This window comes from Syngnathus acus, chromosome 10 (assembly GCF_901709675.1).
Source record: "Syngnathus acus chromosome 10, fSynAcu1.2, whole genome shotgun sequence".
Lineage (NCBI taxonomy): Eukaryota > Metazoa > Chordata > Actinopteri > Syngnathiformes > Syngnathidae > Syngnathus > Syngnathus acus.
This window is the reverse complement of record NC_051095.1, coordinates 4,357,732-4,429,820: the sequence shown is the minus strand read 5'-3', so window position 1 is coordinate 4,429,820 and position 72,089 is coordinate 4,357,732. Positions and strand designations below refer to the sequence as shown.

Here is a 72,089-nt window from a genome sequence, read left to right as displayed (position 1 = left end):
TGCAGTCTATTGCGATGTCCGGCCCGTTTGGATAATACCCACTGTGGCGAGATTGTTTCAGAGCGGGGACCCCCCGCCGTCGAGTCCAGGCCACCGTGATCAGAGAGGAAAGTCGGCCTCGCCCAAAAAAATGTCAGCGATGGCTTCCCCCGGAGACGGTCGAGAACAAGGCGAATCCGTCCGATCGAATGTCACGCAAATACACAGGCTGTGATTGCTGTTGGTATAGCCCGGTTATTGACCCAGGGCGCTGTGTGATGTGCAAGTCGGCCGACGCCGTGTCGCACGAGCGTCGTGCGCTTGTATCCGAGAAGCGATTGGAAGGCCATCGAGCATTGCGCTGACCCTATCTCGGAGGCTCGGATGGCTGCGTGGCGAGATCAGAGAGGGAGCTGAGCCCACTGACTCCTACTGTGATGGAGGAAGGATGTGTGTGTGTGTGTGTGTTTAGAGACAAGATGACATAGCCCAGAGCCCCTCTGCAGTCGAGTCCAAATGATAAGAGAGGGAAAAGCTGCAGCGATGGGCAGCTCCACAGATGGTCACCAAGTGTCCAATATACACAAATTTTCAAAAGTCTTATGCAAAAAAGTCCCAGTTACTTAAAACTGACTTTACAGCAAGGTGATTCTACCTGTCATTTGAATAATTTAAAAGATAAGACTTTTTTATTTTTTTTTTAATGTGTATATATTTTTTTTCATTCTTTTGTTCCCAAATCCCGTTAATGGACCAAAACCAATAACGTGCTAATCTGACTCTCATTATTTGAACTCCTCGTGACTGCAGCCCCAAGCCAATTATTTGCCGAGTAAAGATGTAAATCTTTTCTTTCGGGCGGGTGGATGACAGGGGACAGCGTTTAATTATCCCCAAAAATATGTTATGGTTAAAAAAGACTACGGAAAGTGTGAGGAAAATGTAAATAGTGACAGTTCATTAGTGGTGTGTTGCGTCACACTCTGATGAAAACCTCAAATCTACTGTGACCGCGATAATTATTGGCACCCCTGGTAAAGATGTGTTAAAAACCATAAAATATATTTTTTTTAATTCCAGAAGTAGGCTATAATTCACCAGACACAGAATCAAGCTCCTCCCATCAAGCTCAGTCCCCAGACCTCAACCCCATTGAAAATCTGTGGCGGGAAAACGCAAGAGGATATAAATTAATTTAATTCAATATTGTTTAGTGTGCTTTCTGAATATTTTTGTATTTCACAGCCGCAGTAACAATTTAGCCTAACCTGGACATCTCTTTTGTTAGCGTTAGCCTTGTTGCTAATGTCGCTCCTTGAGGATATCTCTCTGTTAGCGTTAGCTTTGTTGCTAATGTCACTCTTTAACGTTGTGTGCTACTTAAGACATTTATTTACCATCACAATTGACTTTAAAAGTATATAACGCCTGTAGGTGGAGCCTGGGAGCAAGTGAGGGCTATGTGGGGGGTCAAACAGCTGCTTAAAGCCCCCCCGCCCCCAGCAGCGCTATCTAAATCCTTACGCAGGTTAATCCAACTCTGACCTCCTCCAGTTCTCACTGACCGATCGTATCGCCTTCTCATCCTCGCCTCCCCCCCCTTGCCACCTTAGAGCTCGCAATCTGCTTCTCCGTCTATCCTCTTTTTAGTCTTTATCGCTCGCCGATGCACGTTTGAGCCTACCTTGATGTCTGTCCTCACCCCCCGCACCCCAAAGTGGCCTTAAGGAGATTTTCAAGCCAATTGGGCTTCAGCCGGATTGACGGATAAAGTCCTTGTTTACCGCCACATGGAGCACTTTAGGCTTTTTCCGATGTTTATTTGGGGAATGAAGGAGGTGGGGACATTTGGCGGAAAGGGAGGGGAAATCGGTCTCACAAAAAGGTGACCCCAAGTGTCCGCGTCCCCAAAGGAAGCCATCGCCGAACGTGGCCGCACCCCTCGGGCAAGGTGGCAGCGATGAATGATTGGGGACGCTTTAGCTCTGTACGCGCAAAAGTCGTTTTACTGTTAAGCAGCCCAATTAAGTCTATTTTCATCATTTATAACCCTCGCTGGGTGACAAAGAGAAATGACAGTTTGGTATTGGAGCGCGTGTGCGGCTATTTTGGCATTTAAAACCGAATGCAAATGAGAGGGTTGCCTTGACGCCTTCATTTTTCTTGTTTTAATAATGCCACCAAATTGTGTCGTAAGATTTCTTGCGTTCCTCCATGCAATTCATTTTCACATCTTGCGTCTTTATACTATTCTGGCTGTCAAGAAGGACGCGGATTCAGCAGCTGAAAGTGGTCATAAATGTTTGCTGGGGGATTTGGAAAGACTTTAAAAATGTTTTGAGGCTTTCATGCTATTGATGGGGGGTCATTTAAACCTAACGCAGGAAATAATCAGTTTGAGAATGGCACTTTATGTACCTCACCACTGCGGGTTTTTTCTCAGGGAAATTCATATGAATGACTCACTTTGCACTTTAGCTTCAAAACAACTTTTTCTTCCCAGAACGGTTCTAAAATGGTTGTTGGAAAGGATTTTTTTTTTAATGATTGGTAGGTTTAAATCTAATTGAATGATGTGGGGTTCCTCAAGGGTCAATCCCTGAACCACTGTTTTTCAGCCTGCCTTAGATCAAATTTTCCACAATCCCATACTTGACTATCATGGCGACATAGATGATTCAAAAAAGATCCTGTGCCACTGTCTAAAACAAAATGAGTAACCAGAGCAACCAAAATTTCCTTCAAACTACACCAAAATAGGTAATTATTTTTAGTAATAATGGACAGATGATTGGTCTTGTGATTCCTCAAAAGATCATCAAACAGCTGCAGCTCATTCCGAAGGATGCAGCTCGAGTTCTTACCGCAACAAAGATCAGAACAATAATTCTCCAGTCTTTAAAACTTCACACTGGCTCCCAGTCGGCTCTAGAATAGATTTTAAAATTATTCTACTTACCGGTCTATAAATCATTGACTGAAAACGAAATACTCATGGAATATAAACCCAACAGGATTTTGAGGTCTGCCTACTTGGGTCAATTCGGAAAGCCCAGAATTCAAAGCAAACATGCTGCGTCAGCATTTTGCTGTTATGCTACACGCAAACTGAACTTTTCTATCTGCCGTCTCTATTTTGCCACCACCTCCTTACGACTAGATGAAGAAGGGTCTTCCGTTGGGGGGAGGGCGAGGGGATTCTCATGCCACTGGCCTACGGCGGCATGCGTGCACGGCTCGCTAATTGCGCGGCGACTTGAATGTCTGATGCATTATGCATCGTCCGCATACATCCAGTAGATCGCCCGCCGCACGCCGCCTTAAAAGCCATGCGAGCCTATATAGACAAATCATGGCCGTGCCGTGTAAAGCTTTTCTCGCCTGCTGCACGGAAAAGGGCCCGACGCCTCGGGGTACTCCCTCTTTCCTTTCTTTCCGCTGCAATCCCACTCTCCATTGATCTCCGTGCAGGTGGGCTGTTTTTAAAGACAACTCTTTGCTAGCTTTAAATCATTTATAACCGCCTTCTCTTTTTGCGTGGGTTAGACACGATACACCGTGGGTACTTTCTTTGCATGGTGAAGCACCAGGAAGATGATCCAATCTCGGAATAGGAATCCCTCCACTGCCTGACAGGCAATGTCCAGGTTCAAAGTTCGTTCCATGAGTGCAAAGGTGGAGATGGACCATCCATTAAAAGCCTTGTCAAAATCCTTCTCGGTTCCCAATAGAGGTTCCCAAAGTAGGGCATGGTTCTCACTTAGGTGTGACCAGCTGCCTTTTGACAACAGACCCCCCTTGGTACCCCCAAGCCTTGTGAATCAGGTCAATCCATTTCCTGGATAGCGTAGGTGGGAGGGTTTCCCCATAAGTGCCAATTAGCGTCTCAAGGTATAGCGATAGCAATTCATAACGAGAAACGTCTTCTGTAGAAGTCTGGATGTGTCAACTCCACTCCCGAGGCTTCAATTTCTTTTTCGGGGGTCTGTTCGTTACCGTGGGTCGCCTTAATATTCATTGTGTTTTAAAGTTGCTCTTCTAAACGTTTCCCTTTTTTTCGCCTCCCCCGTCTCCCCGACTATTCCTGTCAGAGTGTTTTGGAACACGGAGTCTTGCCGAGCATTCAATCTTTCATGGCGCCGTCACTTTTCAGCGCCGCTTTGACACTCCACTCAGTCAGAGCGAGCGAGGGATCGCCACGCTTCCTTTTTCTCCTCGCCATCAAAAGCGGGACGCAAATAGGTGAACCGGTTCGGAATTTTGTCGGCTTGGGACTAGGCGGGCTTTAAACCGGAGCGGCTCTATGATGAAGTAGATACTAAAAACACACACACACACTATATTACCAGTAAATGTCAGCCTCTTTGATATTCCGATGGTTCCCCCTGATTTTCTCTAAGTAGATGACGCACCATCCTTGCAAATGAGAAGTTTTTGAAGCACACGCGCTGCAAAAGTCGAGGCGGTGGGGGGAGTGGGGGGGGTCACTTTAGGCCACTTAGTGGGCAGGCGTGTGCGTGAGGTTTAAATGAGAGCCGAACGCTATCGCACTAGATGCTGGAGAATTCCGAAACGGGAGAGTTGTCGGGAGCAAACGAGGAAAACAGCTTTAAAAATTAACTTGCAACTCGGCTTTCGATTAAATACGATAAAAGAGGGCTTATTACATAAATAGTGATGCCGGGATGTAAATGAGCACTGTGGAAACTGCAGTTAATTTCCAGCCCACCAAGGATGCACTAAGTCTCACCTACTTGATATGATCAAATATTTAAGATATTCTAATTACAGTTCGTGGATGTAAATTATTAGATTTTTTTTGTTTTATTCATTTATTGTATTTTGACTGTCTACAAATGCGTTTTCTATCCAGAAAAACGACTTTTCAATCGTGTCTCAGCATTTAATTGGAAACAAGCTGTGTGTAGTAGTAGTAACCACAATAATAATAATAATAATAATAATAATAAATAGCTAAATAAATAAATAGCTAAATAAATAAATGAATAAAAAAATAAAATTAAAATAAACAAATAAAAAATAAACAAACAAATAAGTAAGTAAGTAAATAAATAAATAAATTCCACCCGCATGCCAGGCACTTTATAACATAACATATATGACGTGAACAAAAATACAAATAAATGTTTGGAACTTAAACCCGCATTCCAGGCATTTAATAACATAACATATATGACGGGAACAAAAATACAAATTAGTTTTTGGAACTTAAAGTACCAAAAAGTTTAACTATAGCATTTGATTAACAGTCCAAAGCATGGCATGATGTCTCCTGGCCTTGTCTGTCATGCAGCGCTGCAAGGACTTGCTTTGATTGTTTGGCCCAAAGCATGTCCATGCATATAAATAATGCAAAGAACAACACGGCCGACGTTGTCTTTTGTTTTGGGGGGGGGGAGAAAGGCATCTTTTTAATTCTGACTTTATGACCTGGCATATTTTTACAATTCTACGCATGCATAATTGATCCACCGTGTGAACAGTCATTGGTCAAAGGCTAACCTGCTACTTTTTTTGCATTGTTATTTTGGGGCTATGTTTTTGTTATGTTACGCTACAAATCATAATTTGTTGAAAACCACATAGTAACAAGAAATTTGGTCGGAAGGTCTATCATGAGTAGAGACGTACAAAAAAGTTTCTCAAAGCATTTGTGATCATCTATGCTAGTAACGTAGACGGCCTGACTGACATTTACGTTTTCGTCGGATGAATGATGCAAGCAAGGACGGACGAGTAGATGCACGAACGGATCCATCGATCCCTGGTCTTCAACTTTGCAGTCCGCAAAGCCCAGTCCGTTCACCGCTCACCTGTACCATAACTGTTCTATGCCAAGCTGATCTGCTGCTAAATAGACTTCACATTTCCTTCTCTCTGTCTGTCCACATTGCCTGTCTACCCTTTGCTGCCATTCAGCCCCCCTCACCCCTCCCCTATTTTATCTCGTTCCATGCTGCTGGATTCCCCCCTTCTGTCTCTCTTCATTCCTCCCGTTCTCCAGGCGAGCAGCGAGCGGCAGTGCCAGTGATTAGGAGGTGTTAGAAAGAATGGACGTGCTGTTCCCATAAAGCGCTCGCCGCTGTCAACACCAGCTTTGGTGGAATGGAATCAGATTAAAAAAAAAACACACACAGAGTGCATGTGTGTGTGTGCACGCGCAAGCAGGATGGGGTGGACGGGGGGTCAATTAAGAGTGGAGCACGCCGGCACTATTGAGACACATGACTCTCTTGCCTACAACTGTAAAGTCTGTTTGCCCTTCAGATGAACTTTGGCTCACTTGAGCGCCGCAGAGATGAGATGGAGGAAAAAGAGGGGATTGAAAAAGACGGCAGAAATACTGAGTGCTGAAATGAACACCTTGACCCTCAACTAGCCCTCCTTCCTCTCTTCATGCTCTCACGTAAATATTTGGCAATCCACGCCGGCCGGGCGATGACACCGTTTGGCACGAGAGCGGGATACCGGCGGATGCGCCGAGAGCAGGCGGAGAGAGTCAAGCAGGCAAAATCTATCTATCTATCTATCTATCTATCTATCTATCTATCTATCTATCTATCTATCTATCTATCTATCTATCTATCTATCTATCTATCTATCTATCTATCTATCTATCTATCTATCTATCTATCTATCTACCTACCTACCTATTATCTATCTATCTATCTATCTATCTATCTATCTATCTATCTATCTATCTATCTATCTATCTATCTATCTATCTATCTATCTATCTATCTATCTATCTATCTATCTATCTATCTATCTATCTATCTATCTATCTATCTATCTATCTATCTATCCATCCATCCATCCATCCATCCATCCATCCATCCATCCATCCATCCATCCATCCATCCATCCATCCATCCATCCATCCATCCATCCATCCATCCATCCATCCATCCATCCATCCATCCATCCATCCATCCATCCATCCATCCATCCATCCATCCATCCATCCATCCATCCATCCATCCATCCATCCATCCATCCATCCATCCATCCATCCATCCATCCATCCATCCATCCATCCATCCATCCATCCATCCATCCATCCATCCATCCATCCATCCATCCATCCATCCATCCATCCATCCATCCATCCATCCATCCATCCATCCATCCATCCATCCATCCATCCATCCATCCATCCATCCATCCATCCATCCATCCATCCATCCATCCATCCATCCATCCATCCATCCATCCATCCATCCATCCATCCATCCATCCATCCATGTATCCTATCTACCTATCTCGCGCTCTCGCTTTCTCTCCCCCTGTCTATCTGTCTGTCTGATAGCTAGCTAGCTAGCTAGATAGCTAGCTCTATCTCTCTCTTTTTCTTGCTCTCTCTTATTTGCTCTTTTTCTCATTCTCATTCTCTCTCTCTCTCTATTTATCTCTCTATCTATCTAGCACCCAGCTAGCTAGTGTCTCGCTAGTGTCTCGCTAGCTAACGAGCTAGCTGTAAGTCAAGTGACTGCGCGTGGGCAAAGCATGGCAACAAGTTTGATGAAAACAAAAGACAAATTTCTAATTCACGAGGTTAGACCGCGAGGATATTGTAGTCACTGCGTTTATTCTGGAAATCATTGCTGTTCTATTTAACGTCAGCCGATTGGCCGTGTCGCCCAAAGTCGGCGTTGTCAGTGGGAACACGACTTCAACTCCATTTCCAGCACCGCCAGTTTAATTGTGTGCCTTTTTGCTTTGCGCTCACGCAGCACAGTGATTTGCCGTCACTAATCTGGCATCACAAGTCGGCGGTCCTGCGATGCGGCTTATGTTCTCCTCGCTGGCGTCGCGGGATGCTCGCTTTTTCCTCTCCCTTTTGCGCCTCGCCAAAATAAACCGAGGCCATAAACGCTCGCATTGTTCCTCCGACTAATTACAAGGCAGTCGGCGCTCAACCTTCATTTAATAGCGACAGGAATAACAGTGAGATAGAGAATCACAGTGCTCATTTGGAAAACACGGTGATACAAAAGGGAGTTAATTAGGACATAAGAGCGAGGAATTGGTGGGGGGGGGGATTAAAACAAAAGGCACACATCAAACCCGCCCGCTCGCTTGACTGTGCGGCTTGAAAAGGTCAACCGATGAAGGCTCGGGATGCCATTTTAACATTTCTGACAAACTGGTCATTCTTTGTAGAAATCCACGCTAACAGGTTTTTTTCCATCTGCGTTATTGAAAGCTAGCATCGATTGAGCATCTCGTAGCCTCGCATTTGACGCAAAGACGATTCTTGAAATTGCATGTGGGCAGAGCACGGTAGTGAAATTTGATGATTCTCCATAAAACTCATCTCCGCAAGGGCAGAACCAGTTTTGCTTAGCAACATGAGAATCCCGAAAGGATATCTCGCCGTTAAAACCTGCTCGTGTTTTTACTAATTGATCCGTCTGCTGACCTGTGCGTGTTTTCCGATGGAACGACGTGCAAAAAGAAGAAGCCTGCGTAAACATGCAAAGCTAAAGTGCTGCATTTGCCGTGCTCTCCGGATCAATTATTCAAGCGGACAAATAGCTACAGGCTGCCTGCTGTTTTGGCCAATTACAAACGGGCACACTGCAGGGCTAAACAGGGCGCCTTTACTTTCCGCCCGGGGCGCTTCTCCCGAAACGCATCCTTCCCTTCTCGGCCCGTGTCGATCTTTACTCCCTTCCCTCCCGTTTCTTCCATAGGTGATATTTTGGCCCCGTCATGACATTTTGGCGAGCGTACCTCCCAGGCCTGTATTTACAGCAGCTGCCTCGTCGTGCGGGCAGCGCGTCTGACATTCTCATGCACAACAACGGCAAAGTCGGCGGCTCGGATTTCAACAACGCCCCCGGAGAGCAAAACACGCCCGTCGGCTTTAACGGCGTTGGCCGGTCACGTTTGACGCTGTTGTAAAACAATCCCATAAAACCTTTCACCGCATAACAGCGTATGTAAATATTCATGTATCACTGCGGTACACTGATTAATACAAACGTTCATTCTCATAAAACATGTTTTAATTACGGAGCATCACCTATTGTTTACTCGATACCATGCGGCACTTTGTATTTTTAGCACATTGTAGTTTGATATCTTTGGTTAAAATGGTTTAAAATTTAACAAAAAAAAATTGTATTAGCTTTTTTGTGCTTTTGGGCTTGGTGTTACAAAATAGCTAACGCTGGACGGGTTAGCTTGAACGCTTCTCCTTCTTGTTAGCTTGCTGACGAGATCACGTCACAGACTACAGCTAGAACATTTGTGTTTGGCTCCGTTCATTGTAACTCAATGAATTCTTTCACCATTTTGACATTTGGGGCTTTAACTCATTCACTGCCATCGACGAGAATAGACGTCAATCCGTAAAAGCTCGACGTACTGATAAGTGTTGTGTTTCTTGTTTCTAAACAGTCTTAAGCCCCTGTAGCATTTCAAAAATGTTTTGCGCAGCTTGTCAACTTGTTTTTGCGTTTGAACTAACAACCGTTGGGGGGGTCAATACACACATTTGAGAAAGTGGACTTGCGCTAACAGATAGCTTGTAAACAAAACGCCAACATCATCTAACCTGCAAATTATAATTTGATTATGAATCTGCCCGAGTGAACAAATTACCAGACATTTATGCACAGCTCTATCTACTATGTGCTACCTTCCTCCCATCTCTAACACCAGTTGCAGCGCATGCTAGATTAGCATAAAGGCCCCACCGCGCACCGTGTCATTTTCATCACCTCAGACCCTGCGAAGAGGTGGGAGATTGGGGGTGTCGGTAGCTCCGTGGGGTGTGGAGGTGCAAACGCCTTTTCGTGAATAATCACAATGGAGTGATGTTGTCTAAACGGCGGAGCTTGTGATCACTATTGATTCCGCCTGTCCTCCTCTTGCACGCCAATGCGCCGAGATTTACACAAGATGAAATTTCTGATGTGACGAGCGAGCGACGGGAGGAGGGGGGGGGGGAACGCTTGCCTTCCCCCTCACGTCCGGGACCGTACGCTGGTGTAATTGGCTGTTGTTCCTCCACCTCCACGTGTGTGTGTGTCTGTGTGCATGCGAGCGCTCGTCACTTCACTATGATGTTTGCATGGGGCCCGCTTCTAGTGACGTCCAGGGGATGCCAAACAGCCCCGTTAGCCAATAAATCAGCAAGACTGAGGCCACCGTGGACTCCGGACCCCCCCTGCGAACACATCACGACTCTGTATGAATGAACAGCCAACACATCTCCTGTCCTACATTTTTGTGTTTTTGTTCGGGAGAAAATGTCTTATTATTGGGTATAAACTGTGACAATTACGGTGCATTCATTAGCATTGGAGCGCTACATCCTGCGGCGCCCCAAATTGCTACAAAGTCCTCCACAGGAGATTTAATTACATGCATTCTCTTTTTTGCAATATTTTTGTATTCTTATTTTTGTGGTTGATGCTAATTACCGCTGCATGTTAGCCCACTGTGGGTGAATGCGCTGTAAATGAGAAATGACTAATTGCTACCCCTTCCCTCGCTGGCCACTCAATGTCTTTCAATGGGCCCTTATTGACTCCACTAGTCTCAGTCTACTGGTCGGGTAGACGATCCTTCCTGTCGTGCGGTAATGAGTAACCTTTAGTGGTCAAGGGGTCAAGAACCTGTTGTTTGTGTTGGATAAACTTAACACAAAGGTTAATGACTGATCAAACCAATGCCAGTCCTGGCAGAACCAGACGTCTCCGTGTTTCACTGCGCTCCAAAAACACACCCGCAGCATTTGTCCCGACTGCCAAATGAAGCGTGACGGGGAATTCTGACTGTTAAAGCAACAATACGCAACAACTGTAACTGAGAGGGATTGTTTGACGTCTATAGTCACGTTGGGTTAGCATGTCTCGTATGTTGCATGGAAAAAAACAAGCCTTGAAAAATGAATTGAAATGAGGACTGGATGACAAAATTATTTTCATTTCATTTCAATTTTATTTCGAGCTTAAAAACAGGAAAAGATAGTAAAACATAAAAGGAAAAAAATCTGCCAAAGGTACATGAAAATTTGACTTGGTCTAAAAAAAAAAAAAAACTATTGTCTTAAAACTATTATCCGTTCATATTAATTACCTGTAGCTTTACCATTTTTAATTTTAAGATGACTCAAGACCAGTTATAAAATCTTGATCCTAAATTAAAAAAACAAAATAAATAATTGAAGCTGCCTGATAAGAAGAAATACTTTGAGCAAGCATATTATCCTGCCATTTAAAACATAAATCTGAGTTTTACTCATGGTAAATTTCCACTCCGTTTGATGTTAATAACTTTTTGCACGTAAAAAAATGTGGACAATGGGATTCAACTATTTGGATTCTTGGTGCCCGAGTGGGAGGGTGCATGGTGCGTTCCCTCAATGCGTCAGAGTTGAATATGCATTCGTTGGGACTACAAAGAGAACAATTCTATCGCTGTCATGTCTAATAATAGCTCAATTAGCATAGCCTTCAGGGCTCTATCTATGGGGAGCGCGTGTCGGCATGTGCGGCGTGATATCGTCTCATTGAAATAACGGGACGCGGCGGGCCCATCCGTAAAGCTCACGTGTGGCGCGTTCCTTTCCCACCATCCTCGCGTGTGGAGTTTTTCCGAACAATGGCGACGCTGTTAGCCAAAGCGGGGGATGCTTGTGCGTCATTTGCGCTCATTCTCTGCAAAGTGCGCCACCGTGATCTGATGAAAGTTAGCTCAATCCCAAGCTTATCAAGCTCGGGCCACCGAAAGGCCTTTGTCACATTTGGAGATGCCCCGTCCTGATGGAGTACTTTTCTCGGCCGCCGCCTTCTTCAAACAAATCAATACGCCCGTCGTTTAGCCGTTCATAGGAAAGATTACAGAGAAATGGCTATTAAGGGCTTAGCCTCTATCACTTCTCCCATCTCAAAGCCACTTATAGACTGGCGGCGGCATTGGGTTGGGATCGCCGACCCGGTGTCAACCTGCAGAGGTTGTCAGAGCGCCACTTTGATGGGGACACATTCTTAGGACGGTCAAGAATGGACAAGGGCGAGAAACGAAAAGGAGCCATTTGACAAATTGTCTTCTGGCACTTAATGGACGTTTTTGCTGAGTCACTGGACGCGTAAGTGACTGTGACTTTAAAAAACATGAGGGGGGGGCTGGAATGGGGAGCAGCTTACCCGGCTGTCCGAAAAACGGCTACCATGTTCGTGTGTTCTTTCCTGTTGTGGGAAATTCAAAATTCCAGCAAAGCCAACAAACTTTTGGGGCTAAAGTCCAACATGAGACAGTTCAGTTATTGTCGCCGGGTTGCAGTAGAGAGGAAAAATGAGACCCTACAGCCAATCAGTCCTTTGCTTGTCCAATTATCAATTGCATGGAATCCATTATGAATGAATTTAGTACTAAAAAGGAAATTTCCATATATCGTATTTTCCGCACTATAAGGCACACCTAAAAACCTCCAATTTTCTCAAACAGTGCGCCTTATAATCAGGTGCGCCTTATATATGGACCAATATTGAGCCACTACAGCAGGCGTGTCCAAAGTCCGGCCCGCGGGCCAAATGTATATATCTTATATATGGACAAAGTTTTAAAATGGGCCATTCATTGAGGGTGCACCTTATAATCCGATGCGCTTTATATATGGACACATTTTTAAAATGGGCCATTCATTGAAGGTGCGCCTTATAATCCGGTGCGCCTTATAGTGCGGAAAATACGGTAATCCAGTTTTACTTTTACAAACTTCGAGGGATTATATTTGTTTGGAAGAGGTTCACATTTGCACAAGCAATCGGGCGCTATTTGAATGACACGCAATGCAATACAGTTCAAATTATTTGGTTCACTGCAATGGCGTCTCCCAATTGCAATTTCCAAACAGTCCTCCTCACTATTAATCAGCAGCATCTCCATCTTGCTCTTAAAATAGTCACAGTCTTAACTTCTTCCGCTGTGTGCGGCTCTCAATTTCAAATGAAATAACACTGTGGGGCCTTTTTCTGGGGGAAAATCACATGCTAATCAGCTCATTGTCTTTCCCATCTTGTCACTGGCATTTTGGGAACTAAGGTATACACATGGAGGCTTTCTGCAGACGTGTGTGTGTGAGAGAGATTTAAAGGCAAGAGAGAATAAGTGTGACATGAATACATCAGTAGCAGCCAGCCAGGCTCCATCCACGTGCCAGCCATGATTATTTCTACAATAACATTCCATAGCATTTTCATCCAGCAATATAGTGCAAGACTATGGAAAATTGTGCCCTGGAGCTGTACACCTCGCCAGTGTTACGCCAACGCCGTTTAAGGCTTGGTGTGGCAGACTTTTATTGGCACTTTCACAGGGAAAGTGAAAGAATATTGTCCTTTTTTTCATTTTTTTTGATAGCGGCCCGAGTGCCTTTGATATTGCCGGATTTAAAGCTACATCCGGGATGATGCTGAGCTTTTCCAGCAGGCCTGACAAGCTTTCTTTAAAAGTGGACATTTCGATGAGTCAGGGTGGTGGGGGGGGAAGGGTCTGAATTTTGTTTTGTGAACACAAATCCAGTCGTGATTTGATTTCTATTTAACGTGTTTTGCCCGAATAGGCGCTCGAGTTAGTCGTCGAAACGATTCGAAGCTCACCGATAGTCGAGTCCCTCCTTCCTCAGCGAGTCTCATTGTTTCACCAATAACACATTTGCTCTCGTAAGGACAGCTGCTTGGCGCAGAAGGTGTGAAATATGGGATACCTTTTATAGCACATTACCCTCCTTTTTCCTGGAAGAAGAAGAAGCTCCCAAAAGCAGGAGGGCCAAAACAGAAGGCAGACAGGCAGGCAATTTAAAAAAAGGCTCTTGGAATCTTCTCATCGATAGCCTCTCATTGAGCAGTTTTCTTAATTGATTGAGGGAGAGGAGAGCTAATATTTGTCATTTTGACACATCCATTATGGCAACGTAGCCCTGTCCACTGGAGCTTCAGGAGTGTCAATAAATGAGAATGGATTTCGGGTGACGGTGACAAGCATCTGAGGACCTCTCGCCTACTGTAGTAATAGGATCATTTCGAAATAGGAATAATCACCGGCCGTGCTCCCCTTTTCAGATAAAGCCAGACGCTCGTACCGTTGGCGCTATTCCAAATGCCTTCCATTCCGTTACGGCAAAGATGACATTCCGGTATTTATTGGTTGACTAACTTGCCAGGGTGTCACGTTCTATTTTAGATGCAGAACAGTCAGGGGGGGGGGCTTTTAAAATCGACTATTGTGAGTCTTATGACCGACCACCTGCCGTTAAAACGACGAGACCGTCGAGCACCGTGACTCGTCCGTCTATCTTCCGGATGGAGTTTAAAAAGTTTAAACCCCATTTTTTTTTTCCTTAGGGCCAAATTGAAGAGCATCAATACGGGCGGGATGGAAAAAGTGGGCAAAGTTTGCAGACTTTCCCAAATCTGACAGCGGCCCTTTCTAAACGCCTCTCGGTGGAATCGTCCGTCGATACGGTCAGTCCTCATTCGATTAGAGCTCGCCTCATCCTCGGCTTGTACTCGGATTAAGCGGACAGCGTACACGCAGCCGAACTTTTCGCCGTATTCCAGCCGCCGCTTGTCAGTATGCGCCGGGCGGCGCGGATCAGTGTTTATTGAATCATTTCCCAAATAGGGGAAACGATAATTACAAGAAGTGGCGGCTCGGCACATTATGCAAGTGCTGCGCCATGACTTTGGAGCCAAACGGGCCTCCTTATTAAAGACAAACTGGCCCAGCGAAGCTCCTAATCTATTTCTAGGATTTCCGAAGATTCAGCAATCCAGGGATTAGACCTTTTCTCACAGATTTAGACGGCTTCACCCCCTCCTCCCCCACTAGGACCTCATCCGCCTTTTCTAGCCCCCCCCCCCCCCCCCCCCGACTCACTCGCTTGGGCTCATAGTGTTGGTGTCTGCACTTTGTCAACTTGGAACCTCCTCTGTTCGTAGTTTCCCAACGGAGTCTCTCAACCTGCTGCTAATTTAGTATGCGGGAGCATTTCAGGAACACATACAGAAAAAGTTCAATATATATATATATATATATATATATATATATATATATATATATATATATATATATATATATATATATATATATGTACCGTAATTTTCGGACTATAAGTCGCGGTTTTTTTTCATAGTTTGGGTGGGGGGGCGACTTATACTCAGGAGCGATTTATATACATATATATGTTTTTTTTTCACTTTTTTGGGCATTTTATGGCTGGTGCGACTTATACTCCGGTGCGACTTATAGTCCGAAAATTACGGTATGTTTGTATATATATATATATATATATAATATATAAACATGGAAAAGTTTAGAACATTTTTCAAATAATACTTTTTATAAAAGGAGCACTGTCGGTTTCCAGGATAACGACCTGTAAACTATTGAAAATGGGTCATTAAGCGATGTCTTTTCGAAAACGACACCAACCACACTGGAAATGATTGTCGGGGGTATTTGAGATGCTCATATCTCACTGACTCATGGCCTAGCAAGACTATTACAGTGATTTTTTTATTTTATTCTGGGTTTTCAAAATTAAGTCTGTGTATGCTGAAGTCTATAACTTGACAATTGTCAATTAAATAGCCATTGACGGAGCATCTAGCGGCAAATTGGCGCACATAAATGCTAGCTGTGAAGCGGCAATATCATTTGACAGGGAAAAAAAAGACACGTTAACATCTCCCGTCTGATTTGAAGTCTTAAACGGCTTAGCTGCAGTATTTATTTGCATGTGATAGCCGCTTACGAATCGGCCATTTGCAAAGGTCCTCAAAGAATTCCGACAAGATCGTGACATCTGTGTTGAAAGCCTTTAACAGTGAGACAATTATTTAACAGCGAAATAACAGTTAAAGACGCATTACCATCTCACTGAAATATAGTTTATGAGGCAGACAGCTGTATGTGGAGTGGAAAGGTCAAACTTGGGAGGGGGTTAGAGAATGCCAAACATGGTGGCCACAAAGGCTGCAGGACAAAGTTTACAACGGATGTGTTAGCGAGAATATAAATACAAACAAAGACCGAAGTATTACTTACACGCTAACAGTCAGGCAAATGCTAACCTCTGACCAAGCTAGCCGGGAGACCACCGAGCTAGCAAGCTAGCAAGATATCGGTTGTCATTTTGAGTTGTTTGATTCCAGCTCCACTTTGAATACGCCATGGGGATTGTTCCGTACAGAAACATTAAAATGCATGTACCATTCCAACCCTAGCTTAAGTAAACATAAAAAAATGTACACTATATGAGGAAATATGGAAATAAGAGCAAAAGGGGAAATTGAGCTGCAGCGGTAAGCCTTTGGGGTGATTACCTTATCTCAGTTGAAACCATTTTAATTTAACCGCCCAAGCAAACAAAAAGACAATTCGATAAAAGACTGCAAGTTCGGTAGGGTCGGACTTTCGATGCAAACTCAATGTGACCAGATGAAACCGTTCGATCCGTCTTCTGGTGGGAAGCGGTCTCGGACGAGACCACGACGAGACTCGGAATAACTGCTCGATAGCCTTCCGGGCCTCGCCGGCAGCTGCGGGAGAAGTTTGGCTTGGGCTTGATCCCTTCAGCTTTAACTGTGAGCTGGAAAATAGGCATCCTATCAGCGATTTAAACTCAGGTTCATGCGGGGGATTATCTGATTAAAAGGCGAAGAGGACAGCATCAATTAACAAAATGCAGCCCCCAACAAAACATTTTTGCCAATATTTTCAGAGCTGTCTCTAACTTAAGCTCCTTTTCCTTGTAGAAATCAAACCATAGAACCACATGACCGGTTCATGTTCGAAATCTGACATATTTCTCGTGGATTAAACTGGCAAGAAAACATCGTGTCACCCGACGTGACAAAGCTATTATCCTATCGTCTCAAAAATCCGCCTGATGGTTTGTCACCCCAGGATGACCCCTCCATGGCAAAGCGTCCGAGACACCTTTGTGGATTGTGCTCTGTCATCTCGTGAGCCTCTAATATGGAGATCCGATCCCCCCCGCGTCCGACGAGCAAAGGTCCATTGTATCCTGCGCCATTGTGCATCTGCCACATCAATGCCCAGATAAGCTAGCAACTTGTCACTTCAAGTCGCCTGAGCTCCCCGCTACACAAATAACAGCCTTCAATAAAACACTGCATGCAAACAAGTGGCTGCCCATAAACACAGGCAGAGGGTCCTTATATCTTTGACTATTAAGCCTAATTAATGAACCAGGTATGGAGGGGCGATAACTGCTCGGTAGCTATTATCAGGCCAGCGTGACACTCGCTACGGAGCCGCCGGCAACACAAAAGCCTTCTCTGTAGTCAATGGCCGGTGGCGGAAAGGACGAGGGATCAATTGCAAGAAGAGGGGCAATAAAGGAATTAAAAGGGAACGGGTGACGGGAGCAGGCGGTTGTTAGAAACGGCTCGAGAGTTGCTTGGCAAAATGCAGCAAATACAAACGTTTGTATGCTGAGGTAGACGCTTTGGGGTTTACCGATGCTAATAGTGCCAGTACGTGTTTGTTGATTTGTTTTTGTTTTTTTGTATTCTGAGCTTTGTAGAAATATTCACTGATTTCACAGGAATACGGTAAACAAAATGTTCGTATCGATGATAAGGGATTGGTAGTTTGACTCGCACGCTAATCGAGTGCCGCTCAGGCTTTGGCTAGCAGATATCATTGCTGCCGGTATGCTTTTGACATAGCGTTAAATTTATGTGAAATCGGATCATCAGTTCAGCTCAAAGAAAAAAATTTCCTTCTCTCAGTCTCGTCAGATGAAGATGAAGCAACTGTTTTAAAAAGAACATCGTTCAGATGGGTCAAACTGTTGAGTATGATCTTTCCAGGATTGAGATTTTTTTTAATAAACCAGATATTTTGCTGTTCCATGTTGAATTGTGATGACATCATCATTTTTGGTTGAGAAACACCATAACAGGAGGAAATTCTTTTTTCTGATTACGGCTTGTCATAAAGTATCAAGATCGGCATAAAAACTAATCCTCGCTTTACTGCTTTTTTGCACCTCTGTGCCGACAAAGAGAATGGATCGCAAAGATTCCCGTTCCTCATCTTTACTGGCAGTTTATTGGGCCCGACACGGCGGAGAACACAAAACCAGATCAAGGTCCATTGCCCCAAATCACACCTGAACCGTACCGCCCGGACATCACCGTTTGTGTTTACAAGCTCACCCCCAGTCCAAATCTGCCTTAACTGTCCCGGCGTGTGATCTGCGACTGCAGGCAAAGCTACTTTCCCGCGGCTTCATATCTATTAAGCGTGATTCGTGTGAGCTGACGTGCGAGGCGAGCGGTGAAGCGAAAGCGCCGCGAACCGCGCTTGACGCCGCTATCTCATGTGGAAGGCGGGAGGAAATAAGATTCTATCCTTGCCAAGAGTCCTTGCCAAGGCCTTGCCCATTTCACCGTTTTGACCGGTTTCAGAGCTGGCTGACTCAGTCCTGCCCCCCCCCCCCCCCTTTCCGCCGCCATTTGTAAATGTCAATTCCCACAACGACGCTGCCCTTCAGCATGACAGAATTTTCTCACGAAAAAGACACAAGCAAATTCATCACTATCAATGGAAACGTGGCCATGTTATGACAATGCCGTTTTCTATGACTTAATCTTGGCGGAAATGATGTCGGGGCCTGGGAAAAGGTAATTTGCAGGCCCGAATGGCGGCTTTTGTAGTCGACTTGAAACGAGGCTACTTGATATGGAACGAGAAATCCGGTTTCCCAGCTATCTTAACTTCCCCGCGCAAAGGACCGTTGTCGTAATACTTTATTTTGAGAATGTCATTTTCTCGCCGTGCCAGTAATTAACCCCGCTCACAATACGGTATTGGAAACACCACAGACGCAATTCCGGCACCGGGGTTTGTTTAAAAGACTCCGCCGTGTGATAGGATGTGTGTGACAAGGGAACGGAGAAGGGAAAACTTTATCTTCGCACGGAGTCTTTTCTTGTGCATTCTCCGCCGGGTTTTATTCAAAACTGCTGTTCCTTCACTTCTGCTGAATTGGGTTTTGTTCCTGACTAATTCTAGCTCGTCTCAGTCGGCGGACTCGTGGGAACCGCCGCGATCGCTTACAATCGCTTCAGTCAAACACCTGGGAGATAATTGACTGGGCTTCGGTCAGACTTGTTTTTCTCTTCCTTTCTCGCTTGTCGTCTCTCTCTCTCCGTCCTTCACAATGCAGACAAAGAGCGAAGGTACAAAAAAAAAAAAAAGATCAAAATCGCCAAATCCATTCCTAGACAAGGCAGTGTATAGATGGCCCCAGAGCCAAATTGCCTCGGCCGAGTGTGGGCCAACTCAGTGTGGAAAATGGCTGTGAAACACCGGTTTGAGCTTGGCACTCCCCAAAGACATGCAGCCCATAACAGAGAAAAACAAGTGCTTGCTCTTTTGTTTTTTTCTTCTTCATATATACCTCGACAAAATCCTTCCAGACCTCATTTCCGACAATAATCCGGATGTCTAATTGTAGTAAGAATTGTTTTCTGCACCTGGCCAAGTTGGAAGAAGACCAATAGTAAAGCTGAAAACATAGTTTATGCTAGCAGCTAACTAAATTTAAGCTAAATGCAAACGACTTTGTGATCTGAGGTCACCGTGGCAACATGCAAGATGCTCTTCTCCTCTTTCCAAAGCTGTGTCTCCCTCACACAATGATTATTTTCAGCCCCGGTTGCTACGGGATGGCGACGACGCCAGCTATTCTGTCCACGCCGGCATCAAAGTCCGACAAGGGGTCTCCGTGTGCTTGTGATGTGGCCACGTTGTAACCTACTCGGGTTACAGTTGAAAGCATGCTTCGGTGGCTGCAACCGCTTCTCCTTGACCCCCGTCCCCCTGACCGACGATAAGAATATCACGCTGCAGGCCTAATGATGTCATGAAAGATGCCGTTATCCAATGTCTTCGCATTTAACGTAAGGAAGCTATGCTAAACACGCTGTTGTTGTTATTGTAACTACACTTTCATTTAACCCGACGCAGTTGATATTATCCTAATGCGAATTTTTAGGATCTCTTCCCCAGGTAGAAATCCTAATACATTAAAAGTCAACAGTGAAAACAAAAGAGAGAAGTTCAACTCTAATAATAGCAACTGAGAGCAACAGTCACTTTTTGTGTTAGCTTCTTTTCAAGTACAGTGATCCCTCGCTACTTCGCGTTTCGTTTTTCGCGGCTTCACTACATTGCGGATTTTTTTTCCCGAAATTAAAAAACATTTAAAAGTCAAAATAAAACTTCTATATTGACATGTGTCTAACCTTTAAGACAATGTAGTTTTACTTCATATGTTCGTTTACATTCCTTTAGAAGTCCGTTTTCGCGTGTTAGCACGATCGCGAATTAGCATCTTTCCGCTAACTCGTTAGCCTGCCCAGTACTTCTTGTTGGTGACCGTACTTATCACAGGTGGTTTTTGGAACCAATTATCCGCGATAAACGAGGGATTACTGTATACATTTGTTAACAGTGCCACAAAGTGCGTCAGAAAACTTCCAGGACTGATCCAAACGATATGTTTTCCCCATTACCGTGAGTCAGACAAACAACCAGAATGCCCACAAAGAGATTCTCTGTCGGGGACACCCGGTGGTTGTCTCATGGCTGCTCACATTGCCTGGAGCATCTGACAGTTCCTTGCCATGCTAAGGCAACCTTCCTATACACTTAATTTAGCCTGATTTTTCAAAAAAAATTCCTGGCTATTCCTTATTTCCAGACGATTGTTGTCCAACATCATTTTAATTTTTCCTAGAGAGATGGGAATATTCAGTGACCATGACCCATATCTATCCTATGCGGTTCAGTGACGGAAATACTCGAGCACGTTTACGGACACGCCCAGTGGTGCGAACATTGTAGAGAAAACGCCGCTCTGGTAGTTTGAGTATTTTTCCACGCACAAGAGCGCACCTGTTGTCACCACACACACACAATCTCACGCACTCTCACACTCAGCTCTTATCAAAGCCAAGCAAGTTTTAGAGTGCAACCCTGATTTGCATTTCCATATAATAGAACACACTCGATAACCCCAAACAATCTTTTCCAAATTTATGCCAGGATCCAATTCGCTTTAATCTCTCCTGCTTTTTGTTACATGTGTATTTACATGAATGTGCATGCGGAGATTATATTATTGCTCGCTGTTTTCATTTGAAATTGAAGCTCGAAGTCTGCACAAGAAAAAAAACAACCTTTCGCCCTTTTCTTTCTCCATCGAAAGTCACGGCCAACGGTGCCCATCGGTTCTGCTGTCTTTGCGTTTACGCTCCACAAAGCAATAGCGACTGTACTATTCTTTAATGGAAGATTAGCTTCAAATGCAAGCTTAAAAGATTATGCGCTTTCATATACGTCGTTGGCAGTCCAATTCTCCTCCCTCATGACGGAATCTCCACCTTTTTTTTGTGGTTTCAGGTTTAAATCATTTCTACACCTTATTGCACTAAAAAATCATGAATTTGTTATCTGATCTTAATTGTTCAAATTTTGAAGACGATTTATGGACGATTCTATGACAAATGAAACTGTTTGGGTTTGATGTGGAACATTTTTTAATATAATACATTTAGGCAAATTGGTTTGTTTAAACCAAAATGGCCAATGACTAAATTGATATTTTTAACCCTCCAGAGGGCGCTACTGGGCGCTTCCTTCTTTTGTTTCCACTTCCTGTCAGTGTCTGCTCAGTAAGTAATCTCACCCAAAAAAAGATGATCTTGCTTCGCCAAGCAATACGTTCAACATGTCCGCTAACAGCCTGTATGTGTAATTCATCTCAGCTCAGTTGTCTGTTGGGAATATTAATTTCTCCCGCCGTCGCGCCACCCGACACGGCGGCATTATGAATTATTCTGACTATTTGTAATGATGTCCTGTGTAGGTATCGCCATTACAGGCGAGGAACTTAATTTGCCCATTGTTAATTAATTGCTCCGTTCTTGGCGGGAGTAATAAAAATGCTATTAGGTAAAATACCTCTATCATTAAGCTAACTTTGTTAATATGGCCATCAGTGGGGCTCCATAAACAAAAGCTCCACACGGGGGTAATTAAAAATGCACATCATTAATTATGCAGAATAGAAGATGATTCAACGTATCAGAGCCTTGTTGACAAATCCCTTCCTAAAAGTTTCCTCACTGGAATTGTATGTTCTTTTTTCTCCCCCCTTATCAACTTCCTGCTATTTAAACATACATGTGTAAATCATAGCTGAGTATTTTACAACCAGTAGTTCAATAAATGTTCTCCTTACGCCGCGCCAAACACATGAAAGGCCGAGGTGACGCAAGGATCTATAAAAAAAATGTTTGACTAGGACGCCATAAAGCAATTGTCAGTTTAAATACGTGTCATGACTTCTTAAATCAACACATATTCAACCAGTGATAAAAAGAGGTCATAATATGAACCTCCTTTGGAATTCCATGGAAGATTCCAGGTACTTTTCCGACCTTGTGCCATGGATGAGAATTGAATCGTAAAGATTTTCTCCCTAATCGATATTGTCTTTGATTGCTAACTAAAATTGATGTGATGGGAAAACATAAGAATTCAAAACGCCACAGCGCACCTTTTAATAATCTCGACAGCGTTCGGATTAATAGCAGCGCGGGGAATACGGAAATCGGCGAGGGATTCTTGGAGGTAAATGCGAAATAATGAGGCGGAACATCATCGGAAAGCTCGTCTCAGACGACGAGAGGGAATACAGTACAAGGTGCAAGGGCAGAGAAGCTCCCTTTGGTTGTATTCATCTTGACATCTCCCACAAGAGCGGCAAAAGCGAGGCTCTGACTTCTCCCGAAGCTTTACAAGCAGCGATAAGGTTCAGACCTATTGTTGCAGCCGAGGATGACCCGCAACATGAAAGGGCATCTCGGCCATCTCCCATTGTGAGGAGAGAGCTGCAAAAAAAAGCCAAGCAGAAGGAAAATGTTGTTTCTCAATTAAGCAACGACTTTGTGTGTGTCCAAATGAAATAGAACAGAAGCACCTGTAAGTGGGTTAGCATGTAAATACACCAACGAGTTTGTAAATGAGTGTTTAAGTACGTTAGCATGGAAATAAATAAGTGAGGCAGTTTGACTAAAGACGTTAAAGAAGCTAACGTGTCAGCGAAAGGAAAGTTATCTCTGAGGACGTGGCGTTCAGGTTTCGGCTGCCCGAATCTTGCCTGTCATATTTTCTCATGTAGATGACATGCTAATTACTCCTTAATTACACGCATCATCCGGACCAAAGTGCCCAATGCTAGTGGTGATAATCAATTTATCGTGGTGGTGGTGGTGACGGTATTCCCGGCGGACACGGGATGGTGAAAAACCCGCAGCTGGGAGTCGTAGTAATTGTGGAAAAAAAAAAATATTTTCCATATGACGGTTTTGTCGTATGGGAAAAGCAGCGTTTGTTTTTTGAAAAACAAGCTGGTTGCTCTTTCTCAGCACAATCCGCAATATGCTTACACCAGCCCGCACGTTTATGGAAGGCTGCCAAGCTGTGTGGAGATCGTGAAAATCTGGATTTTTTTTTTACGCACACGTCGAGAATAATCGTGCCGCGTCTGGTTACAAGTCGTCACGTATCGCTAAAGAAGGAGCGGTCAGAATTTCTTTTCCCAAAGCGCGGGGCACTGAGTTCATGCTGATGCTGCATTTCTTTATTCAATCAACATCCCAAAATTTGCCAACAATGGTCCATATATAGCTATCGATTATTTTTTTATTCGCGTAATCTAGAAATTCTTTACATAAATTAATCGATTAATTGGATAAATCATGTTTTTGCCGATTTTTTTTTTTTTTAGAAAATTAAGACATTACTGAAGATTTTGTACTCCTGTATGTAATTTTGACTGCATTGTAAAAGCTCTTTAAATGAGCATTAAAAGTGCAAACATAAAATACCTGAATAAATTTGAATGACTCGATGAATCGTTTCAGCCTGTCGGTCGTCAATTTGTAGCCTTGAGAGTGACCGCAATCTGAACTCTCTCCTATGAGAGCAACCTCCATCAGAAAGTGTGAGATATGGATCGGGTCGTTTTGGACCTCTGCAATCCTTCAGACATCTCTACCTCAAAGTTCGTCAAATACAAACTGACCAGACGGTCAATCTTTTTTTTTTAATTGGCCCAAATGAAGACAAAAGGAAAGCCAACCGGGAGTCCTTGTTCGCCACATGTTCCTTGCTTTTAAGATCTTGGTGATCATACCTGCTTGGCGCCAACCATTTGATTACCCCTGAGAGAGTGATCGGTGCGGTATATGACATCTTTCGCCTCCCATCTTTTCTCCCTCTAATTGAAGCTCCCGTCTTTTGCGGCTTACTCTCTTTGGCTTTTGTTCCCACCTGTCACATTCTTCCCTCTATCCATCCGCTCGCCTTTTGTCTCTTCGCGTCTATTGACAGTCACTGCTCCTTTTCTAGAAGGTGTAAAAATGCAGCATCTGAGGGGCTGGGGGAAAAAAAAAAAAAAAAAGGTGAGAAAACAATCAGTTGTATTGTGCCTTAAAGATGTTTCCAGCCTGGTGAATATACCGTACAGGCGTCTCATCAAAACGAGGCCAGACACATGGGTGTGACTTTTCGGGAACATTTCTACCTGCCATTCCGTTTGCCTCCCACTGATGTTTTTTGAACACGGCGTTCCACAGGGCGCAAGCTGCACTCCGGTTGACCTAATTCCTCCCTGGCGCTCTTTCAAAGTGCTGAGCATCGCGAGCGCTGCTCCGTCAAGGTATCCGGCCCCGCCTCTCGCCATTAATTCTGGAAATCAAGCAACATCTGTTGTGCTTTGGGGCTCCTTGTGATTCACGGGGGACTTTTTTTTTTTTTTGCGGAAAAAAGACGCATTTGCCTGAAGCGAGCAATGAGATGGCAATGAATTTTTCACATTCCAGAATACATTTTGTTGGAATCGTCATCACTCGCTCAAGCTATAGCCACTCAGTGTTAAAAATTGAGCTGGCAGAGTTTTTTTTTTTTTTTAGACTTGTTGTGTCTCAGAATTTGTCTCCTTTTAAGCACAAGTCTTGTTTATCTGCACAGCCACTCATTCCATAAATTTTAATATTCCTTCCGAGTGCTATATCCAAGCAAAGTGGCGCACGATTCCCAACCCCCCGAGCGCCAGTTTAGCGCAGACTTCGCGCCACTCACTCTCCGCATGCATCTTGCATGACTTTATGACTTGAAACAAGTTCAATAGCATCGCAAAAACACAGAAGTGGAGGTGACTATGATATTATTCATCTATGCTATGGCGGGAAGCCTTGTCCTCCGTTGCCCCTCTCCCTCCAGGACTCCCCGTGTGGGACGGATGCTATTTTCAGTTCCACGCCTAACTGGCCCATTTGCCTCAATAATGTGGGCCGCGGTCTCTGCGGGGAAAGTAGCCGCCACCGCCGCAGCCATCCTGAGAGGGGCTAAATGACACAGCGGAGTTCATCGATTGAAAAGACTTGTGCACTTGAACCGCTACCAAAACCTCCTTTTGTAAACGCACCGCAATAAAATGTGTTAAACTTGTCACCCCTTATGTTGACTTTGTGAAAAAGAAACATATGCTGTGGGATTCTGAGATGACCCAGAGTCTTCACTCATTGATGCCTGTCCACCATATTATCTTTAGCTAGCTAGTTAGTTAGTTAGCTAGCTAGCTAGCTAGTCAGTTGGTCGGTCGGTCCGTTCGTTCGTACTCGCTTTTGATGAGTTTTTAGTCTCCTCAAGTGTCTATAGTTTCCCAAGACCACCTTGGTCAGTACTATCCATGGATTAAATAATCCGAGGTCTTCCAAGACCACCTTGATCAGTACTCTCATTTGTTTACAATACCAAAGTCTTCCAACACAACCGTAGTGACGACCGTAGTCTCCATTATCCTGAAACGACTGTAGTATCCTGACTTAACCTTAGTCCGTAGACTCCTTGACTATCATAGTCAGTACTCTCCTTTGATTATCATTGTCCAAAGTCTTCCGGACAACGACACGCTGTACTTTGTTTGAAAATTCTTTATTACTTGGGATGACCCCTTGAGATGCAACATTTCGTTCGCAAGGATCGGCCAGTACTCTTCATTGGCGACTGTAGTCCAAAGTCTCTTTAGATAACTGGTCCATAGTGTTCTGTAATGGCTGCAATCTGTAGTCTCCTTGTAGAACTGGGTCTCCTGGGGTGACCGTGATCCGTAAAATCTATGGACCGAAATCACTGTGATGCTTGACTGACGCCTCCTGTCTAACTGTGGCGTACCAAGACCGTCCTATAGTGGTAATGACTCCGTTTTGTAAGGTTAACCCATCAGCCAGCACACAATTGACGTCTGTAGATCTCTCCGAGGTGAGAAATGCAAAGAAGAGCCGCTCGCGCTGCCAGCCAGCCCATGTTGAATATTCAAACAAAGATAATTATCTGTGGATTAGCCCCATTTTGGCTGGGGCCACTTCTACTTGTCAGTGGACTCCTGAGAGAGATTGTTTAATCATTAAGACCTTTCGCTCTCTGTGAACTGCCAGCAGCGCAAATGGGTACGAGAAGGGTCGCAAAGATATATTATGTCCTGACTTGTGAGCCATTTAGCAATGAGGCGTCGGTTCATAGTGAAGCCAATGAAAATGCTCACTTTTAATGGCTCCTTTTGAAGTGTGTTTGTCAATGTGCGCCGGCGCCATGTGCAACATTTAACGCCTCGAGGGAGCGTCCATCACATGTGCTCGCCTTCAGATGGGTGTGGACAACTTTCCTCACTCCATTCCAGATATACATAGTGTCCAGAAGAGTGGCTACATGCCGCGGCCATTTTGGGAATGGTGATGCACATGAACATGCACCGATTTACTCGATTGGGTTTGAGTTTAGGGCGTCTGTAGATAGATAAAACAAGGTTATGTATTTTTGTTTCGTAAATCATGTCCATCATCCTTGTTGTGAAAATCTAGCTCGTAGTGACAGCTCACATGAACCTGATAAGATTGGCAAACATCACAGCAGAGCTGTTTTTAGTCTTAATGAACATAACGAGTCGGATCAGATGAGCCTTTTGAGAGTGACTCACAGACAGAAAGACAACATCCCCCGTTAGTACATATGGCGCCGTTCTAGGTCCCAGAATGTTGTTTTGAACTGTTCATTTTCATTAGCAAAGGAGGACGGTTCAGTCCCCGTTGCTCTCTCCTATAGTGGCCCATGTGGTATTGGTCCATCTGGGCTCTGTGTGGTCACTGAACACGCCACCTGCTCCGATCGGGCGGTGGCGTGGCTCTTGGGTGGCGTCTTTGCCCACTGTGCAAGGGGGAAGCAGATGTAGCGATTTAAAGCTACACGTACACACACATAATAGTCAATGTTGCAGGCACATTGTATTCGTCGTTCAAGCTACCGATTTTAAAAGTAGTTTGTCCAAAGGTGTGCCGAAACCCGCCTGTGGAATACACCAGAAATTTTCCGTTTTGGTCAGTAACACTAGCGATGCTAATGCTAATACAAGAAATGTTCCAGGCTAGTCCACCAGTAATTTAGCTCACTTAAGTAGATGATCCTTGTTTACCATGGCGACAGCCAAGAAACGTTATTTGAAGATCAAATGACCACATAATCGTTCCTTAATAAGCTTATTAACGTGGAAATAGGGGCGAGTTTGACACATAGCTAACTAACTGGTTGGATTAGAGTAAAGAAATGCACGTTTTTGTGTAAAAAGCCTCTTTGTTGAATGTATCCACAAGGCTCTTGTTTTGATTTAAGTCAGCTCATGTTGCCTATACACGTTGTGTTGACACTGTATACACACTTGATACTGCCAGCTGTCCTTTTACTGCCTTCGAATGGCCCAAGAAACGTTGCATTACAAAGCAGGCGCATATCAAGTCAGTCTGCGAGGAATCTGATCCGGCAGGAAATCCAAAACTCTAATTTCAGACAAATGTTTTATCCTTTTACTTGTGGGGAGGTGTGAGGACTACCGTTTCCAATTCGAGATACTAGGTGGGCTTTGTTAGCTAGCTTTTGTTTTATTTTGGAAGTGGATACTTTTTCTTTTTTGCTAGCCAACGTCAACAAATGTTTTCATTCCGTCAGTATCGAACACAGCCCATGTTTAAGGAATGTTTAACGAAAGAAAAATGATGAAATGATGAAAATGAAGAAACACTTTGGACAGAAATTCTGTTCGTTTTTACATTTGTAGGTTGTATTAACTAATTTCTGTGATAATGATTTTGCTCATGGGCTTGAATAAATTTTCTGTTCAATGTTGCACAAAGGCTGCTGAAAAAATCATTTTGAACACAAAACAATGTATCCAGTTTGTGTGCATGTGTGAGTGTGTGCGAGTGTGTGTGTATATGTGTGGCTTTACGTCAAAGGTATTGAAACAATATGTGCATGTGGGTTTACTTCAAAGGTATTGAAACAATATGCACATGTGTGGCTTTACGTCAAAGGTATTGAAACAATATGCGCAACATTTACTCTGGATTTAACTCGCAGGATTAAAGTAAAACAATTTCTTTGAATTCCTGACATTTTGGCCATGACACTGAAAGTTTGGCTTGTTTCATTGTTAGCTAACCAGATTAGACACAATTATTCAACATTTGCATGAGATGTCACGTATGGGCAAAAAAAAAAAAAAAGAAAATCAAGATTTCGTGTGAAAGTAATGTCATATATATTTTGCTCTCTGATGCTGAGCACTAATTAAAAAAATATGTTGACTTTTTACAGCAAATGCTCACAATGTACGCCGTGAACCATTTGGTAGGTGTCAGAAATCTTTTTTTTAGTTTTGTTAGTAATTTTTCTAATTTTTAGTTTTTCATTTTCTAATACACTTTCCTTTTGCGCTGTGCAGTTCCACTTAATTGACTTGCTTTTTGCGAGCAGACTTACGCGTTTGGCTCGATTTGTTGAGCGAGCCAATAGGAATGCTTGAAAATGTTCAAAGTGAACATGTAATACGTTGAAGCAAAGAAGCTGCAGGCAGGCCACGCCCCCGCCGCGCGCGTCACTGGCGAGTAGCGTGGACGCGGAGTCACTCCCTGCCTACTTTTAATAGCTTTGTCATGTGATGGAAAGCAGTTGTAAGACAGGTGCCCTCGGTTCATTCTCGGCGAGGGGCGGCAGTTGCCTGTGTGCAAGCGAGTGGGAAGCGTGCGTGGATTTCTTTTTTACTTGATTTGTTTTCCCTTTTTTTTTCTTTTCAGCCCCTTTACCGACGCTTTTTGACGATTATATTTGGGGTTTGTTTATTTTTATTTTTTTTCCACGGAGCCGTCATTCAGTGGCTGGATGGCGTGGGACAGGTGTAACCAGGATTCGGTGTGGAGAGAATTAGAGGTGAGCTCATGCAAAAAAGAAAAAAAAATCGAAAAACCAAATGAATCGTTCTATCCTTATGGACTGCTTTGATATTATTTCCTGGAGCGACGGAGCTTTTTAGTGGCTGCGGAGTCCTCTCTTCCCGATGCGTAACGCGTAATGTGGAGCCAGTTGAGGATGCACAACGCGGGACTATTTGGCAACTGTTAAACAAGCGGAATGTTTTCCCCTCCATCGCAATTCCTGGTGTAGTTTTTGCAAAAAAAAAAAAAAAAAAAGGACCCTTTAACTCTTTTTATCGGATGTATCGCTCCCGTGGTGCGTTCATGTACCGGAGAGGGTTTCTCGGCGTCACAATGTGTGCGCGTGAGGTTGTGTGCGCGCGCGTGCGTGTCGTTTTACGCACGGAGTCCCTTGGTGGCCAGCGTCCGTGCGCGTTATTTTGCAAGGGGAGCAAAGGTTGCGCACTTGAAAAGGGGGGCGACTGTTTGGCATTCGGTCTTTAATCAACCACATGAGCACATTAGCACACCATTCGACTTTTTGTCGTCTTCGCACCTGCCAGCCCTTTTAATCTGCGCCGTGCTGCGCAGTGATGCTCTGCCCGGAGGTGCGGATTATTTCCCCCTGCTTGTGGAAATTTCTCCGCAGTGCTTCAGATTGTGTCCAAAATATGCGCACACGCTATAAATATTTGCAGCGGAAGGAATAAGGCTGCGGGCTGCAGGAGCGTCTTCTCAATGCTCCCCGCTCGCTCGTCTTCTATGTGCGTAAATCACCGTTTGTCTTGTCTGTGTAGGCGCGAGTCCATCACTTTGCACCCGAACGGCAAGTCCATAAGATAATTGGGCAGCCTATAAGCGCAACCTCTGCTTTGCAGAACGTTTGCAGTCTTTGGCTGCCGTGCCTTGTCAGGCTGGATCATCTCACCCCCCCCCCCCCCCCCCCCCCCACAACCCAGCTGTCTCATCACAAGTCTTGAAGTCATTGTGTATTCGTGTGGGGGGGGACAGATGAACGGTGACACCGGTGTCTTGGCCGCTCCTCGCTTTGCCTCCTCGGCACAAGAGACGACACGTCTTTTTTGACCTGAGCCCAACCTCACGTCCCTTTCGTTCAGGCGGGGCCGAAACACCCCCCTCGGGGGATATCCACCTTTCTGACATGCGCGGCCAGGTGCCGTTAGACGAGGAGGGTTGTTGCGTGACTTGGAAGTTTGCACGGGTATTTTGCAATCAAATTTGTCTGTTGATGCAAAAAAAAAAAGCCAGCAATTGTCCATCCTTGGCGGGCGCATCTCAACAACCCTCTTCCAGTTGCATTCACAATGACCCTGCAAAAAAAAGAAATAAATAAAAATCAGCTGAGACATGCAAATTAGCCCAACCCCTTTCCGTCAGGCTCTTTGCTTCTCTTTCGTTCACTCTCTCTGTTTGTTTTCACAACACCCAGATCCTCGTTCGACCCCTTCCCCCCACTGCCCCCCCCCCCCCACCAGTCCCCCTTCTGTCCTGTTACAGTTGGGCGGCGGTGGTGCAGGCAGCCGCTCCGTAAAGTACACGACAAGTCGTGGAGATTACATAAAATGTCAGCGGGCGTGCGCGCCAATCACAAGCAGGGCGACCGCGCTTTGCAGGTCGGGGGGAATCGAACGACGCGCCCGTCAGCTCTATGCCGCTTGTACTGACCGTGTGTCCCCCCCCCTCCTCCTACAGTGCGCTGCCTTGGTTGGCGAAGACCAGCCCCTCTGTCCCGATCTCCCCGAACTCGACCTCTCGGAGCTGGACGTCAGCGACCTCGACGCCGACGGCTTCCTGGGCGGCCTCAAGTGGTACAGTGACCAATCGGAGATCATTTCTGCGCAATATGGCAACGAGGCGTCCAATCTTTTCGAGGTAGGTCACGGCTGAATCTTTATGTTTTTGCGAGAATGATGTCTGGTGCTGAAAAAAAAAACAGTGCAGGCATGCTGGGGAGATAACATGAAGCTTGATAAGCCCCGGCGGGACCTTTGTCCCCTTATTTGGGGCCTGACAGTGGTGGGCCTCCTTATCAAAAGTGTTTATTTCAGTTTCAACTTACTAATGCGGCTCACATCTGAAAGCAAACTCTGGACACGTCGTAAAGAAAGGCTTCTCAAAAGCCTTGTAAAACTTTAATCTTCCCCCTATCACCCTCGCGGTGTTCCTTTTTTTTTCTCTTGTCACCCCGAGAGACTGCCAACAAGGTCGATGATCCAGTCCGGCCTATAAAACCGTCAGTCTCGCAGTCTTCATTAGGGGCCCTTATCGCCGCCGTAGATAGACCGGCCGGGATTGGACGCAGCGGTTTGGCCTCTAGGGGGCGAAAGCGGCGTCGTGTCACGCGCTCACGTTTTCTGCTGCCGTGTGTGCTCGCTGCTCTTGATAACAGGCGAAATTCTTTCCATCTTTAACCTCGTTGACTACCGCTAGAAACTGTTTGTGTGTGTGCCTCGCCTCTGAGGACGCACACACACACACAAATGGAGTCTAAGTGGTAGCTGGCGTGGCTGTCTGCCGTCAAGCCGAGCGATACGGTTAAAAATACCGACAAGTGTCAGTGTAAAGAACAATGCAAGTCCAGTTTCTAAAAATAGCCTTCAACTCTGCTGACATGTTGCGGGTCAAAATGAGCAGCTTTTAAAGTTGAATTTGTATAATAACACAATTTATATATTGTGTCAGGTGGTGCCATTTTATAGTTTGGGGGTCTTTGATTATGAAAGAAATTTGTTTTTTAGCACTTTTACACGGGTGGCTAAAAATATTGATGTAATTCAATATTCATTCAATAAATTGTCTGAATTGATTCAACTCCTGGCCAGTAGGGGGAGCTCTGCGTTGCGTGGACAACAATACAGCAACGTTATGCCAGCACTTTCGACATTTGATATTTCCTTGTAAATCCGCAAAACAGGATATAAACAAAAAGTTCTGGGGTTTTTTCGTTAGCGGTAGAATTTTGAATTTTCATGACAATATCCAAGAAAAAAGAAATATTATTTAAGCTAATATCCACTTTACTCTTTCAGCGTTTACTCATAACTTCCATGTCAAGCAGTCAAACCTTTTTTTTTTTAGCTCTTGGAAAGTCTTTCCCCATTTAGCTCTTCCTGATGATTGTGTCTCATCTTAAAAAAAACATCCCTTACTGAATCTTAACTTTCCTGTGGTTTATCACAGACTTCAATATCTCTTCTATTTGCTCTTTTTCCTCCCACCTGGGAGTCCAATAATTAGTCGTGCTGGGTAAATGAATATAATGCGCTATGATTGGTCCGAAATGGGCTTTCACGGTACCCCGCTTTGCGGTGGTCCGACATATGGCCTGCTCACGTGTCCCCCCCCGCGCACGTGTCAGCCATGAATATTGCCCAGTCGTGCCGATGCACGCCGCCAGCTATTGTGTCGCGCTGAGTGAAAGCTCGGCAAATCTCGAAGCCGTGAAGAAGCAAGGGGTAGGGGCTGAGAGGGGGTACAGTTTATAACCCCCCCTCGCTCCATCTTTGGAAAGTTTCAAATCACCATTAGAAGTGGCCAGTTCCTCATGTAGCACGACCCGGCTAATCCCTTTTAATCTGACAGGGGAAAGTTTGCCTCTTGGCAAGGATTAGAGCGCCGCCGGGGGGGGAGGGAGAGTGCTCGGGCTTTGGGTGATGGCGGGCGCGCTGCTGATGTATTTCCTAATTAGCCTCCTGGAGCATCAGCATAAGAAAATCCTGATTGTCATCTTGGAGCCACTTTCAGTCTTGGCCTGACCAACATGGCTGCCACTTTTGAAGGCATTTTAATGATGTCACGGGTTGCTTGACAAAACATCAAAATGAGGTCATTTTCATGTTGCAGGGTTTTGTTTGGGATAGGACGCGTCTTTTATGTAGCAACATGTGGCTGGCTGAGATCACGAGATGTCCCCTGGCTGGCCTTTTGCTCCGTTACTGACCGTTCCCGTGCGGTATGATAGGCCATGTCCGTTCAGCCGCCCCCCCACACACACCTGCGAAACTTTCTTTGCTCGTACTCGACACCTCTTGAAAACTCTCAACGTGGGCGCTCTATTTCAGGCCGCAGTTATTAAGGGGGCGCTAGCTCTAATAATTTCCTGATGTACTGCCAAAGATAACAGCATGGAAGTGTTGACCCAACGAGTCAGAACCCTGCTCGGATTACATGGCTGGCGGTCAACGGGAGGTGGCAGAGCGGCCCGAGGGCAAAGACAGGCTCGAAATAAGTTGTTTCGCATCAGCCAAAATGGATAATTTGCGCATCATTAATACTTATTAAATAGCCAAAACAAAGAGAACCCACAAAAAAAGTAGAAAAAGAAGAGCCATCGAAGTGGTTGTAAAAAAGCTTCTTTGCGACTTAACGCAGAAGCGGCTAGCTAGCAACAGCTTCGGCTAGCTTCTAACGTAAACATGTTGTGGAGTCCCTCCTAAGTCAGTAACTGTCGCCTGCATGGCGGTCAATAAGTTACATTTCGGATGACATGAACGAAAGAATGACTAGAAAAGACAGAGAAGCCATGCTAAATGGTAAGCTAACCTAAAAATGACACGGCTAGCGCGTTTAACTCCACGATTAAGTGCTTGGCTGATCGATGACACTTTTCACACACATCTGGCTTTGAGTGGCAGTTAAACGGCGAATATCCAATTTTACTATTAAATAGCTAAACTGAAACAGAAATAAATGAATTTTTTTAACTTAGTTTAGCTTTGCTTACAGACAAGAAAATTAAATTTGCTGTTATACGCAATGTGAATTCACAAAAGTAAAACTCATAGTTTTAAATTTTCAAACAACTGTTCAACCATTAGATATTAGTTATAATTTTACTGTTTAATAAAAGCCTTTCTTTGGGTCCGTAGGATTAAGATGCTCCCCTCCCCCCAAAAAATGCTGCACAAAATTAGAAAGTTGCTCCTCAAAATAATTAATTGATTGGCTAAATTGCTTTGCAAAAAAAAAAAGAGCCTTGATGAATAATATATGGAGACTCCTCAATAAACCAATGATTTAATGGAGTATTATTACTTGGGCGAATACAAATCATCCCAAAGCTAAACTGTCGTCGTGTGTTGTCAACAGGTGGAAACTGCCGTACAGGCAACACAACATGTTTTATATTCAATACAGAGTAGTGATTCAAACTACAAAAATATTTCATTGGTTCTATTTTCTCGTGAGTCACTCGCACAGTTGCCTGGTGGTCCGTGCCCGCGCCTGTTCGTGTCATCGCCAAACGTCCGAGCGCGTTTGTCCACGTCGGAGGCCAGACAGACATGAGGACAGATGGGTAGAGAAGGAGAAGGTTTGGGCTGGTGCCAACCTGAATCAAAGCCCAAGGATTGCAAGTAAAAGGTTGTGGGCTTTGCAGCTAGTAAAATGAAATGCCAAGGCTTTAGAGTCTTACGAAGATAGTGTGCATGGACATTCTGCGAGCATGCCATCATGCGTCGCCGAGCTCTTGCTCACGCGTGCCCTCTGATGGCCTTTGCCCAGCTGCTTTAGGCCAATTTCTCTCGTTAAAAATAATGTCATAGTCAATTTGACCCCCCTTTAAATAGAAACAAGTTTAATTGACAATATTAATAGGTTTTTTTTTTATTCTTGTTAAAATGGCCCAATTTTAAGATAAGGAAATGCAATAAAAATAAAAATAAGATTTTTATTTTTTAGTGGGAAACTTATTTTGTGTGTTGGGAATTATTATGTATTTTTTGCCACTTTTGGATTATTTTGATTTTTATGGAACTGGCACATGAAGAGGTTAAGGAAATATGATTAAACAGCAGTTGTTCTCCTGTGTGAAACTTTTTCATCTGATTGTCTTAATAAATGTTAATTAGGATTATTTTCACCGCTCCCATTTTTAGATGCTCAAACACTCTGACCCTCCAACCTGATTGCACTTCCTGAGAAACAAACCTAACGGTAGTATTGGATTGAAGAGTTTGAACAATCAGCAGTAGATTAGCACACACTTGTCAGTGGAAACACACTCGCAAACGCACACACTCAGGGCAGGCTTATTGTTCCTGTTCCTGCACCCTGCTGAGCGCTTTGATTTTGCAAATTTATGCTGACATTTGAAAAAACACCGCCCACACCGGTTGGGCGCTCCAGCAAAGGGGTGTATGAATTACCACAGTCACCACAAGGCACCACCCCTTCCTCATCTCCACTGTTATCGCATCGACGCTCGGGCGATCGGTGGAGAAGACGGGCGCTCGTGCGTCTTGCCGCCGCCACAAAACTCCCCGCCTCCTTTGGCTCCCGAGGCGGAGAATTTGTTTCTTCTGGAAAGACCAAGCGGGAGAAGGGGGAAGGCGGTCGGTCGGATCCCAAACAATAGTCCCTTCTGGGAACGTTTGGGAACGAGAGCAAAGGAAGGAAGGAGCATCCTTTTGCCTCTGTCCCAGTGATAAACCGCCGCTGCTGTATGCAGCACGCTAGGGTCAGCCTCCCCCAGCTGATCCCAAACCCCCAAGTGCATCCCCGCCAACGCCACCGCCGTCTACAGGTGTGTAATTGAAACGTAGCGCACGCATGTCAGATAGTGGTCTTTTGGTGCCGGCGTGCATCAGGCGCTGACGGCTATTTTTAGCCAATGGGGTAATCTCGGCTAAGAGCCTTTCAGGGCTGTTTCACGTTAACCTGGCCAAAACACTAAGCCAATAATCCAACCCTCCCCCAGACTCACACACACACGTTGCCATGATGCCACACGATAACAAATGTATTATTTAATACTGGACTGCAACTATGGAATAATTTCATAGTCTTCCCTACTTTCAAGATTCCGCCTTTAAGTTTGGGAATCATTACTCTGATGTCACCAGGGCAGACAAGTGGGTTGTCAATATCTTGAATCCATCAATCAGCAGATTCTGCAGAAAGTTGACAAAGGCAACAAATGTTTGTTGGGTCTTTGTCACACTGATGTTAGCGTTGCTGCTTATTTCCGAGCATTTGCACAAGTAGCTCAAGAAGCTCTCGGAAGCTGAATGACTCAGTTGGCTGTCCAATCGGGAGACCTCAAAAAGGATTTGGATCTTCGTGACATGATTTTAAAAGAAATGAAACTTTGTGCCAAAGGTTCTTTTCTGCAAAACAAAAGTCGAATTAATCACTCTCCATTTTTTTCAAATTACGAGTCAAAGGTGATAATCCTCAATTAAAAACAAAACAGCGAATTGACAGTAATTGTGGATGTTTACCCACAATCAAATTTCTTCAATTTGACCTAAGGTGTGCATTTTGGGAATATGGGAGGTCGCCACAGTTCCCGTGGACAACTCATGCAAGCTCAGGGAGATCACACAAAGTCCACAGCCGAGACTCAAACCCTGAACTGCTGAACTGCGATGCAGATATGCTAATTCCTCCTCCACAGAGACAAACTGGCTTTTCGCTTTAAATGTAAACTCGGTTCTTTCAAATTAGCATCTTTACTTCCAGCAGGTCAAACTGACCCCCGTAACAAACCAAACGGGAACGATGTGGGTCGGGGAGGTGAGTTTGGTGCGGAGGAGCCCCATCAAACACACTCCCACAACGCTCCCGTCCATATGTGTGCCATTGATGTTCGACAAAGATGAACCTTGTACCAGCTTTGTTCTCTTTACTTGTAAAGAGGGACGCAAAAGCCTTGTGAAGTCCTCTCTCTTTGACGAGCCCATATGGCACTTGAAAGTACGCGACAACTGCAGGGGAGGGGGCGGGGACAGCTGAGATAGCGCGCTTGCAAAGTCACGACCAGGAGAAAAGACTCCGCCTCTACCTGCTTCCTCGCACCCACACACACAGAAGTCAAGGTAAAAGATAATACGTTTATTTGGTAATCAGCAAATAGCTTTTAGCCAGTGGGTAAGTGGCGGCGCCTGTGAGGCCTTGATAAGATCGTGTGCTTTCAGGTGTTTCCCTGTCACGGCGCCATTCAGCGCAAATTGAATACGGTGACCTTCTTTCGCCGCCGCGTCAAATTGACTCCATTTCCCCCCCAAAAAAGATTCTGCCATTTCAATTACCATACATCTGCGATATTGCCAACACACACACAGCGCTTCTTCCTGCGCGATGCGGATTGTGACAACGATGTGCACAATTTGTTTGATACAGCACATGGGCGTCCTTCCGAGGACGCCGTAAGTGCGACAAAACACTATCGATGGGCTTGGCCGGGCTCAGAAGGTCACACACGCACTGGCACTCACTTATACACGCAGCGTGAAGGTGGTGTCCTCTGTTTGGAAATATGACAACCAACCCCCGTACATATGCGCAGTTTGGGAGTCATTAATTGACAGATTTACATGTTTAATAAAATGCTTTGGCGCCATCTGGTGGTATCATTGACGGTAGCACTTAACGTTTGTTAGCATCACGATGTGCACGTGTCACCTACTCGGGTACTTTTAAAAAGTTTGTTGTTTGGTGCTGAAATAAAGTGTAATTGCACCTCCACTACAGTAGGAGGCAGTGGCGTGCTCGTTAATATTAGCAATTAAATTAAAATAATTCTGATTTATTGTTCTTTGATGTCAATTAGGGTACAATGTTACGCCGAGGTGTGCTTACAACAACTTTTATAGAGATATAAAACTATTTATAGTCATGGTGGAGAGTTGGAGGAAATGGAGGAGCTTTATTTAGTAAGGCCATAGTTTTGTCTAAAAGCTTTTTGACTTTGCGTGCGGCCGCCAAATACTCATTCATACCAGCCATTACGGTCACGGCAAGAAACGGCAGGGATCGATCAACCAATAATTCGTTCTTCACCCATTGGGAAAGTCATCACCAGTATTGGTCAGTCATGTGACTCATTCCTTGCCCATAATTGGTTGGTCAGTCTTCATTGTAACTCAGCTCAGCCAATCTGGTTCCAAATATTCACGACAACTCCTTTTTGTCTGGTCATGTGACTCGCTTCTGGCCCAAAACATCGGTTCGTTGACATCATCATCTAGTTTCTGCCGACTCTAGGACAGTCTTAAGTTTAGCTGGCCAGCTCCCGTTCATGATACGGGTTTGATCTGCAGGAACAAGACCGTTCCCGCTCACATCCCCAGGGTGGTCGTCTCAATCGGATGCGGTCACGCTCGTATCCTGTCCTCGTCCAGTATATCCAATATACAAATATATCTCTTCTCACTTTTCCTCTCTTGCACCCCATCAGCTCATCTGATAGCGTTCTAACAGTGTCAAATGCTTCCCGGGAGATTTATCTTTTCGAGGCACACACGCATCTTCATTGACGGGTCAAAGCATTTCCCTCTCTGATGTATTAGCCGCACAGCCTCCTAAAGCAGAGACGGACATCTGGCATATAAATAGCCCGCGCCCTCTTGCATTGCCGCCTAATGTCAACTCTTCCGCATAGCTCGCCCGCTTTAACAAGGAGACTCCGAGCGGTGAATTCCGAGCAGGACTAATGGATTATTACAAAGTCACGGTAGCGCCACCACCGCATCAAATGATTGGATTGGGAGTAACGTCTGATGATAACAAGAGACAGTTGGCCGCTATTTATTAAAGCTAATCGCAGCGCCGGGCCGAATGGAGGTTTAACATTTAGTTTTATGGTTTGGAACTCTGTCAGGCACACAGGGGGGGGAGGATCTTAGGTATGGTTGCATGGCTGCACACGGGACGTAATCGCCCTCTCTCCATTTGTGTGAGGTCTTTGGCGATCCGTCTCTCGCTGTGCCCTTCCCCTTTCCCGCCACCTTCTGTCATGGTGGCCATATGTGCGTCCAGTGGACTCACCTTGATTTAGTCACCATTATTTATTTAGCTTCTTTCAAAAAAAAAAAATGTTGAAAGCTGACACCATTTGTCTGAAATGTGACCGTGCGGGGAAAGATTTAGATGAAGCAATGCAATTAAACTGTCATGGTGCAAAAGCGAGATAAATGAAACTTTAACTATAGATGACCCATTTTGTCGCAGATGTTTTGGTGGAACTTCATCTATTTGCTTCCTTTCACCACATGCAAATGAAGTATTGTGTCGCTTCACCCCAAAAAAAACTGTTTATATATATTTTTTAATTATTTTAGCCTTTGCAATGCTCAAGAAGCAATTAGCCGATTTAATTTGACTATTTGGCCCCGCAGTTGAGAAGCGAGTGTTTGTTTAAAGCGACTCCTTTCACCTTTTTCCCTTTCTCTGTTATCAGCCTGGTGAATAGTATCTCCCGGAACACAATGCCTTGGTCTGGAACTCAATAAAATAGTTAATGGCAAGGACAATCTCAAAGACAGCCCTACCTGATAACAAAAGGACCTCACCTAATAATGAACAAGCGGCTTTCTTTGCACCGACGTGGGGCAAAGAAGGGAAGGGGAGGGGACGAGGAAACTCTGCCAAGCACTTGCCAGCATGTTTTATGGCTAATTGAAGCATTTGGAATAAAACAGCCACAGAATGGCACCCTTTAGAATTGCGGCGGGGTTAATATATTGTGATCCCACAATTAGCCCGGGATTGTTAAGATCTCTTTAATTCGGCGAGGTCCATTAAGCGAGATGGGCTTCCACCGAGACGTTTATTTATTTATTTTTTTCCTTTCTTTGTTCCTTCTGCCCTCGATATTTACTCTGCTGGGTGGTAATCAATATAAGTGGACTGCAACCGGGTTAGCCGGCAGACTTTGTATGCATCCGCCGGACGTGTCGAAGCATTTTTTTGTAGGATGCTACCTTGGACTCTGAAATGAAATTTTGGGAGGTTGTCTACCACGTTTGACTTTGACTCCGGCCCTGTAAAAGTACAATCCATGTCTGCATGGTAATCATTAAAGAGCCAATCACATGATTTCCTTTTTTAAACATTGTCTGGGGGGCATAGCAATCATTACAAATCTGTTGGTGACCGGACCACTCAAGCATGTGACTTCATGTGACCCTTGGTCGGTTTTTGTCCAAATATCGGACAAATATCGGTTGATGATTGGATTTGGTCTTAATTGAGATTGTTCGGTCACTGGACTCGTTCTTGCCGCAAACACTGACTAATGTCAATTATTAGAAAAACAGGTTGGTTATTGGTCTCCTGATACTATAAAATATCCCGGTCAAACATTTTCAGTTACTCATGACGTGACTAGATCATTTTTAAGCCCCTTTTTGTTGCTTGGTATTTAAAAGCAAGGAGTCATCTGGCTTCCCGAACATTTTCTCTACGTGGCTTGGCTTTCCGGGTGTCAAACCAAAACAGGTGGCTCATTAAAAGATGATCAGCGAGAATAATCCTACTTTTAATCTCTCGCGTGAGTTTGGGCTGAGGTGTTTTGAAGAGCACCAAAAAAAGGGGTTGCACACCGTTCCAACGCGGTGGATTTAAAGCTCCTTACAAGTAATTAAACAGCATGACACCTCATACAGAGCAATTTCCTGCGAGGCATTTTGCTTGCCGGTGTGGCACGGCCCCGGTCGACGTCGCGTTATCTCGGTGAAATATGTCCCCTTCATCATTTTCTAATAATGACAGAGTGCTCATGTTGTTAGAGAGACGATCGACTCGCTGAGCATCCGATTAACATTTTCCTCACTGTTAGCGAGCTAACTGAACATCTAAGATGTCTGTGTCATCTGGAAATGAAAATTAATTTGAAGCTGGGCATGAAAATAACCGGTGGCGGCCGGTGACATTTTGTCAAGGGAAGCATAACACTTATTTATCTGCAAATGGATGTAAACAGCACTTCCATTTTGTTGGCCGTAAACTCCCATTTGATTGAAAGTTGAAAGATATTTCAGATATTTTTTGTAATTTTTTAAAATTATTATTATTCAGATATTTTTAGTTATTTTGTTTTATTATTATTATCATTATTATTATTATTACTACTATTGTAGTTTTATTATATTATTTTTTATTTTTTAGTATTTTCATTATTATAGTTATTATTATAATATGCCCAAAAAAAAACAAATTCTACTATTTGACGGAAACTTGATGCTTTAGCATCCTTTGTCCTGTCAACTTCTTTTTTAAAACATAACATGTTTATTTTTGCATAAGCGGACAGTAATTCTTCACATCTGAAAATTGGCGATAGATTGAACAAACCCCGCCCCCAAACATTGCTGCCTTCCCCAGATACTTACTACTTGTCAGCCTTGGTAATGGCTTTCTCAGAGAAGATATTATTTTGGTCCAGTAAAGCTGCGTATTTAAAATATGAGTGACAGGCTCAACTCACTCTGCAAAGGGGAGAGAATTTTGTTTGCCAGAATAGAGCCAGCTTCCGAAGAGGAGAAAAAAAAAAAGAGCAGTATTAACAATAAAAGTCTGCATACAACCGCCCACCACTCTTACTTTCCTGGGAGGAAAAGATTTACAACTTCCAGACTAAAATGTCCTATTTTTTCTTTCTCTCTGTGTTTCTGTCTGTCTTCTGCTCACCCCCCCCCTCCCCTTTTTTATTTCTTTTCCCGCCTGCTAAGAAGATAGATGAAGAAAATGAGGCCAACTTGCTGGCAGTGCTTACAGAGACCCTGGATAGCATCCCGGTGGATGAGGACGGTCTGCCTTCGTTTGAGGCTCTGGCAGATGGGGACGTGACCAATGCCAGTGACCAGAGCTGTCCCTCCTCCCCCGACGGCTCGCCTCGCACCCCGGAGCCCGAGGAGCCTTCCCTGGTAAAGCCTCCCCATTTGTCCTGGCCGCTTCGAAACATTTGTAGCCAGAGCTGGCTCGGGATCCCAATGTGACTCTCGTATTGTTTCCGTCGGGCTTCAAGTCGGTTTGATGATGTGACCGTTCCCTGCCCTCTATTTGCGTCTTCACACTACCAGTCCTCCTATTTAAATTTGGCCAATCAAGTTAAATGAACAAATGAGCTAACGCAAATCATAATGGCTGCTAAGTGCTAATTCCATTCAAATACGAGCAACAATGGTGTGGCCGGAAATGGAGTGGGCATTGAATGAAAGAAACGGCAAAGGGAAATTCATCTCTTCTATTCCCGGTAGGTCTCGGCTAATCCGTGCCCCCCCCCTTCCCCTCGTCACCACCACCTCAGTCTTTTTGCCAAAGTCGTCTCTTTTGGCAGCGAAGCGGCCCTCTTAGCATTGTGTGGCTATTTTACACACAGGCAATTCTCTTGGCTTTCAGGGCTAAAATGTTAACTTATACTTCATTTAACTTTCCTAATGAGCTTTCCAGTGTGTTTGTTCAGTCCCCTCAGAGAATACAAACATGTCACGTACTTATTTTCAACACTTTACCAGCGCTCCCCCATCTGCTCAGAGGGGTAAAAAAAAAAAAAGAATCAGCGGCAATTGAAAGAAAATGTCCATTTGCATAATCCGTGCTAACTTCAGCCTCCCTCTCTTTTCCTCGTCGTTGCACGGGTCCAGCTGAAGAAGCTCCTTCTGGCGCCCGCAAACTCCCAGCTCAGCTATAATCAATACACAGGTGGCAAGGCACAGAACCATGCAGCCAGCAGCAACCACCGTATCCGAGCGCCACCTGCTATCGTCAAGGTACGCACGCACGCTCATTTTTATGTTAGTTAATCTTCCTCGCTCTGCTCTCGTGCTTGCAAATTTCTTGTTTTGGTCGCCGCCTTTAGAAGATGTTAGACTACCGCTTTTCTAGCCCGGGGGGGTTCGTGGGGGGTTCTGGTAATGAAAACAGGTTGATTGCTGTTGGGCTTTGCAAGCACGGCTTCGGCGGCGTTCTCTCATTAGCCGCGCCACTTACCCGCCTTGATATGGAGGGACCCGTCAGAAGAAAAACATTGATGGGGCTCCAGATATCTGGTAATGTTCGACGTCGAACGAGCTCACAATGAAGTTGCTCGGTATGGGTTGTCATTTTGTGTCCAAACACATTACGTGACTTAATTTGCTCTTACTTTGAAATGATCAGACACATATTGGAGCCGCGCGCTGTTTGCACAGTGTCGGATTTCATTTTCACGCCGTGCCTTTGAGTCATGTATTTGTGGAGCGCAGCGAACGAAAAAGGTCCCGGCGGACGCGTCGTGCAAGCAGAGCGCTCGGAGGCCCGCGCAATTAAGATGATGACTTCACACCCGCCGTCGCCTTCGAGTCACTTAGGCAGCGAGTTGTTCTTTCCAGCCCCGTCTGACGATAAACATTGTTCTGAAGAAGACAGCGGGACTTACAAATGACCCAATTTACCGGAGATGTTTTTTTAAGTTATTGCTTGGTTGATTTATTTTTTTTTTTTTGCTAGCAAGCTTCAGATGGGCCACCGCGCTAGTGAAGTGAAAAGGTGGGTATCTATAAAGGCAGATGTGGAAACTAGAATCAGTTGACCCACCTCGCCTTTGTGCTCCCGGGCCTCTTAAGCAGTGCGACTCGCTCTAGTGGAAGTTCAACATAAAATGGATTGTGGATATTGTGTGGTAAAACTCGTGTGTTGTCAAACAAAAACTTGTTTGCAGCCTCAATGGGATGTCTGATCGAGATAAATAGGTCAAGTTAGCAGTTTCAAACACATCGAATAGCAAAAACTGAGAATCAACCGAGACAACCACTAAAAGAAAGAACAATAAGAAAAAAACTCCCGTCAACAACCGTGGCTCTTTGCTACTTACGCTACAGCAGCTAGTAGCTAGCAACCAGCTTCAGCTAGCTACTAGTGAACCTAAACACATTTTGAAGTCGCTCCTAAGTCCGTTATCATCGTCTTCGTGGCGGCCAATAAGTGACATTTCTGTCAAGAGATGACAAGGAACGATATAAAAGCCATGCTAAATGCTAAGCTAACCTAAAACTGACACAGCTAGCATGTTCAACATGGCAATAAGTTGGCTGATTGATGTCATTTCAATGAATGTCACTGGCAAAATTTCATAAGACCTGGTCCTAACATTTGGGAAATTGTCCCCTTTTTGAACAGACGGAGAACCCCTGGAATGGCAAATCAAGAGGGGTCTCCAGCCAACAAAACCGCCCTCTGAGACGGCCTTGCACAGAGCTGCTGAAGTACTTAACAGCCACCGATGACATCCTGCTCCACACCAAAGCCAACGACGTCAAAGGCAGCTGGAGCGGCGTCCCCGGAAGGGACAAGAACAGCCTGGGCCTCGGCGCTTCCTCCTCTTCTTCCTCCTCGCCGTCCTCGTCGTCCACCTCCTCCTTCTCCTCCCTGTCCTCCACTTGTTCTTCGTCCACCGCCGCCTCCAAAAAGAAGTCGTCCGTGCCGCCCCAACCGCCGCCGCCGCCTCCGCCGGCACAGCAGCATCACCAGCGAGGTGAGAGCCGGGCTGCAGGCGAATGTAGTGGGGCTGGGAAGTGGCAGCGTTGCGCTCAGGATGACGGGGTTGAGGAGTCGGAAGGGGCCTCTATCTCTGTCGGCCACAGAACCTACAGCTGCGGCCGCGCTCGCCCTAAAGCCAGCGAAGAAGGAAGGCCGCCAGGTGATGCGGGCCACCTGGCCGCCGCTAGGTTCATTAGGTATATGCATTCTTATTCCCTCCCTCCCCGAGAGGCGAGTCACAGCTGTGAGCATTGCCGAGAGGCTGTAGGCGCCGCTCGAAAAAAGAGCAGCGGGGCCAACCGCGCTCAACGCACGCACATCACAGTGACTATTAGAAAAAGGGACGCAAAGCCGGGGCACCCCTTACTCAGTCAGCTGCTCACCACCAAACCGAGACCCGCTCGCTACCGAGGGCACTTTCTCGACCCCTTAACCGCTGACGGCAAATTAGCGGGGAAGACCTCCGAGCGTAGCAAAGCCAAGGAGCGCGTCGACGTTCCCAAGCAAAGTCGAGCGGCAAACCCCGCTAAGCTAGACGCGGCGGGCTTTGGACCGAGCCAGGGAGGCTATGGGGAGGATGTGGACCATGATAATCATACTGCTTCTGCTGCTGATGATGATGGTGTCTGTGATGATGACCGTGTCACGGGCAGCCCCGCCGCGGTGCTCTCGCAGGGCCCGCCGAGCCCCCTCTTCCCAGATACTAGCATTGCAGAGCCCACCCCTGCCTGCCTCATACACGGGCACGGGCAGCCGCACAGGCAGGCCCTCAGCGAGCACCCAGACGACCGCCTGTTGTTAGGTAATCATGACTGCATCCCCCCCACTGGCCGTATCTCTGCTCCTTCTTCTCCTTCTCCTGCTCTAACCACTTCCCAGTTTGACGTCACGACTAACCGCTATTCTAATTCGAAGCTAACACTCATTAGCGCATCGACTCGACTGACACCGTTTTACCCCCCCCAGATTTCTAGTGAGTGAAAAACCAAACGTAGAGGGTGGGGAAAAGGGGCGGAGCCTTGTCTTGCTACCGTTCGTCAAACAGTCGGCCGGTTGAGCTGAGTGTGCTGAGAATTTCCGGAAGCTGCTCTTTAGCCACTAAAGCCGCGTTTCCCTTTTGCCGGAGCACAAGTCGGCCAAAGCCTCGGGCAACTGCACAAGCTTCCTTGACTCTCCTTTCTACCTTTCTTTATTTCCTCCCTCCTCTGCTGTTGGTGCATGCGATGATGATGACTTGTCCGTGGAGGGGCTCACCCACCGTCATTGTGTCTTGTCTGTGGCATCGTCTCTGTATGTCTTGATTTCATTCCAACGTGTCTGTACGGGAGATACCCGTGACCCACGCGCCATTATCTCATCCTGCCTCACGCAGTCAACAGTCCTTAGAGAGTAAATTGTTAAAATGGGGTCATCGAAATAAAAACAAAAAAAACAAAAACAAAACACTAGTGCAGTCTTCTAACCAGGGATGGGTGCTTTTTTTTTTTTTTTGTAGTGCATTTAATGAGCCAATTTGATATTAATTGTTGCAGAATGTGGACCTGTTCTCTTCTGCCAACAGTGTTCTAACTAGATCAATAATTACCCATGCTCCTTTGTGTTCTGCAGCCAAACCAACCACCTTGCCACTTCCTTTGACCCCAGAGTCTCCAAAGTAAGTCTGAGAAGTTTTCCACGTTTTTCTAGGCAAAAAATTAAAAATTAAATTGAAAATAAGACGAGCAAAGAGATCAGAAAGAGACAGACGGAGAGCACAAGTCGAATCGGAGGCATTTTTGTATCTCATTTCCACATTTTAGATCACATTTCAAATCTTGTCGTCGACTAAGGAGTAAAACACTTTTTTTTTTGTGTGTGTGTCTTCCAGTGACCACAAGGGATCACCGTTTGAGAGCAAAACCATTGAATGCACATTGAGTGTGGAGATTGCTGGAACCCCAGGTAAGAATATTTAATTTTTTGAATGTGGATTGAGTCAGGTGGCAGTATTGATTAGATTGTCAGTCCTCGACCGGTTGCTTCGTTAGCCAACGCATCATTCTCAAATGTTTCCTTTCGGTTCTACCGGTCAAAGGTTTTGTACTTTTCCACCTGTGCAAGGTCAGTGTCCTTTTGCTTCGCGCTGTTGGTTAAATTCCACCGGCCCCCTTTTTCAGGTATTCATTTACCAGTTGTGGAAATGGCTCACCGTGCATGGTGGTGCACCTTGTACCGTCGCTGAAACTCTAAACCTGACGTGGTTAATATTTCGTATGGTTTTACTGCACGCGTGAATTGACCCGTGGCCTCTTTTGTAGAAGCGACCGCTCCGTAAAACTCCTCAAACCACTTTCCTATTCAGTGCAAAAAATTTGGGATTGAATATTAGCTGGGAGGTTATTAGCTCAGTGAAGCTCCAAGTTACTAAGCCCCCCCCCCCCTACTCGTACCGACCTCGGGATTAGCTGGTGCTGAATGAGACGGATGAATGTAGATCTCAGTAAGCCAAGGTGAAAGCTTCTCGGTTCTGAGTAACATTCCGCTACCGTAAGATTGCAGTGGAGTAACTGATAACTGGCGAGGGGGCAGTTCCAGCTTCAAGGCGAGGTAGCTCTGATGGAACTTTCCGTGAATCCCGCTCGATGACTACCCGGACTACCGTATGGCGACTTTTTGTACTGCGCTGGAGTTGCGTCGCTTACGGCAGAACCGCCTTGTGATGGATGACGATAAAAAAACTTGTATTATTTTCCTTCCAGCGGCGGCATGATTAGTGTTTGTGTCTGTCACGTCCATCACTCAAAAGTTTGACTGAGAGTGACAAATATTTCTAATTCTGATTTATTTTACCCCCACCCCCTTCGCCGCTAATGGCTGCCTAGTTTATGACCCTACGTACGCATTGTTTTGGACAGATGGTGCTTCATTGTGCCAGCATAATTTATAGATATGTATTTCAAATATGAGAAAAGGACAACGAGTAGCACGAGGGAGTTAAGGATCACGTACCGCATGATAATCCCATCCCATGAGGCATTTGGAATGCAGTATTTACCTTTTCTGCTGCCTCCCCTCACGGCGGGTTTGATGCGAATAGCCGTCATTTGATGCAATTCAGGAGCGAGCCAGGGATGATGTGCATTACAAGAAAGGTAAAGAAGAGTGGCGAGCGGAGGTGTGTCGGGAGTGCCTGACTCTCGTATGCTAGGCGAATATGTAGGCTAAAATGGCAGACGGGAGGGAGAGGAAGAAGACTCGCAAACGGGGGGTGACTGTAATGGCGACGGCTGCTTGTGAGAGTGCATTAACTGCTATAAAGTGGGCTCATCTCAGGACTTCCCATATAACTGCCATCTGTCTGCTTGTAAATCTGACCGGGGTGGAGGAATAGACGGGAGGCCACCAGCGGCCATCTGAGAGGAATGACAATCAATTTGCCCCCTTAGTGATTCCGTTATACATCCTCGATGTAAAACAAGAAGACCTTAGCTTTGGGCTTTTCCGCAAAACAGGGTCACGACGCCGGCATTTTTCATTTGCTTTATCATTAGGTATGTCCCGGGTGGTGTTTTTTTTTTTTTCCCCCTCGCAAAAGGGATCGTTCCAAGGTCACCGAGGGGGGTGGCAATCTGAGCGTATTACGGCGCCACCATATTAAGTTACATCAAGCATTACATTAATCTGTCAAGATTGTAATAAAATAGAGATCACGATTAATCATAGCCAAAGTGCATATTTTAATCAAGCCACATATCTTTGTCCTCGTCCATAAAGCGAGTTGAATGAAGGGAATGTGCTGTATTTGAGGCTTGTTTTGATTTTTATTGACTTCCATTCCAATCCCCATTTTAATGTCTCTCCTGATCTCTGCAGGTCTGACACCACCTACCACGCCCCCACACAAAGCCAGTCAAGAGAATCCATTTAAAGTTTCGCTCAAAACCAAGTTGTCTTCATGTTCCTCCTCAGCCTTGGCGTGTAAAAGAGCAAGGCTGGTTGAGTTGGGTCTTGGCCCCAACCGGAAGGGTCCCGAACAGACTGAGCTGTATGCCCAGCTGAGCAGAGCGTCCACCGTGCTCCCGTACGCCGTCACTCAACAAACGGCAGGCGGCGGACTCGAGGAGCATCGCAGTGCTAGCAACCATAAGCGGGTTCCTCCCCGCGGCGTCAGTGACCATGATTATTGTCAGGCGAGCACAAAGAAGAACGGCAATATGGTCGACGGTGCTATGACTTCATTGGGGGAAAAGCTAATCGTCCCAGGTGCCGCCGCCGCCGCGGCAGGCGCAGTGGGGAACCAGCCTGTCGGATGTAAGGATTCAGCCACGCCTCCACCTTCTTCACCTTCATCATCATCTTGCCCTCTAGTGAAGCGGCAAAGATTAACCTCCGCGACTGGAGATGACGCTCGTGTCCACGGAGTCGGGAAGGAGTCCCTTCCCCAGAACTCCCAGGTCCCTTCACAACCGGACACCTCATCCGCCCTGAGCCGCAAGCTCTTGTGCGACCAGGAAATCCGAGCTGAACTCAACAAGCACTTTGGCCACCCCTTGCGAGCCCTGTACAGTCAGGGTGAGAAGGAGAGGGAGCCAGGCAGCAAAGCCAACAAGGTCAACCCCTCTCCATCTCTTGAGGAAGAAGAGATTGACTCCCAAAGGTTGCCTGGCTCCGGCTACCTACATTCGGGGCTCCTGTCCCTCCACGACGAGCTCGAGCTCGGCCAAGGCCGTGAGAGTCGCTTCTTCTACCCGTGGGAGGGCACCCCTCTGGACCTACTCTTTGACTGCCCCCCATGTTCTCCCTCCTGTTCCCCACCGTTAAGCTGCTCCCCTTCACGGGGCTCCATCTCGCCACCGTCCTCCCTCCTTCTGTCACCCAACGGACCTTTCTGCTGGACCGGTGGGAGGTCACGCTCCCGCTCTCGTTCCCACTCTGGCTCTCGGAGCTCTTCCTCAGGCTACCGGAGACGCTCCCTCTCCAGCTCGCCTGATAGACGGTAAGTCACCCAAAGGAACTTCCTCTGTCTGAACCTTGGCTGATCCCCACCCCTGCAGTTAAACGGGGTTTGGAAAGCAGCTTAGTAGCCCGATCAGTCAGTGTCAGACTGGATCAAGCCTCTAGACTTTCTGTTCCCAGCTCACTCTCGTTTACATATCACGTAGTATTTAGGTCGACTTAACTACCTGATCAATCAATTGTGTGTTCTCCCCAAAATAACACCTAATCAACTAAAGGGAATATCGTGATATGAAAGCTTCCGTCAGAATCGCATCATCTGAACACTTTTCATCTCTCGAAAGACTTTTGAGCATCTTTCTAATATGAACACCCCTCCCCCACCCCCGTTCCCCCCGGTGCCGTTTCTTTCCGTTTGATGCGAGTGTTATTGTTTTAAGCGGCAGCTGTTGTTTTTACGGCGCACTCGAACCCTCCTCTTTTACATCTCGCCGAGATGAAAGTCAGATCCAGGCTGCGGGATTGTCGTCTCGAATCCTCTTCAAAAGGAGATTCGTGTCATCCCAGCGCTTGTGAGAACTTCATTTCCCATGGTTCCCTTTGATCAGTATGTCGAAGCTTTCTGCGGGGTTTCTTACCGAGTCTGTTGTGAGTAAACAAAGTTAGCGGCTCTCAGCGCCGGACTCCGATGCAGTTTGTTTACCTGATTACCAAAAAGGTCAGTTTACTCCACGGAGCCGACAGAGTCACTTCAATTCCGCGGCGGCGTTTTGTCTTTGCCGGGAGCTTACGTACTGACGCATTTATCCAATAATAGTCTCAAGGCAATTCAATCACAGTCTGACAAGCTTCCCGAAAATACGAGGCCACAGCAGAACAGGAGAGAAGAGAACACTTGATGTGTTTTTCTCTTCACATCTTCCCAGTTAGAGATTTGCCATCTTTCCAAAGCGGCATTCCGGGATTGTCTTCTTCCATAATTCACGTTGTCGTTTCTCAGCGATGCTTCAATAATGAAGCATCCAAAACTTGAGGAGTGGAGCTCAATTTGTTCGGTAGTTAGCTGGGCCAGCTGGGTTTCTTCTTTTCTCCTAATCATCAAGTTTTTTGAATCTTTTTTTGCATGCTTCAAACACTTAAGTCATTTCAAAGATGTCTTTATCCTCCTTCATTCCAGGTGTCGCAACAATGAATCAAGCACTTTCCGTTCCAGGAGTCATAAGAGCCCGCAGTCGCGATCTCCTCTCAGTCGCAGGCCGAGGTGAGACATTGAATTTTTCTTTTTGTCATGTTACTTAGCGGCATGTATGTTAGCAATGTGACAGGTGCACAAACATTTTTAGTAAAAGCACCACGGAATGGTTTGATACCTTTGGGTCCAGGCACAATTAATGAAGCCCCTCCCTGAAATACGTCATACATTCATTCAGTTGATGCTCCAGGTTACGATACTAAAAATCGAAAAAATAAATCGAGTTTTTTTGGTCCACCATAGTAGCAAACTAATGGTGCGGTCCGACCCAAAACGAGCTGAGCATTTCTGGCGCCGTGTATCCATATATAGTCAATTTAGATTATTTTTTTTGTCTGTCTTATTTAAATCCGAATCGAGAATCGTTAGGAATCGAAAAAAATGAATCGGAACTGTCTAAATCCAAATGATGCCCGACCGTGATGCAGAATCAACTTTGCACCTGTGCAAAAGGGCAATTTGGAAGCAAGTGGAGTGACACCATCGCAGCACTCCCAGCTGATTTTGGTACCCATGCGCCTAATGACATCCGACAAGGCTGAGAGTTACTCATCAGCGCGGTGAGCTGGGGTGATGGTGCACTTCCAAACTAGAACGTAATGGCATGTGAAGGTTTGCTGACAGATGCAGCCACCGTGGTCCCCTTGAGTTCCGAAAAGACTCAACTCTACGGTTTTTACACAAATAGAGACGTTGGTACCGTCAAGTCCTCTCGTTTGGATTCCATTTGAAGATCAGATGTTCTCCTTTAGGTACGACAGCTACGAGGAGTATCAGCACGAGAGGCTGAAGAGGGAAGAGTACCTTCGGGACTGCGAGAAGCGGGAGCTCCAAATGGCCGAGCAGAAGGACGTGCAACGACAAAAGGCAATCGTGAGTCAATTTCTGTCCCCTCCTTGGGCAAAAACAAAGACACTGACGCGAGATCTTTCTTTAGGACACCCAGAGGACTTATGTCTCGTCGGGGTGTATTTTTAGATGTCTTTTTGTCGGGAGGTTATCAATTAGTCAAGGACAAAACACGAAATGCTTTCCTCCGAGGAAGTTGGGGCCGATGGAGAAGAAAGGAAAATCGTGATTTTGGAGACAATGGACTTGCCAACTGTCTCCTTGAGACGGGGCGAATCCGGCAAAAGCAACGCCTCGACCGCCCGTCGATAAAGAACGCATTAAACGGCGCGCTAATGCAAACTTGGCTGGCGCGGAGACAAACAATTACCGCTCATGCTGTCAAACGAGGTTTAAGAGGGCAGAGACGGACGGGAGAGCGTCTCCGTCCGTCCGGCCGGCTGCCTCTCTCCTACACAGGCAGCCCTCGGGGGTGCCGTCAAAAAACATTCCGCCTATTTATCAGTTGTCAGCAACTAAAGCCCTAATTCAGCATTTACTCGTCCGTCATGGATACAAGCCAAGCATGAAAGAGAGGCTACAAAATATAAATCTGTAGTTAATTTGGATTTCTCCCGGGGCATAGGTGAAGTTTGAGCGTGACACCTGATTTCCATATGTCACACGCACCCTCGAGACGCCGCTCGCCGTCTCGATAGGCCTCCGTCGGCTTGCCGCAGTGAAGTAAATGAAGGGATAAATAAATAATGCGACTTGTACGCCGTATCCCGAGGCGTGCGCGGTGTAAAAATGATTAGCGGATGCAATTAAAGTCCTCAAAAGATATAATTGCAGCCTGGCGCAGTTAGTGGCTTCATTATTCCGCTTTGACCCTCACATCCTCCGAGGTGCCAGGAAATCCGGGTGTTTTTGCCTTATGGGTCAGAAAGTGACGATACATGTGTTTTAGCCATATTTCGTCCACCGGACATGGCACGCAATGTAAATAAATACAACCATATTCAATTCTATTCTCAATGTAATGTCAAGCTCATTTTTGTCACAGTTTTCTTCGGAGGGCCATTATGACTGTCAACCCAAATAAACGTATGAATGCCTCATATTATATATTGTATAAGGTAAAAAACAAACTGACAAATAATTCATTTTCAAATCAGACAAGTGGAAACTTCAAATATTTTAAAAACATCATTTTTGGAAGTGAAGACAATTGGCAATTTTTGTAATCACACATAAATTTGATGCACAATTTGTCTTTACGGGCCACAGAAAATGATGTGGCGGGCCGTATCTGGCCCCCGGCCCTTGACTTTGACAATGATGTCAACTGTTCAAAAGGGTTTCTGTTGAATTTCACTTTCTAGAAAGAAGACAAACTTTGGAGGTTGCCCCTTTTCCTAAAAACAAAAAAATCCTTAATCAGCCATTAAGTCGTCAGCCTGCGAGCCCAATCAAGCGGATGCTTCCTGATATGAGGCTGAGTCACCGCGCAGTTTTTATTTTTAGACTTGGACGAAGAAAAAGCAGCCGTCCCGGAGTGAAGACATTGCATCATTTGATAAAAATCAGTCTCCCCGCGGTTGATGTGTTGCACCGAGAGGAAGAGGAATTGTAGTGCCACTGCAGACCCGAGGCACTTTCCTCATACGGCTCCATCAGATAAGCCAAAGCGGAGCAAACCAATCACAAAGGAACGTAGCGGAGAAGACGTCAATGGAGGCTAGTCCATTAGGAGAACACGGGTGGGGGTGAAACGGACAGACGAGGCACCCCGGTTCATCTCCTGCCTGTTGCTCTGTCTGTCTTGTTAGGGGGAGAGACGGGCGGTGTACGTGGGACGACTGAGGTCCGACTGCACCCGGACCGAGTTGAAGCGGCGCTTTGAAGTCTTTGGCGAGATTGAAGAATGTGCGGTCAACTTGAGGGATGATGGGTAAGTTCTCTGCTAGCGTGCGGCCATAAATCAACACATTTAGCTTTTTATTTTTTTCAGAAGTTGAGTGAACTCAAAATGTCAAAGCAAGAAACTTTGAGTGTAAAGAACTAATTAAGTCAGCATAGTGTTTTTGGAGTAAACAACTTGCTTGCTTTGTTATGCTAACTATTAGCATTGCCACCATAAATGTCAATAATTTATTATTATTTTTAATTTGCTGTTCCACATTTGCTTGCTTTAGTTTACAGCAGTTTTACCAACCTTTTCGGACCAATTAAGTGAAATTGGATCATTTACCGCCATATGTGAAATATAATTAACCTTTTTTTTTTTTTTGGTTAGCACTGCTTTTGACCCGACCAGCCACTTTCATTGATTTCCTTTAGCATTTAAATAACGCATCCGTTGTCTCACCGTGTCACTCTGACGCATTCTTTGTGTGTCCCTGAACAACCAGGGACAATTTTGGCTTCATCACATACCGCTACACGTGCGACGCCCTCGCCGCCCTCGACAACGGACACACCTTGCGGCGGGCCGACGAGCCGCGCTTCGAGCTGTGCTTCGGCGGACAAAAGCAATTCTGCAAATCACATTACACAGACTTGGGTAAGTGCGTAGCTTTGTTGTTGTCTGCATACACACACACACACAATCTCAAGCCCCTCGAGACAGCCTTGTATGTTTACATGGCTGCGAGAACTGTCAGGAAAAAAAGGAGGGGGGGGGGGCGGCAGTGTAGATGTTTAATACGGCAAAACAAAAAGGCGATGTAGATAAAAGGAGACTCATCTCTCCGCCGGAAACAATTCTTCCATCGCCCTCAACGTGTCCGCTGGGCATTCGCTGCTCAAAAGGGTCGGTTTGAGTTCAGAGGTCAGTTGGTGAACATAGTTGGCTGCAGGAAGCAGCTGATGTGGAAAGCTTGTCGGCAGGAAAACAATGGCGAGGAGAGCCATCATGTCAAGTCAGAGTCAAATTTTTTATTTTTAGCATTGCGTTTGGGACATTTCAAGTCAGTGTATTTTCTGGATGTGTCAATTTAGATGTTTTTTTTCTCCAAGGGAGTCATATGTGAATTTCAGCTTGTGCTTTTTTTTTTGTGGAGGATTAGTCAAAAATGTTGATGGAAATTTCAAGCCAGGGAAATTTTGCATGAATTTTCATGAAATGATGGTGAGATTTCAAGCCAGTGGATTTATCAAGACATTTTCGGGTAAAATTTCAACTAAGTGCTTTTTCGGAGTGTTTTTTTTTTTTTTAGATTTATATTTTCATGACGATTAGGCGAGTACCGATACCGGCTTCATTCCAAGGCATCGAGTAATCCGGAATGATGCCGATACCAGCGACTGATACTTATGGCCTGGAACGTACAAGTGGTGTATTGTTGTTGAAAAAATGTGATATCGCACAGCCCTAATTTTGATTTATACTTAACCTGTCACAGTTTCCTATAGTACTCGAGAGTTTCACACAAACTCTTTGGTGCATTTCTAATATTGGAAGTTGCCATTAATGGGGTCCATCGTGTCAGGCGCATGTGAGGTTCTTAAGATGAATCAACGTTAAACAGGAGAGGTTAGCCTAATAAGTGTTGTCCGCAAGCCTATTTGTGTCATTGTGTGCGTGTGTGTGCGCTTGTTTTCACAGAACACTGTCCATTAGTTTAAAGTAGAGCGCCGGGGTTATTTTTCATCCCTCAAGGTGCGCAGCGGGACACAAACGCAGCCGTCGGCCATCGCATTAGCGTAGATCACGCCTGGTATCTCCTCTCGCTGCCATGGTCAGTGCCATTTCTCAGCGTGTGCCGCCGGGTCCCTTTGGGGCCCCCCATTTGTTGGAGCTGTCTGTTGCCAGAGATAAGATAGAGCCTGCGTATTATCTGCTCCATCGGGAAAAATAGGACACATGAGAGAGTGGAGGCGTCAGTATAAAAATAGCCACTTTTTTGCAACACACCCAATCTCAAAATCGGGATTTTCGGAGGAGGGGGTTTGTTAGTCTTGCCGACACCGTCTAAGGAATTTGGAAATACACTCGCACGCTGCAAAACACTCAAATGGAACCAGGATGACGTGTCTCAAACGGAAGCACAATATTGTTTGTCTGCCGAGATTTTTCTTATATACTATGTCGGACGATTTTAATTACTTTGAGCATTTTATTTCTTTGAAAATTGTAAGATATGATACTATAAATTATTATTGAGATCGTGTTACTGGTCACAGGCAGAGCTAGCATATCCGTAGCTAGCATAGCCCCGCCCCCTTTGAAGTATCCGTGGCGCCAGGCCAGATATTTGACTTTTGGGTAATTTCCAATTTTTCCAGGATTTATTTTCAAGATTTTCATCCTTCCCCTGTAAGGAATATATAATGAATCTTCATTAGCGTTTCCCCAAGAATTTTTTAAATTTGAACTTTTATCTTTTGCGGACTCCTCGGGAATTTAAGGTGTAGGTATGAGGTAAAAAAATGACGAGTGGAGGAGACAAAGAAAAGTCCTGTCTCTTTACTTTCCACCAAAAAGTGACAGCAAGCTGCCAGCGACTCTTTCATCCTTTTGAATCCAGAAATATGTCAACTTCGCTCCCTCCCTTAAAAAGTACACGTTCCTGGTGAATGTCTCACTCGTGAGTCACCTAGCTTAATTCTAACAAGTCCAAAACCTTTATGCTGTTTCATCAACTTCACCCACGAAGCTCAAATTTGGTTTTAATCGTAAACTGACTAAATTCCAACTTTCACTTCCACAGACTCCCATTCGGACGACTTTGACCCCGCCTCCACCAAAAGCAAGTATGACTCCTTGGATTTTGACAGCTTGCTGAGGGAGGCCCAGCGTAGCCTGAGAAGGTAACCCTCTCGTGGCTTCACGCCCGAGTCGTCCACACCCCCCCGACACGCCACCCACCCCCACGAGGGACTCCCGATACCTCACTCGCGTCTCTTTCTTTTTGGACGACGAGAAGTTTTACACTCGATACGCGGTGGAGTATTGAAGAAGAGTAAAAAGTCTATAGACCTGTCATCAGAATCTATCCAAAACAAAAGTTTACATGAACATAGCTGCTGAAAAGCTGAGCAAGCGACTTTTGGGAAAGCCAGTGAACCCTCAGAACCTGCTGCACGGCTTTGACGGCTGTAGAACCGTAAACGAAGGAAGGGATTTAAAAAAAAAAAAAAGGAAAAGGGATTTCCCCCAACCACAACCCGCCCCCTCCCCCAAAGCACTACAAGACCCACAATTCTTTGGAGGGGGTGAAAAGATGCAGCTTGTTCAGCCAGATTTTATTTTGTTGTTTTTATTTTTTTCGGGGGGGAGGGGGAGTTCTTGCTGTTTTTTTTTTTTCTTTTTTAAATCTCTCTGGATCCGGTGTTACATTTTAAAAGCAAGCGTTTGAGGGAATCGTATCTCTTGTTGTCTACATTTGATAGAGAAGTGTAGTTGTGTATTTGCAAATAACTCTAAAAAGGAATATTTTTTATGTTCGTGTAAAGTTGGGAAATAAAGTTGTTTATTTGTTACAGCTATGCACTGTAAAACGCAGCCTTTTTCAAAAATGCGGGGGGAAAATTTTTTCTTAATTCCGAATGTCGATGGATGTCGATAGTAATTACGATACTGTAAAACATATTGTACGCCGACATGATGTTTAGAGACATATAATGATTGTAAAAAAAAGGCAAAAAAAATGACCGATTGCTCATTTTGAGGCAGCACGTGATCAAATGTCTTTTTTTTTTGTATAAGTTATTCAGTCTGTTTTTTCCTCACTGTGTAAAATATATTTTTTTCTTTTTTACGTTTTTCATGATTGTAAAAACGACCGACCCCATTTTTTTTTTTTTATTGATTATTTCTAAAACAATCACAAGATATTGTGTATATACTGTATGCGACATATTTATGTGTGTGTACAGTGTGTAAATATGTGCATATATATGTCCATATACAGTATATGCACATACATAATACATGTATGTTTGATTTTAGTGCTTTGTACGGTTGTCATTGATTCAACACAGGGAGACGATGATGCATTGGAATCTTTTCAATCAGCGGAAATTGCGTATTTATGTATTTATTTTTTGAATCAGCAATATTTATGGGCTACATTTTACATGACTTTTTTTTTTTTTTTTTAAATATATATATTTATTTTTTAATTTTATTTAACGCTCAATCACGAGACAGGGTGTCCAATAATTTTTCCAAGGTAGGGAATAATACGACCTTCTATGCCTTTTTTCCGGAACAATCAGTAGCTTCATCCAGTCTCATTACGTCGGCGGCACTTTCCCGCTCGCTTTTTCCTTTCACGTAGAACAGAAAGCAATAAACGGGGTTTCTTTGCAGAAATTTCGCGCCATTTTTGAAAGACTTTGTTGCGTCTCCGCTCTCGCTCGATTAAGTGAATGCCAAACGAAAAGTTTACAATTTCCTTTCTTGAAATTTTTTTTAAAAAAAGATCTTTTGAAAAAAGAAAAAAACATATACTACTGATATTATTCGCAGTAATAACAAGAAGAGTAATAATAATCTAAATAAAAAGAGGGAAAAATATATAAAAAGCAATAAATTATTTTTCAGAATTGTATTTTAGTGCTGATTGTTGTGATTTTTTATTTTTATATTTTTTTTGACCCATTACCCAGTTGCTGTGATGTCAGCGCCCTCGTGCCGGCCGGTCCCTTTAAGACGTCTCTGCGCCGGTAAATGCACGTGTGACCTTTTGTGACATCCGTTTGTGGCAAACTCCCGACTTTAGTGTTCAACGTGGTCGTGTTTGTGGTTTGCTAGTGTGCATGGCCAAAAACGAGAGGGTGCTGACAATGGGAGAAAAAAAAAAAACTCCCGCCTACCTCATGGTAGGCCAAATGTTTCCATGCAATGTTTTCTTGACGTTGGTTTGGGTAATGGCGTCCCGTTTTTAATAGATGTGCGGCTTTAATCAGTGTAATAAACTGCTTTGTAAATGGCCTAGAGTAGCAATATATTAGAGCAATTTTTAGTATTGTGACCTACCGAGGATTTTGCCACTGCTTTGTCGGGTAATCATGTTTTTCTTTGGAAGGACAATATGTGTGGGTGTGATTTTATGTGTGGAGAGGGAATTTTGTGCGTGTGTGTGCGTGTGTATGTGTGTGTGTGTGTGTCCTATCCACGTTGCCTTACCAATGCCTTTGTGGTTCTACCTATTGTAGGAATTTTCTTGTGAATTTCATTTTTCATGTGCAATTCTCATCAGCCTCATCATGCCAATAAAGGGAAAAATGTGACTATATATATATATATATATTTTTTTTTTTACCATGGTCGTCATTATCTTTGCTGTGTGTGTTTTGCCTGAGAATGAAAGCTGACGAGAGCCTCTCGAAAGTCTTTCCCTCTTTGGTATTCCGATCATTTGGGAGGTTCTGCCGCCGCCTCGGTCTGTGTCCACAACTTGACTCAGACTGCGAGTTAATTAAAACGTTCGAGGGAACAATTTCATTAAGACAAGGGAGCTAGTTGATAATGGACATTTCTTCCGTATCCCGACCCCCCCACCCCCCTGGTCAAAATAAATCAAAGTCCGCATAGAAACCTGAAGCTAGTCATTCAGAGAAGGCACAACAAAAACAAATGCCCCAAATATATTGATTTTTTTTTTTATTTGCCCCCCTTCTTCCTTTTCAAGAGAAAATATGGGGGAAGCGTATGATTGTGTTTATTTTTATTTTCTTATTAAGACTGCTGTTTGGCCTTCGAGGAAGAGAAGCGACGGGCTTTCATTTCAGCAGGAGGTCTCCACTCTGTTTGCCCTTTTCATGCGATGGAACCCTTCCTGGAGTTCGCGCGATCACTTTTATCCACTTCCCTTCAATCTTTTTATTTTCCTTCACATCATGGACAAAATTATTGGGACCCATGCAGTAATGAAAGAAAAATCCATACAACTTGAACTTGACAAGACTGAAATATGCTAAAAGTGTCCTTTGGTCTGACGAGACAAAACTGGAGCTTTTTTTTTTTTGGCATAATACCTTAAAAAAAGTTGAGGATGTGTCTTGAATAAAATGTCAAGACTATCGAGGCCACCTGCAGCCAAATGTGACATATAAAGATTCACGTAAATAAATACATAAAAATAATAATTCATGTTCTAATGCCTTCTAAAATAGGATTAGGGTTAGGGGAAATAAATAAATGAAAATGATAATTCATGTTCTAATGCCTTCCAAGATGGTTATCGGTGTCAAAGATGGAGCTCGGTTCTGTCAAATCAATTCAACCGGTCGCCCAACTTTGAGCGGCAGACAAAATGCCTCCAGATTTTGATTTTGACGAGAACCGTCTTGTTATTGAGCAACCATCTGTTGGTTTGTGGTCATACGTTGCATCATTTTGAATCCATTTTGAACCCTTTCATCATCACATCGATGATGAGCCCCCTCCCCACCCTCCCCCTCCCACTTCTGTTTTCTTCTTCCAAGTCTTTTATGCCACCTTATGGGAGAAAGATAATGACAGTGCTATTAAAATTGCAATCTCCCCACGCGACATTCTAGTTTCAGCACTTTCTGCCGTTAAAGAGTAATGAGCAACAGAAGGACCGTCTTCTTCTTCTCTTTCTAAACGATCAACTTTGGGGACCGGATGTATTCTTTCGCTGGATAATTAATGGTCGCTGACAAATGGCGCTTGATTGAGGGACTCATCCTCGTATTTTCAATCACCATCTGCTGTGCAGCGCCGGCAAAAAAAAAAAAAAAAGAAAAAAAAAAGTTAATTACCTCGAGTGTGCCCGAGACGCGGCGTATTAATTAGAAGAACAACAACAGGATTGCTGTGTTTTAGTTGGGATGTTTGTAGGTTTTATTGATGGATTATCGAAGGAATGAGATCCAGGAAGTTGTAAATGCGTTGCTTTGATCAACCTCGCCGCTTTTATCGCTGGACGATGGTGGTTCTCTTCGGGAGAGACGTCGGCTAAAAGATGGCCGCCGGCGGCGCGCCTTCTTCTTCTTCTTCCGTAGCACATCATCGCTAATTACCTAGCACTCACCGAGTCGCATCAGTAACAATTTTAACATCGGCATGATTTCAGCACTCGATGGCTCAATTTAAAGCGCTGACAAATTAAATTTGTGTCATGTAAATGTGTCGTTTCCAGTTTTATTAAGGAGCGGATGGAGACTTGCATTGTGAGTTAAAGAGCGTCGCGAGATCTGAATTAGTAACTGATGAGGCTCATTACGCAAACAAGTAAACAGGGGTCTTGTTTGACAAATGTCTGTGTGCGGTTTATACAAAAAACGTCATTGATTGTCATTTATTATGTATCGTGAAGAGCTCAAATGGTAGAATGTGATTTTTAGGTATTACATAGACTTCATAATAAAAAAATGTGTTAGAATATATTTTATTTTCAAAATATTTTTTGTCTTTGAGGAGCAATTTTGCAAATCAAGGAGGAATTTTCAACATTTTTTAAAAAATTTATTTTAGTATTTTTCTTGAATCAAGTTTTTTTTAACAATAAAAATAATGACAATACTGTATAACAAATTATTGGTTAAGAATTTCAAACTTGCCTGTCACATGTCCTCCCCACAACTCAAAATGTTTCACAGTTTAGTGTCGCCTATCTGTTCAAATGACCTCAGAAAAAAACAAATACCTGAAACTTGCTGCCTCAATCAAAAATAATGGACAGACTTTTTTTGTGGGTCTACTCAGGATAGACCTGCCAACCAAATTTCAAGTTGCAAAGTAAAACTGGCTTCCGAGAGGGCAACTTGATGGACATGCCTACCATTGCTATTCATAAAAATAGAAAAGATATTGTGTATATTTTGACTTGAAGACTTGAAATCCCCTTTAGTCCTAAAACCCCTTGCTGGGGGTTCTAACCTCCTTCCACAATCGACTTCCTTTGAAATTCTAAAGCAGGCTTTCCCGCTCCGTTTTTCCCTAACATCATCAGAGGACCGTCCTGTATTTGTCGGATCAAGGCGCCATAATGGCTCCGTTCAAGCATTCCTGATGATGGGATGGCTGGAAATGAAAGACATCCTGAGTGCTCTTTCCTTTTATTTGCTGCATTCTTTTTTGGCATTATTTATTTATTTTCTTATCAAGTCAAAATCCAGTTGCAAGCTACTTCCTGACTACCTCCCACTTTCTTTTTCCAGACCGTGGTTTGAACCCCCCCCCCCCCCCCCCCCCCCCACGACGACTCATCACGCCACAGTAGATGGGCCACATGGACAGTTATTGTTTGTTTGCACTATTTATGTCAATGTAGAGTCTGTGGCAAATGGCCCTGTAATGTAATCAGTCATTCCCGTCGTCCCGCTCCGCCGTCCATCAGGCTAATGACGATCCGGAACTGTGAGAAGTAAGGCGGCCCTGATCTCATTCCCGTGTCTGAAAAAAAATGTCAACAAAAAAGAAAGAAATAGTCCTTCCAGGAAACTCTGTCGCTTCTCTAATCAAAGCGTCCAATCTCTTTATTGTCATGCAAAATCACGATCAAAATCCGCACAAACACGTCAAGCTCTTGTGTTGTTATTTATTTATATTTCCCCCCCCCCCCCCCTGTCTGTCATCGTGCATTAAAATGTACGGACAGAGGGGCTGTTATTAGCGGGCAAAAATGAATCCACGTGATGAGAACGCAATTAAAGTGCTGTTTGGAGCATTTGGTAATCTTGTGTGACAAGGCTTACGATTCAATTAACCCTGGCTTTTTACCACTTTGTTTCAACTTCCTGGGAGGCTCATTTGCTTTCAGTTTACTTCCATTTCGTTAATGAGGCCGCAGGAAATGTCCAGTTCGGAGAGTTGACGCGAGACGCTTGGGTGGCGTTGGAACAGGAAAAGCCACCTGTCAAGGATGATTTCAGCCGAATGGAAAGCTGCTGGAGCATTTGGCTGAAATCCTTCATTTCCAGCAAATGGTATGCTTGTTGTCCTCACGAGTCAGCACTTTTAGCTTATTATGGAATTAAAGTTTACAAGTAAACAACTGTGCTGCACTGGTAGCTCGGCTGGGCCCAACAAGTACTAGATATGTGTCAGGCAATGCAGTAATCCCTCATTTATCGCGGATAATTGGTTCCAAAAACCACCCGCGATAAGTGAAGTCCGCGAAGTACGGCCACCAACAAGAAGTACTGGGTAGGCTAACGAGTTAGCGGAAATATGCTAATTCGCGATCGTAGTAACACGTGAAAACGGACTTCTAAAGGAATGTAAATGAACATTTGGAGCAATACTACATTGTCCTAACGGTTAGACACGTTTCCTCAATTTATAAGTTTTATTTTGACTTTTAAATGTTTTTTTTAATTTGGAAAAAAAAAATCCGCGATGTAATGAAGCCGCGATAAACGAAACACGAAGTAGCGAGGGATCACTATAGCAGCATAGGTATAGCACCAAAATGCCCACTTGTTGTAACATGTCAAAAATGGCTCTAGTCAGACAGTCATTTGGTTCAATTTTTTCACTCTGACCCTAGAGAAGCATAATAATATAAACAAAATAATATAATGAAGAGTGTGAATAAAATTAAAAACCAAACCGAATGGAAAATTTGCTATTGTTGACGTCATTAAATGGTGTCGTCTTATTGGTTGTTTGGCCGTCAGGTGACGTGTCGCGTTCTATTAGCGCTGATTGGACGATGGGTGGTGGCGGCATACAGCGGAAGGCGGCGGGCGTCGTCGAGACGAGATTCACTCGGAAAGCAAATGTCAATTACAGTATGTAACATATTGTTTTATTTATTATTTATTCCTACAATGTCTTGTTTTCAATAGTCGGAATATGTTCGTTGTTGTTTGTCCATTGTTGCTAATATTATGAGCCAAGAAGGAAGCTCTCTAAAATGGTGACTCACTTCAGTGGACATTTTCTTACGAACACCTTTCATTAATCTACTAATACGGAGACAACGGCCCACATAAACAAATTCAATAGTTTTCTCTTTTTCCTTGGTTTGAATTTCTTGATTACTGAAGGCAGACATTTTGGAAAATTCATTAATCTACTAGTACGGAAACAACGGCCCACATAAACAAATTCAAAAGTTTTCTCTTTTTCCTTGAATTTCTAGATTACCGAAGGCAGGCATTTTGGAAAATTCCACGTGACCCCATCCAATGTGAGTCAATTTCTTTTTTTTTTTTTTTTTTTTTAAATACAGGGATGATATGATTGACTACTGAACTAAAGATGATGTCAAAACCACTTCCTAATGAGTTTAGTTTAATTTAAGTTCATTTTGGATATTAAAATGAATTAGCCAGTTGTTGAACGATCACGTTTTGGACTGACTGCATTAAAATTATGGTGGGTATTTATTCACATAATTTATTCAAAAATTGCTCTGCTTTGGTCCAATGCCAATGACAATTTTTGCCTCTGGGACTTGACATCATTGTGAGAGGGCACCTGTTGTTTTGCATGCTCATGACAGCCAGTCAAGCAAAACTCCAGAATTTGTGAGTGTTCACTGCAGTTCCCGCCTTGCTGTGTTTACTCAAGTTGTCACAGCGTCATCCTCCATGATTTTGACACCAATCATCCTTTTGTGTGTGTTTTTTTTTTTTTTGTCCTCGGGTCAAGCAAGACGACACGCTGCCACGTTGGATCACTTCCACTCGGAGTGTGTGCATCCTGGCCAAGGGCAACTGCTTCGCATGCAATCCTGTCACCGATACCGCATTCAAGAATTAAGGCTGCTTGTTTCCTCATCACTTGTCAAGAGGTAAGCGTGTGTGTGTTTAAATTTCATCAAACCATTTGCGACAAGGGCAAGAAAGACTTTGATATCTGTCATCTTATCTGCTGGCTGGGGGGTGGCAACATGTTAACAAGGAGATGGCTCCAATGTTCTTGCAGTGCGTCAAAGTCTGCGGCTGCTTTTTTTTTTTTTTTTGTAACGGCGCATCCCCGCTGAGGATGTGACAGGCAGCCCACACATTTTTTGGCTAATTGCAGCTTTGGATACTTTGAAGTTGCTGCTTTAATTTCCCTCATGGTGCCGATCGCATTCTTGGTGGGGAAAGTTTTTGAATGAATTATCATGGTCTCATTTTTTTCCTCAAGCTGGCATTTGAGGGGTGTGTCGACTTTTTATATCTATTTTATGATATTCAGCGAGTTTGGAGAGAAACGTGTGAATTTTCGGTGACACTACAAGTAAGCGGAGATACCTGGTGCCAACGTATTTACAGAGTGCCGACACGGCACAATTTGGTTGAGTCGGCACAAAGCAGGAGAGCAAGTTGAGCCCCGAGAAAGCACCAGGGCTCACATTTATATTTTCCGACGCGCCGTCTTTTCCTGGCCTACTTTGAGCATTGTTGAAGTGTGTGGCAAATTAACGCCCCACGCTTGTTATGTAAAGGTGCGTGTTTGAGAACAGAAAATAAATAGCCCAGTCCCATCAGTTGCTGCACATGACACCTTAGAATCATGTCCTTATATTGGCAGTCAACTATGATTTTCTTTTTTTTTTTTTACATCAAGATTTCTTTTCTCATCTAGCCTATTTTTGTTTGCGTATAAATCAGCTATCCAATGTAACTGACATCTGGATGCTCAGATTATGCCCCCTCCTACCTATATGTCAAACCGACACTGGCAGCGCTAGAGGGGGGACCGCAGGGGCGCTATACCCCCCTTGAAATATGCTTGGACGCCCCCCAGCACCAGGTGGCAGACCAGATAATTGGCCTTTGGGTATATTTTAATTTATTTTTTCCTCAACATCTGTATAATGAATCAGTTTTTTCTGTGGAATTTTGGGGGTTTGTAAAATTTCCGTTTGTTTTGCGGAGCCTCCCCAAGAAAAAAAAAACCTAATTGAATGCAATTGTCTAATGATGATGATAATTTCTCAAAACAAATGAAACTGCCAACTTATTGGCGTGGCATGCACACCGCAGCACTCTGTCAGGACTGTTGTGGGATCGTTTGATGTGTTAGGCTGTCATGGTCACGGCCTGTTTTAAAGCCACGTAATCCTCTCTCAAAATCACATTTCCTAACCCTCGGAATTGTAAACGCTTCAGATGCCGTGATTTTTTTTCCCGTACCTCCCTTCTGTGAAGAATTCCACTAGCTTTTTATTATTCGCCGGGGCATTGTCAATTCACCCAGGCCTTTCTGCCTCCTTGACTGCCATAATCAACGCCAGCTTCAATTTTTGCAGCTTACGCAGACGTCAGTGTGTCGAGAGCGGCCCAAAAATTGCTGGCATGCTGAGTCCGTGCCAGACAAACAACATCCATGCGGCGATCTGACACTGCAATTTGCGTACACACACGGAGGCAAATCCTCGCCTTCTTCCCATACGTTCGCAGCGCCGGCCTACTTTGCAAATCAATCATGCGGCACAAAACAGCGGCTTCTATTTTTGCAGATGTGTGTGTCTGAAAAAATGTGGCCGGGTGTTTACGGGGAATATGAATGAAGGTATCATACAAGTTTTATGCCTCCTAATAAGCCTCCAAGGCGGGGAACATTATGACTACACTGATCTGCTAACACGTGTGTGTGTGCATGTGTGTTGTTCAGCAGTATATACGTGTTGGTACTACTTTCCAAAATGATGGCTAATTCCAATGCAATCAATCCAGTATGCAGTAAATGTTTGAAAACTCAGATGCTACTCTTCATTTCAACACGGAATGATTTGTTTTTAGGGGGTTGTTGCGGTTTATTTCAATTGTGACCAAGAATTTCTCAACAATAGTAATTAGAGAGGTTTGACATTAAACAAACGAGCCTTTAAAGCCACAGTGCGTTATTGTTGTGCCCTCATTACGTTCTTAGTGGATTCATGCGGTGACTCCAAACAAGACAACAGCATGCATGCTTTCTACTCGAGCTTTTTTTTTTTTTTTTCTCGACATCTCATTCCATTGCATAATTCCACAGCGCAATTTCCGTGAGGGAACCATTGTTTATTGGTGTACTGATGGGAGGCATTAAATGGTGCTTTCCAAATAATGTGTCTTAATATACGTATTTGAAGGAAAATCCTTATCTTACCCCCTTTTGTGTTGCACTTCAAAGTTGCTGAATGCATTGCTTTTCGGGTTTGTTATTCAAATGTGCGCATGCCTTTTGGCCCTTCATAAGCATATTAATAGTATTTTGTCACCCAAATGGCTGCTGGTCATGCAGGCGCAATCAAACAATGAATTGCACCATAAACGCTTTTGAGCCAGCCAGGATGCGCTAACGCGGGCCAGTCAACTACTCGCTTGCTTTTCAACAGTGTGTCGTTGGGAACGGAGGCTGTTAACGACCGTCTTTGTGCCTTCTGCGTCGCCTTCTTTTTGCATTTTCATATACTCGGGGAAACGAAACACTTCTATCAAACTGCAGTTTGATGAGCCTCGGCAATGTGTCGCGCATGCTAATAAGATTAACCACAGTCCACATCAAAAGGGTCGGGTAAAACGTTACGTTGAAAGGAGGACCTTATTACACTACTAGCACGATTTAAAATGATTATTTTTACTGAATTACAGAATTGACCCAAACATTCTGTGTGTTACAAAGTTAGCAAACCACAGTTGCTTGTTTACCTTCAATATTAGCTTCATGCTAATAGTAGTCCACCCCGAGCATATTGAATCATCATCTTTCACATACAATGTTCACCCTTGTCAAGGGTTAATGCTAAGTTAAGCTAATGCTAAGTTAAGCCGCCTCAAAATTGTTTACTTTCACAGCCGCTAACTACCGGCATGCTAATTTGTGGATTGGCGCTGTGGGCTTCGAATCATCATAACTGATGACACATTTGCGTCATCCGCAGGAATATTTCACCACTTGATCATCCATTAAAGGAGTTCAAATGTGCTGAATGCTAAATGAGGCCGCACTTATTGACTCTACGCGACAACTCCCGTTTGCGTTCATTTATTACATTTGCAGCGGGGAACATAAATAAGTGTCACATTTGTCTGGTGGGGCTTCCCGGAACACGGCGGACCGATAGAATCGATGACTTTCTAAAAGCGCTTATACCAAAGAGGATCAATGCGAGAGATCTTCGCCACATGTACACATCTCGAGCCATTGATGCATTTGAGAGCCCTCAGGTCTGGATGCTAATGTTGTCGTCGTGACGGCTGCTGTATCGGCTTCCTCTTTTTTTTTTTTTTTCACATCTCTTAATGCAAGATGGAGCTGCTGTGATGGAACATAACACCTCCGGCTTAAAGTAATGCCCGTGAAAGGCGGCGGTGGCGGCGCCACCGACATCTATATTTCATTTCAGGTTTTTGGGACAAACTTTCCCAAGCGCCGCTCTTGTCAAGATGTTTGCATTTGGCTTGCCGCTAAAACCTTCTGATTGCTATCCGTCTATCTCCGCTGTAGATATGGAGCTTTGCGTATTGTCAGGCCAGGAAAACCACCTGATTCCCGGCGTTGCTCCGGCGACTTCAAATCCTTGCCAAAATGATTTAGTAATGGATTTTGAAATAGGACTGCACTTTATTTTTATTTTTTGTGTCTGAGCGACTTTTGCACTTGATTTTGTTGCATAGAAAAGCAGCGACATGGTTATTCCGCTCGACCTTCAGGCAGTTCCAAAACATGACGATGCCGTGAGCTGTCGACTCCTCGTGGAATTTAGGAACTCGAATGTTAAGTAATTGGCCTTCCACCGTGATTGATGGCTTGCATGTCTTTCGCCGTTGTGATTGTAAAAGCTTTTAGGTGTTGTGTCTTTGGTGGTGTGAGTTGCCTTGTGGAGGAAATGTGCTTTTACGGTTTAAATAAAGCTGCCTTGCCCTGCCTTGCAGATTTGCTGGCCTAAACAATTTGAAGCGCTGACCTGCATTTACATCTGAATTTTTTTGCCTCCCCTTAAAATTTAATTCAAATATTTCTAAATCTATTGTTACACACTATGTGATTCTAATCTGCTTTGCAATTAGCAGCGCTGGTCCGTGAAACTTAAACGAGATTAGCAAAGGCTCAATTTCTTTAATCTATCAGATTTCAAATTCACCTCACAGGGCCAACGAGCCAGCCCACATCAGGCTTTTTCCGTCCTCTGATTGGTTGCAGGCCCATGTACCGAATGCCCAGCCCGCCATTGTGTCTAAATTATAATCAGCGCTCCTGAATCATCCATTTTCGACCCCAAACCTCAACCAGGGATTCTTGCAAAACTTTGCATTTCTCTTCCATTTTCACGTCCCGCAGGCGGAACGGTGTTGTCGTCTTATACCGAGCGTTTCGAGCTCATCAAACGCACGAGCAAAAATGCACATTAGCCCACGGACGGTTTGAGTGAGATTTAACGCGGGCTGCATCCGAGATCGCGTACTCCCCGCTGGAGTGTGAGATGAGCAGATTTGAATTTACATCAAGATGTACGGATAGGGACGTTTGGAATAACGCGGGAACGCCGATGCGTAGGAAGACGGGTGGATAAAGCAGAGACGCCCGTGTATTTGCTCATGCATGACAAATGGGAGGCCATTTTTCAGACATATCGGAGCACCTAGTCTTCTGCGGGGCAGTCGCAAAATAGAAAATAGAATCAACTTTTCCCTCTGAAATGAAAGAAAATTCCATAAATTCAATTTTTTAAGATCACGTCTTGGGCGAGGACGTATGGAAGGAATTAGTTCGGAATTAATGTCATCATCTCTCGTGACCGGACTTACTCGGGTCGTGGCGCCGAGCTCCGGGAGCCACCTCGGGGTGTTCCCGCGTCGTCAGGATCCCGCCGAGAATGCTACGGTTGCTAGGCAACAGGCATAGGAGTGGCCGAAGTCACCGGAAAGGCCGGTTTGGAAACGAAATATATTCAAGTCGAGGATGTTTCCATCCTTTACTCGTTCCTGTTACTGCTGTCATAACATTATCGTATTATCGTATTATAAGTGTAGCTCTCGTGCATTTTATTGTAGAAGAGGCATTAAATAAAAATTGTTTTGGTACACTCCATCGCATCGTTGGCTTCCCCTATTAAATTCCCTCCAATTCACTCATGTAGGACAAGATTTCTAATTGCCATATTTAACGTGTTCATTATTTAATTATCCTTTTAATTAATTTGTCACGAGTAAATGATTACCGTAATGCAAGGGCTCTTTGGCGGAGACCCCCGCCCACGCCGCCCCCTGTCACCCCTCCCCCATATGTCACTCGCCGCTGTTTCAATATTTAGATTGCAGGAAAGAAATGGAATATGCAGGGAAACTATTCTCGGGGGTACTGACACTTTTATAGGCATTGATAGTTTCTGTGATTGGAAAAAAAAAAAGTCAAAATGAATGCAGGTTGACTTCATTGCTTCTCAAATTATTTGAAATCATTTTTTGGAAAGTACAGTCAATGATTTAAAGAAATAGTCACATGGTCGTTGGTAAGGATGATGTCATCGTTTGTCCATTCTAAAGTAACCCAACAGGTGTCCTGGCTGGTCCGCTAATATTGGGGAGTCGTGGTTGCCATGGTGATGACCCAACTGTCATTTAACACTGCTTGAGTACCATCCGGAGGATTCTACCGCTGTTAGAGAAGTAATTGAGATTTAAAGTAGCAATGAAGATCTGCCAAAAATGTTGTACACTCAGAAGACAAGACTGTGAGGGTGTGTGTGTGGGTGTACAAGACGCTCATGTCGCTAACTGGCCTGATGGAGCGCCAGCACATGTAATCTGGGATTAATTACCAGAATTCACTGCACCACCGCTGTCTTTCTCTTGGCGGCTCGGAGGCATATGCCACTTTGCCGGCTAATCTGAATTTGGATGGCTGCGGGTGTGGGGGGGGGTGTGGGGGGGTCATCTCGCAGGTACAGTGAACCCCCACGATGTCTCGGTTCATCCTCGGTGCCGCCGGTCCTCCGAAAGTGGACTCCGATTAAGGAAAACCTTTTCCAATGTCAGTGTTTCTGTTTTTGTCAGTGATCCAGTAAATTTCAACTGGGAGTGACAAGCCCACTTTTCATCTTTTGGGCATAGCTGCATGAGTAATAACGTCTTTTTGACACCAGGAGAGGGAGGAATCGTGTAAAAAGTCTGTTTTGGTAACTTTCAAAGTGTTTAAAGCACGTGGGAGGGGTACAACAGCATAAATGTTTTCTAATGGTAAATCTAAAAAAACAAAAATGTTTCCCCACCTGTCAGGGGAGGGGCTGCAACGTGTCTAAACACAAAATCCAGCGCCTCTCCGAAGTGGTTAATTGTAGTAAGTGTCATGGAAAACACGCGTATTTGTGTCATCTGAAAGAAAACGTACAAGAAACTTGCGGTCGTGAGCGAGTAAGTCGCGAGTGGAGAAGCGTGACAGGGTGGGCCCACGCAGCCTGTCGAGCCGCCGGTGTTTGCAGTGAAAATATTTGCCTGTCTGGGGGATCTGAGAGGCACGAGATAAGGCAGCGACAGGTCCTGTCACCGGCAAAACCGTCTGTCTCCCTCCCACCTAAAGTCCTCTTTTATTAAAAGAACATTGATTTCTTTTCGCTGTTTTGATTAGCCCGCCACCGCCACGGGAGCCTCATCAAAACACATCAAATATTCGCCGCCGAGGACGTCAGACGGAATCCGCGCTCGCTCACTGTATTGTTCCGTGGGATTCCTTCACCACAAAGGAACGGAGCGGCGGAGTGACTGTCCGAGCGTTACAAATACGATCCGACCGCTTTGGCCTGCCGGACGCCGAGCCATGTGACCCAACGTGACTCGACTCTCGAGCAACGAGCTGCGATTTTAAATTTGTTGCGACGTCACAAACGTATTGCCTGATTAAAAATGTCACATGACCTTTTACAGGAAACGTGACGCTACCAGTCTTAATACATATTTTGATTTAAACAATACTTAATTTTCTAAACACGTATTTAGCTGTAGCTAAAAAGCAAAGCGCGGAGAGTCCCCTAACCTACCAATTTTCCATACTCATTTATGATTCCATTCCCTCGCTCCAGTTTTTTTTTGTTGAGTAATATAATAAACGTGGCATTATTCGAAAAGGGTTGCAAAAAAAATGCAAGGAAAATGATTTCCAGCTCATTGATGCTAATTCCTAGCAGAGAACGTTTTGATAGTGGATTTGGCCAAGGTGGCTTGGCAACAACGCAAATGCCAATCATCAAACTTCCATTTGGAATCGTCTGGCTCAATAATAACAATAATGGATTGTTTTGCGGTATTCGTTCCAGCATTCACAACATCAGACATGACAAGCGTAACTCCTTTGGGGAACTTCTCATCCAGTTGCATTAATGTGAAGCTATAGCTGATGTTTTATTTATTCATGGCCTAGCATAACCCGGTTGCCTGCTTTCCTTTCTCTTTTTCCCCTGGCTGGGGGAGTAAAAAAAGAAAAAGTCACTGTCCTTGCACCTGCTGGTGTGTTTTGTGTGCATGCTTCAGTGATATTCAATGAGACACCTTGCTGGGGACTTGAAGTCTTTATGCACAACTACAGAAGCACAAACTGCCTT

General features: G+C 44.6%; 1 protein-coding gene across 4 annotated transcripts; it reads left to right on the top strand.

The window, feature by feature from the left end:
• The first annotated feature begins 29,094 nt into the window (after positions 1–29,094).
• On the top strand, positions 29,095–58,892 carry ppargc1a (peroxisome proliferator-activated receptor gamma, coactivator 1 alpha). 4 transcript variants are annotated; one of them, XM_037261749.1, is made up of 13 exons: positions 29,095–29,385; positions 31,083–31,262; positions 41,846–42,037; positions 42,758–42,883; positions 44,271–44,625; positions 46,239–46,284; positions 46,498–46,571; positions 48,483–49,605; positions 50,743–50,826; positions 51,570–51,690; positions 53,478–53,599; positions 54,060–54,211; positions 56,361–58,892. In XM_037261749.1, the coding sequence occupies exons 1-13, from the start codon at positions 29,338–29,340 to the stop codon at positions 56,462–56,464; spliced, it is 2,727 nt and encodes a 908-aa protein (XP_037117644.1). In that variant the 5' UTR covers positions 29,095–29,337; the 3' UTR covers positions 56,465–58,892. The 4 variants fall into 4 exon arrangements, with proteins under 4 accessions (XP_037117644.1, XP_037117642.1, XP_037117643.1 ...); XM_037261747.1 differs by having other exon boundaries at positions 41,843–42,037; XM_037261748.1 differs by lacking the exon at positions 29,095–29,385 and adding an exon at positions 30,899–31,003.
• The last annotated feature ends 13,197 nt before the right edge of the window (positions 58,893–72,089 follow it).

Coding starts and splice junctions, on each gene's coding strand:
- ppargc1a (XM_037261746.1), top strand. CDS start 30,953: ATGTCAGCGGGCGTGCGCGCCAATCACAAGCAGGGCGACCGCGCTTTG. Junction 31,263..41,842: donor AGGCGTCCAATCTTTTCGAG/GTAGGTCACGGC, acceptor CCGCCTGCTAAG/AAGATAGATGAAGAAAATGA. Junction 53,600..54,059: donor GTCAACTTGAGGGATGATGG/GTAAGTTCTCTG, acceptor CTGAACAACCAG/GGACAATTTTGGCTTCATCA.